Below are 72089 nucleotides of genomic sequence, written 5' to 3'. Positions count from 1 at the left end.
TTAACGAAATAATCTAGATCCTTAATTATTAGCTTAGACTAATAAGAACTCAGTGTCTGAGCAATCCGTGCATATTGTTTTCATTTTGTTTGTTTTGAATCAAGTAAATATGGGGCATTCCACATCTAAAATGTATTTTTACCACAGAGGAAATTTTTTTGGAGAGATTAAAAAATTAACGAAGCTCTTTATAGTGCCTATAAAAATGACTTTATATTAAAATAGTCCATTATTTTAATATCTCGTAAATCGAGATTTTAAAAAAACAAGGATGACAACATCCATAAAAGCGAAGCGCTGAAACGGTAGGACAAACGGACATTAACACTTGTATAGTGTAAGAACTGAATTCAGAATATAAATGTAAGAGTCGATGCAAAATTGTAAGTAAATTTGTTGAAAAACTGCTTGATACAGAATAATTTTTATGGACATACTTACATTTTTAGGACTTAATTATAGAGTTGCTTTGCTTATAATATTGTACTTTGTTGTCCCAGGAATCAATATACCAAAATTCAGATCAATCGGATAATTAGATCACATAAAAATTTGTTGTTAAAAAAGTAAAAAAATCAACATGTTTAAAATGGCCGTACGCACATTTTGGTAAAAATTATAGATTTGCTACGCTTTCTAAATCGTACCTAACTACTGCAGGAATCACCATGCAAAATTTAAAATCGATAGGACAATTCTAACATGCCTAAATTTACGAAAAAAGCTATCCGTTACGGACGGACGGGATGCTGTAAATATTGGTGCAAAAAATGGGGACGAATTTCAAATGATTTGACGGGGCTGGTCTTTTTACGTCACAAGTAAAGGGAAAACCCCATATCTTTTCTAGAGGGTTTCTTTTCCCCTTCCCTTTTCTTTCCCTTCACTTGTGACGTAAAAAAATCAGCCCCGTCAAATCAATTTGAAATTCGTCCCCATTTTTTGCACCAATACTTACAGCATCACGGACGGACGTACGGACGGACCGACCCTAATTATAGAAAAGCTTCGCTTTTAAAAATAACCCGTTAAACTAAAGAAGAAATGAAATGTTAGAAGGGAGAATTTTATTATCTTAATCATTTTATAAAAACAACAGAATGTCTGTCTGTGTATATCGAAGGTTCTCGCTAACCACTGAACCTATTTAGTTCTTCTTTACAATGTAGCTTCTCCTTAGGTCCAGGGAAGATTTATATAACTATTTTTGGGGAGGGTACGACCACCCTCCTAAGAGAAATAGCATCTTGAAAAAATTGCCCATTCACAAAAAAGGGCTTGTTGACACCCCTAACCCCACCCCCCCTCCCCTTTAAAAATATGTTTTTACTTTTTCCTTTTAAAACTAAAATAAAATTGGGAAGAAGGGTTCGAAGTTCCCTAATCATCTATCAATTTTAAGAGCCTCTAGAGGCGCAGCTGCTAATTAAGCCTACAGAAGACATGATACACCAGTAGATTTACAGTGTTTCTTGCATAATGAGTATATGGTCAAATGCACTTCAGACTACCTAACGTTTAACTAGGCCTGTTTAATTGTACATGAAAATGTTAGGTCACATGGCGGATTTACCACTAGCAAAAATGCATCATACTGTCATTTTGACTGTCATAAACACAGTTTTACTGTAAAATGTAAAATTCAAACCTGCAGTTTTAGGGGGTATGACAAAAATAAATTCATTGCACTGTCATATTCACAGTTTTGCTGTCAAATATACACCTACATATACACCTATTAAATTTAAAGGTGTATTTTTGACATTGTAAAAAAATGATGTTAAAAATACATTAAGAACTAAATTGACAAAAACACATCCGCTTTTTGTAAAAGCACAGTGGTCCTATTTTTGCTAGTGGTAAAAGTGGCAGGACCCCTAATGTTACCTTGACATTGTCCAGACAGCATACAGATCTACATACATGTCATCATCAGATTTTACTACAATCTCGGCCTAAAAAATATTTAGTAGTATATTATGTATATTTATGTATATGTATATAATGTTAACATAAAAGAATGACTAGATTACAAGACGCTGTAGGTACAATCCAGACACATTAATGGGAAGAATTCCAGTTATTTTTTCTTTCAGTTATGATTTTCGTTGCTCGTAATATTGGATTCAATAAATTTTTATTAAAAACAAACAAAAAGCTTCGTCTGCTAGAAATTCCCTTTTAATTTAGACGGATTATTACAATCCATTTTTTCAGTTAAGTATTTTTAATAACACTCTATATTGCTTCGCAATTTATGGAGATAATTTTCCTTGATATCTTAACCAATGAATGGAATGTTTTTATTTTCTAAAATTCAAGTGTATTTAATTAAACATATGTACTTTGTGGATTATGTTTTGAAGGATGAAAAGGACAAATGCAAGTACTTTAAGAACGTGGCTAGTAATACTATTTTCAGTACTAGCGGCTACGCCCTCTAGAAGCCTCTTGGGGGCTTAAATTGATAAGAGGAAAATGGACCCTCTCACCCATTTTAAATTTGAGTTTAATAACGAAATTTTAAAAATATTTTTTTGGGTGGGGGGGGGGGGGGGTATTTCATTATTGGGCAGCTTCACTGTAAAGGAGAACCATATCGGTTCATTGGTTAGCGATATCCTTAGCTACAGACAAAAAAGGTTACTACTTTATATAAATAGCCTAAAACCACCCAGGGACCTAGAAGAAGCTTTACTGTAAAGGAGAACCACATAGGTTCAGCAGTAAGTAAGATCCTTCGTTACAGACCAAAAAAAGCTTACTACTTTACATAATAGGAGGATGATTACTTTTAACTGATTAGAAACGGGTATGTGACATGTATTGTATCGTATTATAGAAAATTTTCTAGAATAATTAAACAACGTCATAAGATTATAAGATTAACTCGAGTTTTATTAGCCAAACTTACTGGTTTTAATTTACGATATTAGTCTGTAATACGATACGATATGTTTTTCCATATTCCTCAGAGCCTTTTCTAATACAACGACTATTAACGGTTTATAGTAATTCTGTTCAATAGATATAGAATACGTGGATATTGTGAGGGATTCTCGCTTACCCTGTCAAATTGTTTCTCCCGGCTGGCTAATATAATAATATCTCCAATCCCAACCCCCTTCTATTATATGGCTTTACCCAATGCCATCCACTGACCTTGGAAGAACGTATTGACCAATAACAAAGGACTATATTAGCAACATAACACAATATCAACGTTTTTTTTTATATCCATTACCTGCTCACAGAAGTTGGAGACCCAAAAGTTTCCAAAAATATTTTTGAAAGATAGATTGTGATATGCATCCACAAAACCACCCTATAATTAGATTTAAAATAAGAAATCAGTAATAATAAGTAGCTGCTGTAATATCAGATAATATCAGATATATGAGACAATGACATGAGTTTTATGGAATGCCTTGGCAAAAAAAAGGCGCAAATCATTACCATGCACAATCGGGACCTCCAGATAAAGGTTGCGCAACCAATCAACTTTAACAAATTTAAAGCTTGTTGGAGACCCCCAACAACAGTCACAAGCATCTAACATCCCAATTATTGCAAACTCTTGTATTGCACGATCATTGTCTGTAAGTACTAACGGTGCATATTAAAAAGTTGGGCCTGTTTTGGAACAAGACATTTCCAGGGATCTAAAGAGATAAGACAATAGACGATAAATTTATGTACATTCCTAATGATGTCACACAAAATTACCCCCTCTGTAGATCAAAATGTGTGGTTAAAACGTTTGAAAACTCAACTTAACAAACCAACCAATCTCAATTCAGTAGAAGTCCCCAAAGATATCAAGCCAACAAATTAGAAACCGTTATTGACATTGTAAAGAACACAGTAATAGTGTCTGACTGATTATGACGTAACAAAAAAAATTAGCCAATGAGAGGCCACTATAAATTTTACCATTGGTCAATAACGGCCTCTCATTGGCTAATTTTTTTTTGTTACGTCATAATCAGTCAGACACTATTACTGTGTTCCATTGTAAAACTTTGGGGACAGCCCATTGTCCCCTCTCTCTCTCTCTGAGGCATCCCCCCTTTTATTAATGTCTATACTATGTTATGCCACAATCGTATGCAATGGGGCCAAATTTACCCCGTCCCAATTAAGATAAGCTCTACAGTACTTGGTTGGTTGAGTATTAAGTAATATCAATTTTTTCTTGTATTCATTCGAAACAGATTAATAACCAGTGGATTAAAACCGGTTATCATCCATACGAAAAAATTATGCCTAAAACAAGTTTTTTAGCCAATACCTTCGGTATCTTGTGGCTAATAAACTGGTTTTAATATTATAATTGTACATTTATATTATATTAAAACTTTGGGGACTAGGGTAATAAACAGCCCATTGTCCCCTCTCTCTCTCTCTCTCTCTCTCTGAGGCATCCCCCCTTCTATTAATGTCTATACTGTGTTATGCCACAATCGTATGCAATGGGGCCAAATTTACCCCGTCCCAATTAAGATAAGCTCTACAGTACTTGGTTGGTTGAGTATTATGTAAGTAATAAAAATTTTTTCTCGTATTCATTCGAAACAGATTAATAACCAGTGGATTAAAACCGGTTATCATCCATACGAAAAAATTATGTCTAAAACCAGTTTTTTAGCCCATATCTTCGGTATCTTGTGGCTAAAAAACTGGTTTTAATATTATAATTGTACACTAGCGGCTACGCCCCTAGAGGCCTCTAGGGGCACTTGAGGAAGAGAGAGTCGAATTTAATAATTCAATTTCTTATTTTAGATTTTAAAAGAAAAAGTAAAAAAATTTACGTTTGATGTTTGTTTTTCGTTGAACTCTCTTTCTAAAATTGAGAAATTAAAAAAAAATTTAATTTCTCTAGGGAGGGTGGTGGTACCCTCCCCCAAAATAGTTATAAACCTTCCCAGGACCTATGAGAAGCTACCCTGTTAAGGAGAACCCGATCGGTTCAGCGGTTAGCGAGATCCTTCGGTACAGACAAACACACAAACACACAAACACGCAAACACACAAACATCCTGTTACTTTATTATAAGGATTTTATATTCTCGGATTGCTGTTTATAATACGATGCGAGAAATAACTATTACCTGTACTATATCTCCAAACATTTCAGATTCTTTTTCCAAGTTTTTCTGGGCTTTCATATCACTTGTTAGACCCAAGAGGAACACCAACCTTTAGCATTCAAAGGGAATAGCAGCTTACGCAAAAATCAGTAAAATTGTCAAATTGTCAACAACCTTCCAGTCAGATGCGCTTATTAGGTCAAAATGTTTTTAAATATGCGTTTAATTATACTATGCGTTTGGTCAACATTAAGAGCAGGTAGACTTAATAAGCACATTTAACTGGAAGCTTGCTTAATATTTTATAGATTATTGGGTAAGTTACTATTCCCTTTATTAATACACTCAAGGATACAGAGATTGGACAATGGGTTATAAAATAAACTTCCTTCCATTATTGATAAACAAAATAGTAAGTTGGTCCTCATTTCTTAAAACTTGATTTTTTTAAAAATTGGGTTCGATTTCTCTTGGGAACTCGTAGGTACCCTCTGCAAAATAGTTATAAACCTTACCTTGGACCTATAAAAAGCTTCACTGTAAAGGAGGACCATATTTTAGTCTAATAGTGTGCTTGATCATTCGCTATTTACACAGAGACTGATAGACATCCTGTTACTTTTATAGCAGGATAAATGTTTAAATTTTTTGGTGAGCCTTTTTTACACCCCATTGTTACTTAATCTTATTCAGTTATTCAAGGTTTCTAAATAAGCAGTATAATTACAGCTTGCAGTTAGAGCTAACCATTACAGGCGTACATATAGACGAACATAACTAAAATGTAAAATAGCTTTGCTTTGATAAAACGTTACAAACCTTGTATTTACTCCTGGGAGCTTAGGATTTCCCCAACTGTCTCTGAAAATAAAATAAAAATACACTTTACTAAATACTCTTTTGCTTAAAGTCATTTGCTTAAAAGTTAATAAAATATTTTTTTGCTTCTTGTAATTCATAATTAGAGAAAACTCTATAAAAACTGTCCTTGAAGTAAAATAAAACACTTTTTAGGTATTAAGCTTCTAAAGAACTCACTTTGTCATCTAACAAATTGGCATCTTATTTTTTTTTAAATCTAAGCTTTAAAAGAATATTAATTCATAAAATTTTCCAATGATAGCCTTTAATTATGTATTCCTATCTAGTTTCTCCGTTTTCCGAGGTATTCCTATCATAAATATGATTAGGTAAGGTTTTTGTAAGCCTTAACACGAGTTTATGCTAGGCTAAATATTGAATTGGATTATTTCGTTATAAGTTTTTGACTAAAACTGTATAGTTAATATTGAAAAAAGTTAAGTGATTGGTTGTATTTCAACAAACTTTATTAACTTCAATTTGTGTGTACTAGTTACATCGCTCCTAGCCTCTAGGGAACGGCGTTTGAGGTCAAGAAAATAGCCTAAGACCACCCCAAAACATGTATACACCTTCCCTGAAAAATTAAACACATTCTGACCTCAATTTTGGAGTTCTTAAGCTTTAGACAAAAAAGCTGATTACTGTATATTAAAGGATATACAAAAAGTGTTCTGATTAAAAGAAGGTTGAATCATACTTCTCTTTTGTTGCTATAAGCAGAATGACATAGCTTCGTTACTGATAAAAATATTGTTATCCTTGTTTTTTAAACAACCTTTTTTCTTATACAAGTTTATAAGCAGACTTTTTAATTTATTTGTGGATGCTGCGAGAATTGGTGCAAAAAATATGACGTAACAAAAAAAATTAGCCAATGAGAGGCTGTTATTGACCAATGGCGGCAATGGTAGTGGCCGCCATTGGTCAATAACGGCCTCTCATTGGCTAATTTTTTTTGTTACGTCATATTTTTTGCACCAATTCTCACAGCATCATAAATTTTTATTTTTTGGATTACTATTACGGGCGGACCCTAGTTATAGAAAAGCTTTGCTTTTAATAGGTGTATGTTAAACCTATAAATGAGTTTTATAAATTGTTTTTGAAAGGGACTAGGCATAGTATCAACTTAAAGAAATTGGCGTTAAGCACCTTCCAGCAGTGATGCAGGTTTTTAGTGTAAATACTCAGAGAGGGAGGGGACATTGGGCTGTTTATCAAACTAGTCCCCAAAGTTTTATAACAACGTTTTCTAATTCATTCGCGTGAAAACTCTGGGGACTTTTATTGACTTTTGATTGGTTGGTTTATTAAGTTAAGCGCCCTAAACGTTTCAACCAATAATTTTAATTTACAGAAGGGGTAATTTTGCGTATCATCATTGGGAATGTACATCAATTTATCGGCCGTTGTCTTATCCCTTTGATCCCTGAAATATACAAATGTTGTGACTATATTATGCTTGTACACAATAACATTACACAACTAAAAAAATATTTATAAATAGTTATTACATGTTATAAATGATAAAAACATTATATTTAATTTTATTAATTACCTTATGATTTTCCTGGCATATTGATTAGTTACAGCTGTGTGCACTATAGTAACTATACCTTAACATAACAAATTCTTTTGAAAAAAGTTGAATACTTCCAATTTATTTTTTTATTTTATTTTAAGGCTATATGTAACTGAACAAAGTGTATAAAAAACCGCCATATGTGACGTCATAGAAATGTGGGATTATCAATCTCTTTTTTAGGGGTTTTCTTTCTTACTTCTCCTCTCATCTCCCTCATTTTTATGACGTCACATATCTGATTTTTAAGACACTTTTAGGCATTTTTTAGTTTAATTACATTCAAGTTATCATTATCCTTATTTAAAAGTAAAAGGATGTCTAACTGTGTGTTTGTCTGTGTGTACCAGAGGATCTCGCTAACCGCTGATCCGATATGGTTCTCATTATAATGTATCTTCTCATAATTCCTGTGAAGGTTTATAAAAATATTAGGGAAGGATAACCCTCACAATAGAAATCAACCTTTACAATAATGAACTCCCAAAATTTATTTATAGTTAAAAAAGATAAAATTTTGAATGAATCCGCCCCCTCACCTTGAGTGCCCCTATAGGCCTCTAGTTGTTGAACTTCGCTTTTATGTATGTTGTCATCCTTGTTAAAATAAAACTGACCTATATCGGAAATATTACAAATATCTCTATTCAGCGGCACTGTGAAGTTTGTAATGTTGATTATTTGATGACCAACTGTCATAATTAATGGTCAATTATAAAGTAATTATGTATTCAGGAAAAAAACAAATTTCAATGCTTAGATAAATAATTAAACATTATAAAAGAAGGTGTCCTAATTTTTGTGATTAAAAAAAAATAGCTAGTTGGTGTTTTAAGCAAGTAGTTGATGTAAAATGATCCATAGAATTTTGATATGCAATCTTTTTTTGTTAACCTCTTATTTTTGAAATCATTTAAATTTTTTTAAAAAAAATTAAGCTGGTTTTAAGGTACGTACTTAAACGCAACAAAAAAAAGAAGAAAATTGCCATAATGAACAAAAATAGTAGGAACTTTAATTTGACACCTTACTTTTTGAATTCTGTAGAGTAATTATTAAAAAATCTATTTTGTTGAACCCCGTTTAATCAAAACTTTGAACTTTGAGAGCTCGTCACGTTTGGGTTGAAGAAATAACTAAAGATAAGACACGTTCTTTTATTTGATTAATTTATTTGTATATTGATAAATGAAAAGTTTGACTAACCCACGACCCTCTCTTTTACATAACATAAATTAGCTAACAAAGTCAGAAATTCGTACAAATAGTAAAAAGGGAAATTTTTCAGATTTCAGAATGATGATACCCTAGGACGACAAAAGATGATTGATTGGCCATTGGTTTTTGGTAATTTAGATTAACTCGTAATTGATTATGGAGTAGGTTGAGAAACTTTAGTATAGTCATGCACTAGTGTTTCACAATTGTCACAAATTAAGTTAAATGAAAATTGGAGTACCTTTTTAATTAAATTGTAGTTTTGCCTATTTATGATTATTTTCACTATCGGAACTTTAATTTAAAGAAAAAAGATAACTATTACAATTATTTAGTACCTTGCAATTTTTAACGAAATATAAAAAAATATGTTTCATGATTCTGAAAATTGTTCACTTTTTAAATATAATTTATTAAGCTTTGGTGTCCCCTCCATATTTATAATTTATTTTTATAAGGTAAAGAAAAGAAAATTTTGGGAGCGGGTCCTTTTATTCTTGAGAGGTTATATCCTGGGGGTGGTAGTGCCCATCGCATATGAGAACCTACATTGAAAAGTAGAACCATAAGGTTCAGAGGTTAGCACGGTTCAAACAGACAGATACAAAATCATCCTGTTACTTTTGTAAAACAATAATTGCCATTTCCCTGGATGGAGATTTTTATGATATGGCTCTGCTGGAGCTTGTTGTATTGCCATCCTGTTCTGGTTATCACCCGCCAGTTCACCTGGAGGATCCCCGCCTCCAACATAGTTTATTGTTATGTGACCTAAATTTTTTACTTCAGGTAAAATAATTTCACATAGCCAATAAGAACCCCTTCCCTTATCTATCAAAAAAATTAAAGAAAGGGGGGGGAGTGTGTATTTTTTAATTCCTAATCTATGCGTGGATCCCTAACCCTGCGGGGCCTATACATGCGTTGCTCTAACCTAGTACCCAATATAACCTAACCTAATATGACATAAAGTAATAAAAATAAAATAAAAAGCTTATTGGATATATACAGTAAGAGATATAAGTTTTCCGGAATTTTAATGTAGGGAGTAGATTTGAAATCTGCATCAAATTTTAAGGATTTTTTTTTATAAAATTCGTTTTTTGTATAATTCTTTATCTAAAAGCGGAAATACATTTTAAGTTAATTAATTTTGACCAATAGGATAGTTGGATTTTAAACTACCTGCGCTCTAATTGGTTGAATGATGTACGACTACCAATCAGAGCGCAGATTTTTTAAATCCACCAATCACGGATGCCAAAATTAATTAACTTAATTTGTATTTCCGCTTTTAGATAAAGAATTATACAAAAAATGAATTTTATAAAAAATCCTTAAAATTTGATACAGATTTCAAATCTACTCCCTACATTAAAATTCCGGAAAACTTATATCTCTTAATATACAGACATACATGCATTCATCCTACTCATTTTATTAAAATATACAACTAATTTGTAACCTGCTGATTGAAATATAGAATTAAAGATGAAAACAATGCACAGGAATGTGATGGATATTCGTAAGAAGTAAGATAATGTTATTCGTGTCTTTATTAGTTCATCCACTACACTACACTGGATATTATTAACATTCTCTTTAGTCATTTTATTCTGAAATTTGTAGTCTTTTTAACATAAAAAATTACAGTCTACAAGAGAACGACTAAATAATGAAAGATTTCTATAAAAAAAAATGACGGAATGAACAATAAACATATCTAGCTGTCTCTTCTGCCATTTTGTTTAAAATATTTAGCAAAGATATGAGTAGAATAGATCACAATAAGTTTAAAAGTTAAAGGGGTAGTTGCACGAAGTGCATTTAAATTTAATTTAGTGAACTGCATATATTTTTCTGTTCAATAATTTAAACTACATCTATAGGACATATATTTGAAAGAATTTAAATTTTCTACCAGGTAGTTTTAAAAATATCAAGCTTTGAAAATCATGTTTTTTGGATAAATGCAACTTATATGACTGCCCTGTTTTCACAAACAAAAGATATTTACTATTTTGGTGGTGCCTAATTGATTGATTGCACATTATGCTTGCAATCATCCTTATTAAATGCACTTCATGCAACTTTTCCTTTGAAAAACTATCACAAAAGCAAAGCAGGGAGGGAGATAAAATTAAAGATTCAGTTAAAGTAAGGGATTTTAAGAGTAAGGACAAGGTACAAAAATGTATGTAATTTCTAATGATGATTATCAAATTTACCCCAACTGTTGATTAAAATCTTTAGCTAAAAAGTTTGAAAATTACTAGTTTGGAAGTGATCAACTGAATATTGATTACCCATTTGTTCCCTAATTTCAACTTATCATTCAACACCAAAAAACAATATTTGGATTTTGAAATACGAGGGTTTTGTAGATTATTTATTACATCTATTCATCTATTAAATGAGATGTTTTTCAAAAAAACCTCAGTTGAACTAAGAAATTCTGTTTAATACAAATTTTGTTGTCATAATTGTTTGAATTGTTTACTTTCGTTGAATTTGTCTGCTACCAGCATTAATTCCGCTAGTCCCCAAAGTCTTTTAAAATTTTCCAAAATAATAAAAGTTGCATTAGTTTCAGTACCCAAAGTTCAAGACAGCCAAGAAAAATAATTTTAGATTTATTGTCCCATTCCTATATCCCTGGTAATTTATAGTCCAATGTCATCTCCCTCCCGGGGTAAAGTCGCACTCTCTCCACCCCCTCCCACGAATTCCTAAAAGGCAAGTCTTTCATTTCAATAAGTAATAAGTTGGAGATCTGAAAAATCATAATAAAATAAATTTGTTAATTTTGGGCTCAGATCTAAATTCATCCACTATGATTATGTATATTTTCTGTTTCTCCTGCGATATTTTAATCAAAATAATTATAAATAAATGGAAACTTGAAGAAAGTGGGAAACTAGGATTAACCAGGGAATAGGGAATGTGATTCAGACAAGCAATTCTAAGTAAAAATTTTCCCCCAAACCCTTATTTCTCCCCATTCTTACCCAATTCCCTTCAGCTACATCAAAAAACAAGTTTTATGCCAACAAAGTATTTGTTTTTCTACAATTTCTACAATTTTAATGGAATTAATTGGCTGAATAGCAGCCTATGGGATTAAGAAATTATTAAAATACTCAAATTGCACCGCTTATATTGTGAACAAACACACTTAAAAAGTTATTTTGTCAGTTTAAAGACTGGTCTAGGACCAATAACTAGTAACATTTTTAGCAGTGATATATTCAGTATTTTGTTGTTTTATGAACATAGGGATCATGGAAAGAAAACAAAGTCATTCCTTAATTAGGACAGAAGTCACCTTCCTAGGAAGGACATAAGTAGCTTCCCTTATGTGAGAATTTGTTAGATGAAGGGCATAACTTGTCTCCCTTAACAAAGATTTTGCCAGATGAAGGACATAAGTAGCCTCCCTTCACCACACAAAACCTAGCTTTTTGGTCCTTCACATAGCAAAATCTTGCATAAAATAGTTTATCTGTCCTTCACATAGCAAATTCTTGCAAAACATAGCATTTATGTCCTTCACATAGCAAATTCTTGCAAAACATAGCAAATTCTTGCAAAACATAGCATTTATGTCCTTCACATAGCAAATTCTTGCAAAATATAGCAAATTCTTGCAAAACATAGCATTTATGTCCTTCACATAGCAAATTCTTGCAGAACATAGCAAATTCTTGCAAAACATAGCATTTATGTCCTTCACATAGCAAATTCTTGCAAAACATAGCATTTATGTCCTTCACATAGCAAATTCTTGCAAAACATAGCAAATTCTTGCAAAACATAGCATTTCTGTCCTTCACATAGCAAATTCTTGCTAAACATAGCAAATTCTTGGAAAACTTAGCATTTCTGTCCTTAACATAGCATTTTGGTCCTTCACATAGCAAAATCTCACAAAACATAGGTTTTTCTGACCTTTTTCTACCAGGAGATCAGAACTAAATCAGAACACACATAACAAGAGTTTTTACATAATACATTAAGATTATCAATTATGCATTTAACTCTGCATAAATTATGATAATTCATTATTATTAACCCTCCCCCCCCCCCTATTTAAAATTTACCCCTGCATAAATTATGATAATTTATGCTGAGTTAAATGTACTGTTTGAACTTCTATCTAACAGGATATGAGAAATTAATCAGAACACACATAACAAAAGAGGCCAGCTATGGTGCCATGTAGGAAAAGTGGCATTGTATTCTAGGGCCTAAAAGGCGTCATAGCTGGCCCCTTTTCAGTCCATCATATGACATGGGAAGGAGGTTGAGGAGCATTTTATGCAGTCTAAATTCCCAAGAATGCAATGCCACTTTTCCTACATGGCACCACCTCCCATGTCATATGATGGACACAAAAGAGGCCAGCTATGACGCCTTTTAGGAAAAGTGGCATAGCATAGTGGAATTTAGGCTGCATAAAATGCTCCTCAACCTCTTTCCCAAGTCATATAATGTACTGTGTAAACACTCTTGTTATGTGTGTTCTGATTAAGTTCTCATATCCTGTTAGATAGAAGTTCAAACAGTACATTTAACTCAGCATAAATTATCATAATTTATGCAGGGGTAAATTTTAAATAGGGGGGGGGGAGGGGTAATAATAATGATATATCATAATTTATGCAGAGTTAAATGCATAATTGATAATCTTAATGTTTTATGTAAAAACTCTTGTTATGTGTGTTCTGATTTAGTTCTGATCTCCTGGTAGAAAAAGGTCAGAAAAATCTATGTTTTGTGAGATTTTGCTATGTGAAGGACCAAAATGCTATGTTAAGGACAGAAATGCTAAGTTTTCCAAGAATTTGCTATGTTTTGCAAGAATTTGCTATGTGAAGGACATAAATGCTATGTTTTGCAAGAATTTGCTATGTGAAGGACATAAATGCTATGTTTTGCAAGAATTTGCTATGTGAAGGACATAAATGCTATGTTTTGCAAGAATTTGCTATGTTTTGCAAGAATTTGCTATGTTTTGCAACTTGAAGGACATAAGCAGCCTTCCTAATGTAAGAATTTGTCAGACAAAGGACATAAGTCACCTCCCTTAAGTTAGATTTTGTTAGATGAAGGACATAAGTAGCCTTCCTTAGACCAATTTCCAGTGACTTCTGTCCTAATTAGGAATGACTTTGTTTTCTTTCCATGATCCGAACATAGCTTCTCATTTCATAAAATGCTTAAAAGTTTCATTTTGATTTGATATTACAATTGTCTCTACTGACAAATGGAAAACCACTTTGGTAACTATTTGTGATATGTAAGGTGCAAATTTTTATGGAAAACAATGTTATTTACAAATACAGTATTGGGCCTAAATGCTTAACATTTGTGAGTAATTTAAACCAGGGAGGAAGGGAGAGGACAATGGGCAATTAATTCAATTCAAGCGTTTTCGCTGAAAGGCCATGAAAACCAGATTTATCCAGAAAATTTGAAGAAAACCATAAAGTATTAATGGTTATCTAAATTAAAAAACTCAAAATGAGATGGAGTTCTAAGAAAAAAACACCTACTTATAAATTAGCTTATGAGTACATCATAATGAAGTAAACATTCTGTTATTAATCACTAGAAAAATCACTCTGAATTTCTTCATCACTTCTCCTATATTATTAACTTCCACCAAAATTCAAGATAACATGAAGAGTTCTTAAATTGTTTTTTACAAACATATCACAGTAGAGTTCCTAGATATGAAATGACATTTTCTTGAAAAAAAATATTTGTTAGAACCAGCCAAAATAATTTTATACAATATAATTTTTCTTTGTCTTCTAGAAATTTTGTTAATTCTGTTTTTATTTTTGTCTGCTAGATTTATAACAAAGTTCCGCGGCAATCATGCGCCAGTAACCAAAGTCCCCAAATTTAGCCTAAATCCTTCAAGAACACTTTAACCTGGTACCCAAGGTTTTAGATCCTAAAATATTGAAAACTCGATCCATAGTCCCCTCCCTTCCTCCCTAAATTTAAACCCTGTGATAAACATAATGAATTTATAATAACTAATAACACATTTGATGATAATGTATATGGGAACAGTGCTAGTTTATGTTGGTGCTAAGATAAAGATATAGGCAACATGCAAAATAAATCTTAAATAATATTTGTTGCCACAGCAGATAAAATGGTTGTCATTACTAGGAAGCATTGTCCCCCAAAATAAATGATTTATGATTATTTCAAAAAAAATAATTCTTTTGTTGGTTATAGCTTTGATTGTTCAATCCTGTGTAAGTCCAATTTTGTGTTCACCACTCAGAGAATCTTAACCCAGCATTATATCTAGCCCATTTATCCAGTTTTTTCTCTGGGTAACTTCTAAGCACATCAGGAGTTTTTCTCAGCAGATCATACATCATTTTAAATAAGATCTTTTCGCCTTCACTTCTTTCTTTGTATCTGTACACTCCATTCATCACCTGATGAAAAATTTTATTATGTGGCTTAAAATTTCCCCAGTTGTCAAGCTGAAAAAGTGTAAATTAACTGGTCAATGTCCATACTGGTTAATCTTTACATTGCTGAAAATAATCCAAATATGCATTATGCATGGTCAAACATGCTCTTTTAGTCCTTATCAACTCACTAAGATGTTTCTTAGCTCAATTTAAGGCAGAATCTATTTAAGAAATTTGATATATTTGCTGAAAGAAACTAAATTTAAACAGAATAAAAATAACACATTTTTAAATTTTATCAAATTATTAAAACTTGTTTTCTCACAAATGTGTAATTATAACAGTATACGTTTAATTTTAAAAGCTTATCAAAGGAATTTTACACCATGTTAAAACTAATTGTTACCTGATTTTCATAGTTTTCTTTAGCAATTGCATCTAAGTAATATGCAACCTGAAATTTTTAATTTGCATTCTAAGTTATCTATTCTACACAAGCTTATTATTAATCGAATTTAGATAAATCAAAATTTTCCCACTAAGATTTAAATACAAATAATTTAATAAAATGTAAAATAGATTCTTACCCAAAACAATCTTTTTGTTTGTGTGTAAAGGATATCCTAAAAATATATATCATTATTTTATTATTTCTTTTTATATTCTTAAATTAAGCAAATAAAAGTTCATTGTGCTAAAAAATAAACATGTATACACTTAATTGTATAAAAGTTAATTATTCTATAACTCTAGAAAGCCAAAATATTTACCTTATGATAATAATATTTGCTTTGCATTCTCTTAACAAGCAAATTTCTCCTTGGGGCAAATTTTTCAAAACCTATGACAGGCTTGGCCACTATTCCAACTGACCGAGCTAAAAGAACATCAATTTCAAAAAAAAAGGTTGTGAAAAATATACATATTAGACTATGCTCCATCCAATAAATACACCCCTGTTATCTATAGGGTGTGCAAAAAAAGAAATGGTTTTATTTCATCAATTATCATACCATCCAAAGCCATACTAGAATAGTTATTTCTTGCATCGTATTATAAACGGCTTTCCGCGGATATGGAATGTACAATTAAAAGATTAAAACTAGTTTTTTTAGCCCCGAGGTGCCGGAGGCAACAGCTAAAAAAACTGGTTTTAATCTTATGATTGTACATTTTTATATTCGCAGAAAGCTGGATATAATACGATGCTAGACATAGTTTTTTCATATGGATGAGAACCGGTTCCTATCCACCGGATTTGAATGAATACGAGAAAAAATATTACACACTTAATCAAATTGAATTATTTTCCTAATTGCTAGAAAGTAGAGAAATTGTTCTATGATATAATTCCATTGTGGGTCCAAATCTAATTTATTTCCGCTGTATTGAAACATGTTAATGATTAAAATATCAAAAATGAATATGACAGATCTAATATTTAATATAATATTCCAATATTACCTATGAAACCAGTTATGTAAACATCATCTAACCAGAGAAAAGGTTCTGTTATTGCCCCCTTCCAAATCCTAAATTTTGAAAAAAATTACACTGCTACACAAGAAAAACTTATATTCCCAACTATTTGCAAAATTGTTTGGAATCAAAATATTATTTGAAAGTGGGGTGGGGAGAAAGTGCTAAAGCCAGACGGACATATTAGCCTTTAATTGCAAATCCCTTGTCTGTATGTTTGAAAAAGCATATGCCCAGTTCACAAACAACTTTTAGAGGTCGACCGATTTATTCTGTAGGTCAACCGAAACAAGTACAACTAACAAAGCAGCTGTATAATCTATTTTTAAGATATCCATAGCTATGTCGCGGTTCAAACCATTTACACGTTTGACCGGCAGAAGCCGTTTGAATTTGCTTTTCAGCTGTTCTTACCGGCAGCACAAATGTGAACTTACCTGTCAGCTGTTCCAGATGTGAGCATCCAGAACCAGCCCAGATAAAATCTTACCAGTCAGCTATGCCATGTATTAGTATCCAGAACCAGCTCAGACAAAATCTTACCTGTCAGCTGTTCCAGGTATTAAAATGCAGAAACAGCCCAGAATAAATCTTACCTGTAAGCTGTTCCATGTGTTAGAATCCAAAACCAGCCCAGACAAAATATTACCTGTCAGCTGTTCCAGATGTGAGCATCCAAAACCAGCCCAGATAAATTATTACCTGTCAGCTGTTACAGGTGTTACAATCCAGAACCAACCCAAACAAAATCTTACCTGTAAGCTGTGCCAGGTGTTACCATCCAGAACCAGCCCAGACAAATTCTTACCTGTCAGCTGTTCCAGGTGTTAGCATCCAAAACCAGCCCAGACAAAATGGAGGATACCTTTCTCCTAAACAATTATAATCTTTCAGATAGAAAATCTTTCAGAAATTTTTAAATATTTTAGAATTTTTTTGGACACTGAACATCTGCTCAATAAATCACTCTATAAACATGTACTTCATTGCTTATGGATGTTGTCATATGGTTCAATGATTTTTAAAAAGTACAGTATTAGTAAAATGAGGGAGTTTCGAGAATGGCTCGAATCCAATTCACATCCACTGGATTAGAACCGATTCTCAGCCATACTGAAAATTCATGTATAACATCGTATTACAGACAATTTTCTAAGAATACTAAAAAAATCATACAATTAGTACCAGTTTTGTTAGCCCAGGCTTTCGGCTCATCGATCGCAACTTATATGGTTTTAATTGATAATTTTAATATCCGTGGACAGCTGTCTATAATCTGATGCAATGAATTACTATACCTGGAACTCTCGCTGGTGGCAGGTCTCTTTGAGATACATACCACTGAAAAAATATCCAATTTTTCACTCGATTATTAGTAATTTTATCAGACAATCTTTAACATGACCGGGTGTTGGGTACAGAAATGAATATTTAATACAAGATTCTTATAGAACTAAAATTTCTTGCTATCCCATGAACCCCTGCTAAATATATGCTGAACCAATGAAGAAAATAAGATATTGAACACTGATTTCTGTCAATGGTTAGTGGGTTATATAAACCATAACTTTTGTTAACCATTAAAAAATTTATATAATTTATATAGTTTCTTTGTTATTTTGCTTAAAAACCATAAAACCTAAATTGTTTCAATTAACTGATGATGGAAATAAAATATACATAGTTAGTTTATGAATTACCTTATTTTTTGTATCTCTTTGAACTTTGATGTCTGTCCAGTGAACTGGGCATCTTATAAATGTATTGTTCTTGTAATCTTCCTGTAACTTCCATTTTCTAAAATGGAAATAACCCAAAAGTTCTAATTATAATGAATATGTTGTCTATGTTTAATATTTATTGAACATCCCTATTGCTCATTCTATCTTTAAGCTATTACTCACAAACCTTTTATTAGTAAAGTAGCAAACAAAAGATTAGACCTTTCAAAATAGCCACATGAATTGATAATGCTAAATCTAAGGGTAAAAAATCTCAGCTACGTTTACAAAAATCTTTATAGTTTTGTGTGTAAAATGTTTTATTTTTTAATTTGAAATAATAAATGTTTAAAATTAAAATTATTAAAGGTCATTTAATTTTAATCACTCACATTAAATTTTATATGTTATGTAGATAGCGGCATATGTGCGCTCATACGCCAATCCTTAAAAATCCGCTAAAATAATTAAAGTTGAATCAACTTGGACCCCAAAAAGCCAATACAAGAGAAACAAATTCTTATTCTTTGTCTAATCTCAATGATATTGAAGTTTATCCAGAGATCTTAAGAGATAAAACAATGGCAGATAAATTTATATACATCGCCAATGATGATTATCAAACCTTTTACTTCTGTAGAATAAAATCATTGGTAGTAAAGTTGGGACACTGCAATCAAAATTCAATAAAAGTTTGAGCTAACGAATAAGAAAACGTTGGGTACCATGTAATAAATTCCCTCCAAGCAATTATCTGCTTTGTTGAACATTTATGGATACTGTCATCTTTGTTTATGTATATGTGGTAGTCCGACAGACTGTCGTTTCCTAGAGGAGCTTCGCTCCTAGCCAACTATTGATAAGATATCAGGTGTTTAATCTCCTCCCAACAAATTCCTCAGCAACCCTTCTATTGCTTGACCTGCAGATTAGCACGGTCAAAACTGCCAACAGATAGCAGGGGGAAGGGGTTGCCCCTCCCCCTCCTTTTCCAGCCCACCTATCCTTTTCCAGGGGACACCAGCCTTACCCCCATAGGGACCTACCCTTCTTCTTCTCACCTGGACAACACTTCCCCGTCATCTCCATTCCCTTATCTATATCCCCATTATCTATAATTTGTGTATACAAGCTACGATTTTATAATGTAATATCAGTTCTAAATAAATCTTCAATCTGTAACCACTTGGAGTATTTGTTGATAGAATCATTAAGGCTAGAGGCTCTTTTGCCGGACTTCGCCAAATAGGGCTTAAATCGCTTCACCCCTATTACATATAAACTTACTGTGTATTAGCATAAACAGCATACAGATCAACGTACATATCATCATCAGATTTTACCACAATATCAGCCTACAAAACATGATTCAAAATAAAATTTATTTGTTGTTATTTATCGCATCGTATTATAGACAGCTTTCCGTGCATGTTAAAATGAAAAATAATGAGTATGGTTTAGTATGGCTGAGAACCGTTTCTAAACCACCGGATATTATTCGGTTGTGAAGCAATATTGGAAAATCAATTAACTTTTGCAATATTATTGTGATTTTAATTGAAAAGAAAAATCTTGTAATATTTAAATTTGATAATGTGATCGACTAAATCAAAAAATGCAACTAGTTTCTTATCTAGTTCAAATATTTGCCGCTTTTTAAAAAACTAAATGCACTTCCCTTACTAAATCAGACTGGATCAAAATAGCATATGCTATTCTGAATAATCAAATTCAAAAACACCGTGCAGGAGGGGGTGTATCAACCTGTCTGGCAAAATTAGGGAAGTGTGATACATCCCCCTGGATGTGTACCCCCTAACACACCACTTGACAACCCCATAAAACAGCTATGGGTGATGTCAATGACAAAATATCACACCCACCTTAAATTTAGTGTGAGTGTAAAAAAGAATTTTCACGCTTTTTAGCCTTTGAGTATATTGATTATGTAAGGGTTGGAAACTTGGGGAGGGGGGGGGGGGGAGGTTTATTAACAACCCTGATAGTATATTACTATCCTTCTCTTGTTATCAGTATATCAGCTCCATCGACTTTGATTCGCGCATCTCCCTACGCATTAGACTTTATAAGATAGAAAGAATTTTAATGTTAGAGGTAGATTTGAAATCTGCACCAAATTTTAAGGATCTTGTATAAATTTCGTTTTTTGTAAAATTCTTTATTTAAAAGCGCAAATACAATTTAAGTTGATCAATTTTGACATCTGTGATTGGTGGATTGAAAACTACCTGTGCTCTGATTGATTGAATGATGTATGACATTTAAGCTCTCCAATCACAGATGTCAGAGGTAATTGCCTAAAACTGCATTTGCGCTATTAAATAAAGAATTATACAAAAAACGAATTTTATACAAAATCCTTAAAATTTGATGCAGATTTCAAATCTACCTCTAACATTAAAATTCTTTCCATCTTATAAAGTCTAATGCATGCCACTGATTAACACATACCTGCGGACAGAAAGTGGCCACCCAAAAATTTGCAAATATGTTCTTATATGCTAAGTTATGATATTCGTCATTAAAACCTCCCTAAACAAAAAAGTGTCAAATAGTTTAGATCAATATAAATAACTAATACTTTTGAATCTTTTAATAAAGACATTGATTAAGTATCTGTTTGTTAGAAATAATCTCGCTAACGGCTGTAACCTTTTGGTTCTCCTTGTTGAAATATCTTATTTATAGTGGACAGTTTGTAACTTTATATTTTGGGTTAGGATAGGTCAACGCTTCTTATAGACGTCTGAAAAAATTTCGTGTTAAGTCCCTTTCGTGGCAACGCACTTTAAGGGGCGATTTTTCGTATTTTTCACAGTAGCTATTCTCCTATTTCTAGCACCTGCGGGGGGCTCTAACCTTGCGGGGCCAATAGCCTAACCCTGTGGGGCAATCACCTAACCTAATATAACCTAACCTAACCTAGAAATACGATGAATCGCCCCTTTAGGGGCATTTCCACGAAAGGGACCATTCCCAAAATTTCTTCAACTTGTTAATTTTTTTAGAATTTCAAACAGTCAACAAATGTCAAAAATGTATATTTTTTAAATTGACATCCAAGCTTTTAGACGACGCTTTTTAGGTATAATAAATGAGCAGCAGGACTAACCATGATTATATCTTTGAAATGATTAGCTTCATTAACAACTTCTTGTTGTTGCTTTTTATTCTTTGCTCTTCCAACAACAAATACTACCCTAAAACAAAAACACTGTAACTCTAGCAATATTATAGTATAGAATTTTTAGGTTTTCATTAGTGACTAATCTACACTGATTTTTGCACATACATAGTTACATAGAATATTCTAATTATGTTTTCAACTTATTAAAAATTGTAGAAAATCACTGCCCCATTTTCAAATTTGGATTTCGAAAAAAAACGAATTTTTTTATCGTATCGTATTATAAAGACTTTTTCCCGAATAATTATTAGATTAATCACTGGCCCAGGCCTTCGACCCACCTTTTCATCTTTTATTTTTCTATTTTCCTATCAGGGAAAACTGTCAATAATACGATGCGACAACTAACTATCATTTACCTTGTGTTTATACCAGGAATTTTTGGTTTACCCCAAGTATTTCTGAAAAAAAAATATAAAAAAATATATCTAAAAATAGCACAACAACAACAAAATAAAAATATATAAAAAAGGATATTTTACTATGTTTGAATAATTTTTCGTTGTCCTCTTCCTCCTAGGAAGTTGTGATGTTACAAAAAATGGGTAAAAAGTTGAAATATGTGTACATTTAAATAAAAAGTTCAAAATATCAAATTTTTTCTGTCCTCACAAAGGTGGAAATATTGAAGAAATATCTTAAAGAAATAAAAGCGGTGTTCTTTAACATGTATACTCTAAAATCTTTGACTCTACGGGTACTCTAATAACAAATATCTCTCATACGTTTTACAACTTTTCTGTTGGAAGCATTGAGTTAGTCAACATTGAGAGAGAAATCAATGGGCTGTTATTACAATAGTCCCCAAGGTTTTATAATAACACTTTCTTAATCGTAGACTTAACAACTTTGGGGACTTTTACTGAATTTTGATTGGTTGGTGTAGCAAGTTAAGTGTCCAAACGTTTTAACCACTAATTGTAATCTGCAGAAGGGATAATTTTGTGTATCATCATTGGGTATGTACATCAGTTTTCTACCTTATGATATTTCTTGCTGGTTTGTTATACGTGGCTGTATGAACTATTGTTACTATATCTAAAAATATCAAAAAATAATAGCTATTTCTCGGGTCGTATTATAAACAAGTTTCCACGGATATAGAATGTACAATTATGATATTAAAACCAGTTTCTTAGCCCCGAAGGCACTGGCTAAAAAACTGGTTTAGTCTTATAATTGTACTTTTTATATTCGCAGAAAACTGGATATGATACGAGGCTAGAAATTTTTTTCTCGTATGGATGAGAACAGGTTCTAATCCACCGGATATTAATATAATTAAAGGAGGGCATATTTCCTTGAATTTTGAGTTAAATGGTGTGTAGTCATTTTAATTTGAACCCCGATAAAAACCTGTGCTAGACATGCACTAAATATGTTTGATCAAAGAAGCGCAAAGTAGATGGTCGTCAAGTACTTTGCTTAAGTCAAAAGTACACAAATTAACAAATAACCATTTAAATAATGAAACCAATGTATAATATAAAAAAAACGGTATTTAGAATTTATAAACGTAATTTTCTCAGCCACTATTGAAGACAGACGACTGATTTTTTTATCTTTCTCGAATACAATCACTTAAAATCCGAAGCGTGCCTATAAAAAATGACGTCATACAATACAAATGACAAATGATAGGCCACTACACAGAATAAATTACCAATGCAATGGAAGGTTAGTATACATTTTGATTGACCAATGGTAGGTCAGTATGACTTCATTTCTTATAGCCAAATAAAAAGATCATTATGATCAGCCAGATTGTCATAGGGAATGTTTAATGTGTATTTTACTCAGCTGCTGTAAGAGATAGAAAGATGAGATGAGGGACGCCAAAAAAATCGCAGAAAAAAAATTTATTTACCTATTCTTTCTTGGTCACATATATCCCTGTTGATGAGAATTTCAAAGTTTTTTAGGTTTATAATTGTGACATTGGCTATAAATAATAAAAAAAAATGCTATAAATTCTAAAAAAAAATGCTATAAATTATAAAAAAAATGCTATAAATTGTAAAAAAAATTGCTATCAAAAAATCTAATTTGAAACGGCCTGGGAGAAAGTCGCCCATAAAAAATTCTGACGTCATAAAAATAAGGAATGAGGAGAGAAGGAGTGGAAAAGAAAGCTCCTAAAAAAGGGATGGATAATCTCTCATATTTATGACGTCACATGCTGATTTTTGAGCGACTTTCTCCCAGGCCATTTGAAACCATAAACTGCTCCAAAAGCAAGTATTTTGTTATCCTATAATAAGTAGTTTTTGTCTAAAGCTAGATATCTTGGAGAATACTGGTCCAAATTGATTGTACTTTACTATGGATGGAATTAGCATGGATACATTTATTTACAATTTGTAATATTTTTAATGTTTCATTTTTAAGCATTTTTTTTCCCTGGATGAAGATCTTTGTCTGAAATATTGGATTGTTCAGGTGAAACATTATTTATTTCTGTTGGTCCATCATCTAGAAATAAAATTAAAAGTACTTCAATTCAAAGCCTCTATATGTTTTTAGCGTAGAATATCTTCTTTGTTATCTACCTATCAACTATTGTCTCCCTGTAAATGATTTCTTAGAAGCGAAACTATCCATAACATAAAGTAGTAAGGTTTTTTCTCTCTCTCTCTGTGTCTATATAAATATATATATCTCTCTCTCCCTCTCTCTCTCTCTCTCTCTCTCTCTCTCTCTCTCTCTCTCTCTCTCTCTCTCTCTCTCTCTCTCTTTTTTTTTCTCTCTCTCTTTCTCTAATTCTCTCGTTATGTATGCTTTTAAAGTATCATAAAAAGTATTTGGCCATAACTTTGTCAAAAATGCTTTCAAAGCAGACCTTATTCGACCCAAGTTACTGACACAGTTTCTTTGTAAGCCCAAGTAAACAGTTTTGAAATATCTATCTATTTCATTGAAATCTAATGAAAATTCTGAAAAATATGCAAATTTGGTTGTAAGGTTTTTATATGTACGGGAACCATAAAATCAATAGAAAAATCTCTTTTTAAAACTTTTCTCTCATTTTTTACGATTGATTTTAAAGGAATTTATGCATTGATTATTATATAAAAATAATTTTAGGTTCATACTAATGGTATTTCAAAGAAAGCAAATAAGATTTTCGACCCTTATCACTTTAGAGGACAGCTGCCAACCTCCAGTTTTTAACTACATTCAGAAAACTGGAGGTTTAGTAGTACTAAAAAACTTAAAGACTTCATGTTTAGTTTAACATATTTTTCTCTCTTTTATTGGAAATTATTGTCCTTGTTTTATAATGTAAAAGTTTAATCAATTGAACTTATGATTTCAATATGTTTTTAATTATTTCAAGTACACCAGGTGTTTAATACTTCAGTGTTAATGATTATTGAGACGTGGAAACAAGAACAAAAACGTTCATATATATGTATAAATATAAATATACATTAAAAACGTCCTAATCCTTATACTAAAGTAACAGGATGTTTGTTTATCTGTGTATCTGTGTGTCTGTACCGAAGGATCTCGCTAACCGCTGAACCGATCGGGTTCTCCTTAACAGGGTACCTTCTCATAGGTCCCGGGAAGGTTTTTAACTATTTTCTTGGAGGGTGGGACACCCCCAACCCCCCCAAAAAATGAAAAATCCCCCCCCCCCCGAAATTTTTTTTAACTAAAATTAAAAATGAGAGGGGGGCACCCCCCACCAAAAAAACAAATTCGCCCCCCCCCCCCCATTTTTTTAACTTTTTCTTTTAAAATCTAAAATAAGAAATTGGGTTATTAAATTCGACTCTCTCCTCCTCAAGCGCCCCTAGAGGCCTCTAGGGGCGTAGCCGCTAGTATATATATGTAGTAGCAAGGGTTTTCTTGTCTGTAGCTTAAGATTTCAACAACTACAGAACGGATTGTTTTCTATCTTTTACGGAATCTTCACATTGGTCCCGGGATGGTTTTTTAACTATTTCGTCTTAGGATTCGAGTTTTGTTTTAGGCTATTTGTCTGCCTTTCCACATCACTTCGAAACATAGCCCTTAGATTCTAAGGTCACAGCCGCAATTATATAAAGAGAGAGATAGAAGAGAGGTTAATTATTGATTCAATTTTCATTTAAATCTCTGACTCTTGGAAATTGTGAAAATTAGTTAAAAATTTAAAAGTGTTTTATTTTTAAAAGCGAAGCTTTTCTATAATTAGGGTCTGTCCATACGTCCGTCCCTAACGCATAGCTTTTTTCGTTAATAATGCATGTTAGAATTGTCCTATCGATTTCAATCCCTTGCATGATGATTCCTTTAATAGTTAGGTGCGATTTAGAAATCGTAGCAACTCTAAAATCGTTACCAGAATGTCCGTACGTCCATTTTAAACATGGATAATATTTTTTTTTTACAATGAGGTACATCCTTATATCAAAACTTATATAGTTATATTTTGTATATTTAGATCTGACAATCTACAAGCGTTAATGTTAGTCTGGCATACCGTTTCAGTTTCGATTTTAAGGGTGTTATCTTCCTTGTTATAAAGAAAACAGTAAATCTATTTGTCTATCTTATACGTCTTTCGCTCTAATACAGTGTGAAACTTTTCTGTTGGAAGGAGGGAGTCAGTAAGTTAGCCAGTGAGGGATTCCTATATTTATAAAAATGCTACCCCCGAATTGCACTTAAATGTAAAAAATTATAAAAAAAACTACCTAACATGCGATTATTTTCCATTATCATATTTTCATCTTCTATAGTTTTAATATTAAGGATTTAGCTATACAATGTAGGCATAAAGATATTGAACCTCATAAAAATCAAATAATTCCAAAGAAAGTCTTAACAGACAGCTCAACTGACAGATCAAGCGAATTAAAGAGAAGATGATCAGCTATCATTTAAACATATTTACAAAAAAATGGATGGACAGACAAACATTTTGAGCTGTAGATTAGCATTGCTACTAAAAAAAGTAAATGAAATAAAATATCAATTACATTGACTGTTTGATAAATTGACAGGAAAACATCATGAAAGAAAGACATTACAACAGAGGGACAAATTGACAGACAGACATATTAACAGAAAAATAGAGAGACAAATTGACAGAAAAGACTATTGACAGAAAGACAAATTGACTGAAAGACAAATTGACAGAAAGCCAAACTGACAGAAAGACAAACTGACAGAAAGACAAATTGACAGAAAGACAAATTGACAGAAAGACAAATTTACTGAAAGACAATTGACAGAAAGACAAACTGACAAAAAGACAAATTGACAGAAAGACAAATTGACAGAAAGCCAAACTGACAAAAGACAAACTGACAGAAAGACAAATTGACAGAAAGACAAATTGACAGAAAGACAAACTGACAGAAAGACAAATTGACTGAAAGACAATTGACAGAAAGACAAATTGACAGAAAGACAAATTGACAGAAAGCCAAATTGACAGAAAGACAAACTGACAGAAAGACAAATTGACAGAAAGACAAATTGACTTACAGATAAAATTACAGAAAGACAAGTTAACAAAGAAAACATTTGACAAATAGTTTTATAGAAAAATTGACAGATGGCAAATCAATAAAGGTGACAAACTGTTTGGCAGACAGACTTTGTAAGTGTAGAGTTGCGTCGCTAGGATATTAGAATTATTATGTTTTTCATCCTTTATCCCTTGCGTTTGAATATCCAAATGTTGTGTAAATGTTTCATCATTTGTTTCAGCAAGTTGTCTCAAATAATATCTTTCTTCTTCAGATTGTTGTACAATGGCGTCAGCTTCCAGTACTTTAAAACACAATCAGTGAGCTTAACGTTATAAAAATTGTAGCTTTTGATCTCGCTAACCGCGAGATAGATATAGTTCTCATTTACAATGAGACTTCTTATAGGTCCAGGGAAGGTTTATAACTACTTTGTTTCCTAAGAGAAGTGACGTGGTTTGGTCTGCAAATTGATTTTTAAATGATGATTCTTTTGAAGACATGGCACAAAGTTGCAAGTCTTAAATTGTTCAAATAATTTAAGATCGATTTAATAAAATTTATTTTTTAAAGCAGAATTCATGAAAGTCAGGGAAAAGGGAATGTGATTCTGACAAACAATTCTAAAGGAAAATTTCCCCACAACCCCCTTCCCCTTTTCCTCCCCTCTTTAACCTAACTTTAAAAGGTTTCGTGATTTTTTGTAGATATTATTAGAATAGCTACCCCTGATCAAAGTAATATCACTATTTAAGTGCTGACAAGCTTTAAGTGTAAATGTCTGACTGATTACTTTATGGATGTTGTCATGCTTTTTTATTAAAAGAATAGCATTATACCTGGGTCACCAAGATTTCCTGCAAATTTTAGGGTTTTATTGTTTAATTAAAAAAAAATTAATTTAATTTCTCGTATTCATTCGAATCCGGTGGATAGGAACCGGTTCTCATCCATACGAAAAAACTATGTCTAGCATCGTATTATAAACGGCTTTCTACGAATATAGAAATGTACAATCATAAGATTAAAACCAGTTTTTTTAGCCGTTGCCTTCGGCACCACGGGGCTAAAAAAACTAGTTTTAATCTCATAATTGTACATTCTATATCCGCGGAAAGCCGTTTATAATACGATGACAGAAATGACTATTATTTGATTTTTATTTACCATTTATATAGATGAGAATTAATACACAAAGAATTCACTAGTATAAAATAACTTACAAACAAAATATTTAACTGTTTTCACAATCAAGGACAAGGACATTCAAGCTTCTTTACGGGGGGGGGGGGGGGGGCAAGTCATTAAAATCATAATAGAGATAATAATTATTGGAATGGAAAAATGACCTATTTATAATTTATATTCCTCTTTAATAAAGTATTAATTTCTATGGGGAAGGGGATGGTGACTAAATATATATTAAAACAAAGATGACAACATCCACAAAATCGAAGCACTGAAACGGTAGGACAAACGGAAATTAACACTTGTATAGTGCCAGAACTGAATAATAAGAATATAAATGTATTAGTGTCGAAGCAAAATTGTAAGTAAATTTATTGAAAAACTGCTTGATACAGAATAATGTTTATGGACATACTTACATTTTTAGGACTTGATTATAAAGTTGCATCGCTTATAATATTGTACTTTGATGTCTCAGGAATCAGTATACCAAAAACCAGATCAATCGGATAATTAGATCACAAAAAATTTGTTGTTAAAAAAGTAAAAAAAATCAACATGTTTAAAATGGACGTACGGACATTCTGGTAATGATTATAGAGTTGTTACGCTTTCTAAATCGTACCTAACTACTACAGGAATCACCATGCAAAGTTTGAAATCGATAGGACAATTCTAGCATGCCTAAATTAACGAAAAAAGCTATCCGTTACAGACGGACCGACTCTAATTATAGAAAAGCTTCGCTTTTAAAAAATATGGGATGGTTTTACACTATATTAGTTACGAAACCTTAAAAATATAATTATATGTCTTTTATTGCATAACCGACTGGCCGACAGACTAATAAATTTGTATACTGGATGCGGAAAAGGGTATCAATACAATAAAACACCAATTTATCTTAAATAGCAGGCGAGTAACTCACTTTCCTCCTTAGTTTTACGGAGTAACCGTCTAACAAACTAAATTATAGGGTAGCTTCACTACTACAAAGGCTGATAATTCAAAATTAGACGATTCTAAACATCTGTTAACATATTTATAACTCTATCATAGGTAGAAGTTCAATTTCATATTACATCTGTCTTTCCGCGCAGCAGGGAGGGAGGGAATATTAAACTGTAAATTACACTGGTACTAAAACTCAGGGGGGAAGGGAATATTAAAATATTTATAACTCGATCATAGGTAGCAGTTCAATTTCATATCACATCTGTATCACAAATATTTTAACAAATTTTTATTCAAAAGCACTTTGAGTAACACCTTGATCAACCCCTTAAGGCAGGTTAAGGCAAAAGTTTCAAAATGATTCAATAATTAAAAAAATATCTCACTTTATGAATCTAATTGCGGCTACGCCCCTAGAGGCCTCTAAGGGCAATTTAACTGTTTTTTTTATATTGAAAATATGGCTATTTTGCGTTTGACGTTTATGTTTCGTTGAACTCTCTTTCTAAAATCAAGAAATTTAAAAAAAAATTATTTCTCTAGGGAGGGTGGTGGAAAATAGTTATAAACCTTCCCAGGACATATGAGAATCTACCCTGTTAAGGAGAACCTGATCGGTTCAGCAGTTAGCGAGATCCTTTGTTACAAACACACAAACATCCTGTTACTTTAGTTTAAGGATAAAAAATAAAATTGGACTAATTCAACCCTAACAATTTAGATCTTTACAGAAAAATTGAAAATAATTAGAAAATAATCAAACTTATGCCTAAACCTTAGAATTAAATTCATTGTTCATTACTTTTTAAACAAGGATGACAACATCTATGAGAGCAAAGCTCTAAAACGGTAGGACAAATGGACATTAACACTTGTAGAATGTCAGAACTAAATAATCAGAATATAAGCAAAAATTGTAAGTAAAAAATGCTTGATATAGGATAATGTTTATGGACATACTCACATTTCTAGGACATGATTATAGAGTTGCTTCGCTTATAAAATTGGACTTTGTTGTCCCAGGAATCAGTATACAAAAAATAAATTACATCAAAATTTGTCAATGTTTAAAATGGACATACGGACATTCTGGTAACGATTATGGAGTTGCTACGCTTTCTAAATCGTGCGTAACTACTACAGGAATCACATGCAAAGTTTCAAATTCTAACATGCCAATGGACAGACTGATTCTAATTATAGAAAAGCTTCTGTTTAAAAAAAGGTAACCCTAAAACATAAAATACTAAATTCTATTTGAAGATCAACTTAATCTAAAATAAGCATAAAAAACCATATATTGGGGCTTTACCACAAAGTTGCCTATCAAGCACTGTTCCCCTCCTTTTTAATTTTTTTTTTGTTTCCTTTGCTATATCAAAGGACTACTGCCCCTTTGATCGTTTTCAATTTGTTTTACATGAATAGTAAGGAAATGGGGGGGGGGGGGGCTCTGTGCTTTACAAGGCTTTTTGGGGGAAATTACCCATATTTTTAATGATAAAAAAAGTTTGTAAGTTGTAATATTCAGAGAAGATTAGTAGTTTTTAGGTTTAATTGCAGTACTTAATAAATCATGATTTCAGGGAAGCTTCTTTATTACACTTCCCTAATTCGCCACTTCCCTCCAACATGTTTAGCCACTAGAGGTAAAAAGTTGTCAAGAAAGGCAAAATTAAATTATAACAAATAAAATGTATGAGTTGTAAAAAACATAGCTATGTAGTTCAGAATTTTATAGCAAGGTGCGTAAAAACGTTTTTTTATTTTGAATTTGAAGGGGTATTACAGATATTCACTCTTCAGGATTTTTACTAAATTTTATTCACTATTTAACCCTTACAGATCGGGCCCCTATTCCCACCTTAATAGATCGGGGGGGGGGGGGGGGGGGGGTCATATTGACCCCCCCCTCTATCTCGGCTCCTGTTACAGTTAGAGACATAAAATTTTTTTCTGGTGGTTCATGTGTATTTTTAGAGAAAATTACTTTTTCTAGTCATAGCGGTCAAACGGTCATAACACCACTTTTCTCAGAAGGTCATTGATATCTAAGTATTCACCAAAAAAATTTTAGGTTTCTACCTTATAAACAAAAGTCATAATGTAGAAATTAAGATTTATTTAGAATTTTTTATAAATTTGGTTCCACCTAACCGACTTTGACCGGACGCCACGACCGACACAGACCAGATACCCTTATAAGATCAACTCTTGCCGACGTATAATTACTAAACTTAAAAAGTCATGAAGTCACAACTCTCTATCTTACCTAAAAAAAAAATGACATTGAAAAAACAGAGAGGGGGGTCAATATGACCCCCCCCCCGATCTGTAAGGGTTAACATGAAATTTACGAGTTGTTTATGATTTCGATAAAATACCTAAAAGTTGTAAAAAAAGCTTTATTTCTGCTCATACATCTTTAAACTAAACGTGCAAACAAATTCTGACATTCCCTTTAGCATGGCTTTTAGTAAAGTGTTAAAATGTTGCTTGAGTTTCTTATCAAATTCTGCCAAAAGATGCATAGTCTCATCATCAAGTTTAAACCGGAAATCTATGAAATTGGCTCTAAAGCATTGTTTGCCAGAATAGCATTCCCTTGTCCCTGATTATTATGAGATGAAACTTTTTGATATTTTTTAGCTTAAACCCTCCATTAAAAATTTAATACCCAAAGTTTTTATACCAACGTAAGAGATTGCATGATTATAAAACTTTGGAAACACGTATAATTTACAATCTAATATTCCTCCCTTCCAAATAACATGTCAATATAAAAAAAAAATCAAGTAAATTTTGTTTTGATGAAATGCATTATTCGTGGATAAATTTTAATTTTTCGCCTTCGAAGGCCATAACCCTCAGGAGCCTGTACCTGCGGTGCCCTAACACTGTGGGACTACCCAGTACCTATTACAACCTAACCTAACCTAAAGTAATAAACAATTGAAAAAACTCTCTCCACCCTTATTTATGATTTATTTCAAATTAATGTGGGGACAGGGGATATTACTGTTCAATAGGTTATTTTTTCTGTGAAAGCGCCTTAAATTATTATTAAATAATTGTAAAACCTTTTCCTGTAATAGAAATGATGACCATGGTAGAGCCCGCAACAAGAATAAACAGTCTCCAAACAAACTGATGCGGTGAAATCACTGACAATTGCCGTAACATATTCATTTTAATGTCATCAATCTAGAAAGCTATTTATACAAAATATTAACAGCTAGCGGCCACGCATCCAGTGACTTTTTGAAAATAGGAGAGGGATGGCGCCTCTAATATAATAACACATATTTTATAACTGTTGTATTTTATAAAAAAAAAGCGAAGCTCTGAAACGGTAAGACAAACGAACATTAACACTTGTAGAATGTCAGAACTGAATAATCAGAATTATAAATTATAATTTCGAAACTAATTTTTCAGTATATTTGTTGAAAAACACTTAAATACAAGATAATTTTTATGGGCATTCTTACATTTTTAGGACTTGATTATAGAAATGCTTCGCTGATAACATTGTACTTTGTTGAATTAGTATTGCAAAAATCAGACCATTTGGATAATTTTATCACATAAAAATTTGTTGTAAAAAAGTTAAAAGCAACATATCTAAATTTCTGTTGACGATTATAGAGTTGCTTCGCTTTCTAACTCGTACCTAACTCCTGCATCATCAATTTGAAATCGATAGGACAATTCTAATTCAACGTACCGACCCTAATAATAGAAAAACTTAGCTTTTAAAAATATTTGACAGCTAGCGGCTACGTTTATTATGAAAAATTTCTACAATCTAACTGCTAGAACTAACAAAGTAAAATGATGTCTCTAGCCCAAAGATAGCCTTTGAGGACGGGATACACTACGGAAACCTTATGACAATATGGTTACACGCCCTTTAAACATCCAACCCTTTGATTTCACGACCTGGAAGTCCTAACTGTGCATGGTAATGCGTTGTGCCTACTTTTGGGCCAAGGTATTCCCCCTACTCTAACAAGTTATGTCGTGCACCTGACATTGCAGCAGTAAAAACCACTTTCAGTTGCTTTGGTTATGACACGGTTTTGGTCAGAAATTCGGACCTATCACCTACCCGACAACGCTCTGATGCGTTTCTCTTACCTACTATATTATCACTTTTGTAACTTTTCACTAAAAAATAATCAATTTTTAATCAATATCAATTTATTATTAATACATATGTATAGAGCAAATATGTTAAATGAAATAATTTTCAAAGACATAATAATTTTCAAACGCAAGTGTAACATAACTGGTCAATAAATTGATAGAAGTTGTGTAGAGTGTAGACTTGCGAACAACTAGGGTACTTATGTCCATAAGTAGGATAAATCATTAAAAGGTAGTAGGCTAGCTTATGAGTAAGGGTTACTTTACATTAAGAGATATAAGTTTTCTGGAATTTTAATGTAGGGAGGAGATTTGAAATCTGCATCAAATTTTAAGGATTTTTTTTATAAAATTCGTTTTTTGTATAATTCTTTATCTAAAAGCGGAAATACATTTTAAGTTAATTAATTTTGACCAATAGGATAGGTGGATTTTAAACTACCTGCGCTCTAATTGGTTGAATGATGTACGACATCCAATCAGAGCGCAGATTTTTTAAATCCACCAATCACAGATGCCAAAATTAATTAACTTAATTTGTATTTCCGCTTTTAGATAAAGAATTATACAAAAAATGAATTTTATAAAAAATCCTTAAAATTTGATGCAGATTTCAAATCTCCTCCCTACATTAAAATTCCGGAAAACTTATATCTCTTAATTTACATAGATATTTAGGAATATGTAAGACCATGATCTAAAGGGATAAGACAATGACCGATTAAATAAAATGAAATAAAAATCCCCAATCATAACGCACAAATTTACACCTTCTGTAAAATAGAATTAGTGATTGAAACGTTTGAATACTCAACTTAATAACCAACCAATTAAATTCCCCAAATTTGTAAAGCTAACGAATAAGAAAACGTTATTATAAAACTTTGGGGACTATTGTAATATACAGCTCATAGTCCCCCCCTCTCTCTCTGATATAAAACTCTAGCTCTTGGGATAACCTAAGAAATTTTACACATTTTCAGCTAATGATATTCTTCACCAAGAAAAGTAAACTTTAATATAATAAATCGCACAATAAAGTTGCTAGATGTGGATTTTCTTGGACCAGTGTGTCGGACAAACCATTGTTAAAGAGTATCTGTGCTACTAAAAATTATAGAATGACCACTTGTCAATATATAGTTCCGTTTCTACTCTATAATACGTAGGTAAAGGTTAGCTTTTATCGTTAATTTAGGCATGTTAGAATTATTTTTCCAGTAAGACTTCGAAACCTTTTAATATGCGCAGTCGCTGGATTGAACCGGTTCTCAGCCATACTGAAAAATCATGTTTAGCATCGTATTATAGCAACTTTTCCCCCATAATTAAAAGAAGAAATTATTAACAGTTTTGTTAGACCGGGCCTTCAGCCCCACGAGGGTAGCAAAACTGTTCTTAATCTTATGAATTTTTATTTTGATATCCACGGAAAGCTATCTATATACTAGCAATAAATAACTATTATCAATTTCAAACTTGGCATTGTGAGTGGTGATTCCTGTAACAGTAAGGTTTAATCTAGAAAGCGTAGCAACACTAAAATCGTTACACAAGAAAATGATATTATCACATTGATGCAGCTCTACTTATGGACATAATAGTCCTTGTAAGAACTGACGTTTCTCCAGTTATTTTCCATAAGGAATTCATTATAAAATACGATTTTTCTATACAGGTTTAGTTTCCCTCACTAAGTCTGTCTATATGTATTGTTTTTTTTTTTGTCTGTATGTATGTTTTCAATATTGGTTTTTTGAAAAAAGTAAACCTTTTGTCATTAAGCTTTACTTTTGAGGAGAACCATACCGGTTTAGCAGTTAACTAAATCCTTCGCTAAACACAAAAAAAGACATTTTTTTACTTAAGTGAGGATTAACAAATAACTAATATTTTTTGCGAATAAAAAATAAGATTTCTTGCGGTAATGTAGACTCACCGACATAATGTATTCGTTGCAATAGTTTTTTGGTCAATTTATTATTTTTACAGCAGTTTTAACTTGATTTTGACTTAAAACAACTAAATATTATCTTTGACAAGTGTTACTTAATCAAGAATCACAAAAAAATGGAATTTTTCATGTCTAGAAAAACAATAAAGAATTGGAATAAAAAAAATAAACAACATCCATTACCGCAAAGATCAAGTAGAAATTAGAATTTTGAATGCTTTCGGCAAGAAAATAAAATGTAGCAGACGGACTGAGCTTATACCAATAACGAAATTAACCAATATACCAATAACGAAATTAATTCGGGACAAAATCATGAAACCTAAACGTGTTTTTCAGCTGTCGGGGGGGGGGGGGGGGCAACACATAGAAAAATTGACGACCTCTACATTTGCCCCCCAAATATTGTTTTAGATTTATTTGTCTTGTTGGTTATACCTTATTCCCGAGACGGACATCCAATTACTTGAAATTACATTTGACAAAATGAAAAAAAAACTGTAAATTAAAATTAAATGATTTACTTCATAACAAAAAAAGGGTACAAAATACAATACTTGATATTTTCATACAATGAAATATATAATTTATATAACATCAGGACATACATAGATTCAAACAATCCTTTCTTTATTTGGTAAGGGTAAGGTATTCGCATCGAAAAGAACATGTCCTAACTTTTTTTAATCCATTCGTAAAGAGCTCCCAAAGTTCAAATAGATTTTTCAATAATTACTCAACAGAATTCAAAAGGTAAGGTGTCAAATTTAAGATTGTACTATTTTTGTTCAAAATGTCAATTTTCTTCTTTTTTGTTGCGTTTTAGTACCTTAAAACCAACATAATTTAAAAAGAACTTAAATAAAAAATAAGAGATCTACAAAAAAAAAACGATTGCATATCTAAATTCTTTAGATCATTTTATTCTACTACCTACTAAAAACACAGAATAGCTAGGTATCTTTTTAAAAATCACAAAAGTTAGGACACCTTCTTTAAAGTTAATTTCAATCCATTTTTTTTTACATAAATTCGTTCTTTTATTGTCCCAGCGATCAAAGCATTAGCGCTTTAATTATAGAATATTTACAATAAACTTTCGTTTAGGAGAAGTGAGAGGTTGTCAACTCTTTAATTTTGACTAAATACCTTACCATAACATCAATAAACTTAAACAATTTTCGAGTATAGTCCCTTTCGTGGCAACGCCTCTTAGGGGGGGTTTCATCGTATTTTCACATTAGTTTTTATAGGTTAATTTAGGTAAGGTAAAGTTGGGTTAGGTGATTGCCCCGAAGGGTTACAGCCCCCCGAAGGGACTTGGAATAGGAGAAAATTTACAGTGAACATACGACGAAACGCCCCTTAAGAGGCGTCGCCACGAAAAGGACTATACCCCAATTTTCTTCTGTTATGATACAAGGAATTTTCGTATTCTTACAATTCATGCTTTCCTAATTTCTTGAGATCCAATATAATGACACATTATAAAAATATAACAAAATATTTAACATTTCAGTGGTTTTTTGTTCAATGTTCTAAACTTTTTGTAATATATTACTGAGGTAAATTTACATATTTTTTTTGTATCTTATTGATATTATATTACTAAATATTCAAGCTAAATGTTCAATGTACCACTGTTTCTCAAAAAGATTTAAGGAGGGGGAATTTTGGCTCCCTCACTGCTATTGATAAATTATCTAATATGGACTATGTTCATTTTCATTATGGTTGACAGTTGTCATATATCTTGAGATGTCGAAATCCATTTCACATTGCAGCACAGCTGAGAGCACAAACTCTGAAGTATAGATGTGCTGCTTCGACCTAAAATTAAAATTAATATAAGTAAAAAGAAGAGGGCTCTAGGGGCGTAGCCGCAAGTCTTTATATGAAATAAACAGAATGCCTGTGAGTTTGTCTGTCTGTCTGTTTGTACAGAAAGATCTTGCTAACCTCTCAAGGTTCTCCTTTACAATGTAGCTTATTAATGTAGGTCCTGGGAAGGATTATAACTAATTTAGGGGAGGGTAAACCACCCTCCCAAAAGAAATTGCCACTCACTTTTAGCCTATTTCTTTGAAAAATTAAACTTGGAAAAGGGGAACAACAGACAGACATTCTGTTATTTGTTATCAATGGACAATTATTGCTGCTCTCATTAATTGGTTTCTGTGATTTATTTACCTGAGAATTTCTGTAACTAAATGAAGATCTTCTGCACAAGTTATGATAATATAATTCACTACACCTCCCTGAAAATAAATATTTAATGATCAATAATAATTTAACGGCTGCGCCTGTCCTATCTAGGACTAGGTGCTATATGTATATATATAAGGTGGAAGGGAAAAGCCTGAAACCATTCTGGATCCATGTTAAGCTTCCTGGAAAAGGAGAACTCAATTGCTTTCGTAGTTAGCGAGATCTTAAAGGACATAATAGCGTACCCTTAATTACTTATTGAAAAAATGAATGCGGGGGGACTCGACACTCCTTTTAAACTAAAGCCCTAAGACTCTAAAATGGATATTTGTCTGCTGAAATTGTTCATTTGTAAAACCTGGGTTTTAAGTTTATTTTAAGTCCCCCTCCCCCCCTAAAAGAGGAGCATATAGAAAAATCCAATTATATTTGCAACCTACCTTATTTAATTCTCTAATTTGGTTGGTAGTTTTCAGCCTTCTGTTCTCTACCCTACCCCCAGCGGATTCCACCAAACTCTTGATAACCTTCAAACTGGGCTCTACGCTTGGAGTTATGTAGAATACCTAGATATGGATAATTATATAAAAGTAACAGGATGTCTGTATGTTTGTTTGTAATGAAGGATCTCGCTAACTGCTGAATCGATGTGGTTCTCGTTTACAGGGTGGCTTCTCATAGGTCCTGGGTAGGTTTATAACTATTTTTGGGTAGGGTACCACTACCCTCCCCAGAGAAAAAGCCAAAAATAAAAAAACAGCCGCTCTGCGGATATTTTTCCAATTAGCAAAAAACATAACTAACACCATCTTGCGGTGAATATTTTGGGAAAATAGCTGATTTCAACATAGATTGAAAAGAAACAATTTTACGTGCCTCTAGGGGCGTACCCGCTAGTGTCAATAGTAAAAATGCTCTGCTCTTTTAGTCAATATTCAATAATTTAGTCACAGTCAGTTGCTATAAAATATAGATCCTTAGTAATGTTTCCTCTCAACTATAAGCATTATCTGTGAGAGTTGTGTGCTTCGCCACTTGTGTAAATTGTTATCATTGGTGTATTTTTTTAATTCTCACCTTCCCATGAAATATTTTGTTTCTTTCAGGGTTCCTCAACAATTTTGCAATATTACAACCAAAAGCTTCTTCAAACTAAAAACAAATACGGGTTAGTATTAAGCTTTGCTGCTGTTATGTGCAGTGCGTGACATGAAAAAATGTTCGGGCCCAAAACAGGCGCAACTCATAACCATGCATTTCCATATAAAGGTCTTGGTGTTAAAAGATTGCTTGACTGTAAAAGTTGAATTGGACAGTTATAAAAGAGTGTTTTAAAAGTGAAACTGATCGTTGTTATCAACCAACCACTGCGGATAGCTTGAAATAAGTGTAAGGAGGGTTTATAACCATTTTGTGGGTAAAAATTACACCCCTCCTCCATTTTGCAACAAAATAAAGAAACCTTTTCATCCTTGACTATGAAGTCTTGTTCAGGTAGCCATTTCCCGGCTGCTTTACTTTTTCTTATCCAATCTGGAGTCAAAATATACCTAAATAGATTATAAAATCATTCCATGGTTTTAAAAATTACAATCCTTTTTCGAATTTAGATTTTTTTCTAAAGCTTAAGATTTCATAAACCACTGAACAGCTTGAGTTCTCCTTCATAGAAAAGCTTCAATAACGTCCCATCCTATTCTAATTTTATATTAAGCCTTTAAGTGGTTTTAGGCTGCTATTTAATAATTTATCTGCCCCTTTCTTACCCATTAAAATACAGTTTTTTTTATATTTTTTTATAATATCTGATCTTGGGTTTTTTTCTACCTCATAACTTCCTCTTTGATTACGGAGTAAGTGGCTGGGGGCGCAGACGTTATATTATGCTAGTAGTTCAGAAAATTAGTCGAAATTTAGAAGAACCGCTACTATTCAGTATTCATAGAGGCAACATTTGTGTAGCTTCATATCAGAATATTGTTTTGCCCAAAAGATAAAACCAATTACGTTTAACAATAGCCAGGGACAGTGATTCTGACTAATAATTCTAAGTGAAAATTTCACTTTCCCAATTACCTTTGTTTTACGCCAAGTGGCGTACCACAAAATATCCAAATTTCCAGCAATTTCAAATGAAATTAATTTGCTGAATTACAGCCCCTGAACAAGGGGAAAAAACTTACTTTACAGTTGGCAAAGCTTGGAGGAAATTATTTGTTCTGCCCAGGGAAGACATTATGAGGTGGGTTACTTCACTGGGGTTTGTTGTATACTCTGTACACATATCCTAGTAATATAAAAAAAACTGTCAATTTTCTAAATTGTTCTCGTATAATAATAAAAGAATGAGCTAGAACTATAAAGCCAAAAATCTATTTTAAATTCAGTTTGAAAGGGTAGGTATCAGTTTGTTAAAAGAAATATATGATTAAAGATGATCAAAATTAGTTTTCAAAATTAAATAGAAGCTGAAGTAAGCCATCAAAATAAAATAAAATTACCGTAAGTAAATCATTTAATTCCATTTTGATATTGCTAGGTGTATTGGTGAACATTATCTTAATTGTTTCTACTCCTGTAACCTAAAATTATAATATAGTTAATATTTTGATATTGGTAGGTGTATTGGTGAACATTATCTTAATTGTTTCTACTCCTGTAACCTAAAATTTTAATTTCTTTAATTATATTAAAATAATACATATGAAAACCAGAGCTCGGCAGCCCCGCGTCAACCGCCTCAAGGAAATCAACCTTTTACAATTAAAAAAATAAGCCGACCCAAATATGGCAAATCCAAACGGTTTTAAAATTAAGGCTTAGTCGCAAATTACTCGCGGCAGCCGAGCCCTTACAAATAGCAGAAAGGTTTAAGTAAAAATACAATTGTACGCAGCTTTGTTTAGTTATGGACAAGGGACACTTCTTTTATTTCTCTTCTTCTTTACTACTTCCCTTTAGTTACATCTTAAAACAAGTTTTATCTCAAAAATCACTCCCTAAAAATTTATGAATTTTCGGCAATTTCAAATGGTTTTAATTTGCTGAATCACAGGTGAGTTTAGAATTCTCTTTTTTTCTGAAAGTTAAATAAGATAAATTGTGCTATACTACATATAAATTATTATGATTACTATAATAAATGATTGTAAAAATCAAATAAGGTCACCTTGAACGGATTGTTCTCTTTCTCTTCCTCCGCCTCCTTTTTAATTGCATCCCCCTTTTCTTTGTTCTGAATAGGTGGAGGAGGTGGTGGCTGTGGACGAGGGACAGGTAGTCCCGTGGCAGGGTCCAGGTCTGTCTCACCTTCCAGCTGAGTGAAACAACCAGGTTCCAGTGGAGGTAAACCCTAAATAGAAGATAAGTTTAGATTTCGTCAAAAATAGTAAATCAATTTTCATAAATTGGGTTCGAATCTACGCTCAAACAGCGTTGTAACTAAAAACGTTAAAAGTTGTATCTACGGCTGCTCTATGTCAGATGCGTGACATTAATAATAAGACTATAGTATGGGGACCGAATGTCTTGGCTCAACAGGCTGAACTCATTAACAGGCAAAGTTAGGACTTCCAGAAAAGGTTATTTAATAAAGTGTTTGTTGACTGCAATAGTTATGATGTTATTGCTTTTGAAATTAGCAAAGGCATTCTACATTACAAAGGTTATTAAGTTGTTACAAAACAAGGTTGTAAACTTCCATTGGTAGCAAAAAGAGATAAACAGATAAAGTGAGTTACAAAGATGTTCAGTTATCATAAAAAAAAGAGATGATATATGCAATAAACTAATGAAATTAAAAAAAGGCATTTATGTCTTTTGAAGCATTAACGTTAGACCGACGGACAAAGTTAACTATATATTGAATGCTTATTGGAACAGAAAATCTTCAAAATCAGCTATATATCTTGAATAGCGGTCTAGGAAACTACAATTCTACCTTTAGCGTTACGGACGGACCGATGGACAAAGTGAACTATAGAGTAGTTTCGCTAATAAAATGGTCTTCCCAACGATGGCGAAGCCATGAAAAAGGGGTTCTAAATAACCTGTGCAGCTCGTTCTTCGTTTAATCTTCTTCTTTTCTCCTTAGTTTCATTTTCCAATCTTTGTTTGTCTGCCTTGCGCTTAATTCTGGCTGGAGGATTTGCCTTGAATTTCTGATAGGTTTCCTAAATTAAAACAGTAAATGAAAATAAATTTATTTCTAGTATGGCTTTAAAACTGATTAATATCACTTTGATTAGAACTGGTTCTAAGCCATACTAAAAAACTCTCACAAGTTTTTTTTGGAGGAGTAGATAACCCCAATTTTTACTGTTAAATTGTTACGGATCAGAAAATGGACGATAAATTAATATATATCCCAAATGATCATAAATTAAAGAAAAACTATCCCTTCAATCCCATTTTTGTGAGCTAACAAATATGATAACATGGTTATTCTAGTACTAGTAAAATTTATAGTCCAATGTCCACTTCCTTCCTGCAAATTGTCCCCATTTTATTTTGTTTTTTATTGTTATATTGTTGTAGTACTCTGTAGAGTCCAGGTAGGACCATTGTCAGAGGTTTACAGAATCATCTGTTTAAATAAATATCTAGTCTTTTCTTAAAAATGTTCAAATTCACTGCAGTTTTCACATTATTTAAAAGTGAATTCCATGACTTTGCTGCTCTGGTACTGAAAAAGTTTTTGGTAATTTCTGTACGTTTGAAATCAATCTGTAATGAATTTTCACTATTAGTGTTTTTTTGTAGCTGGCCTTCCCTGCTCAACTCTTGTAAACCAAGTGTCAGCATTATCTGAATCTAATCCATTTAGTATTTTTAATGTTTGGATCAGGTCTGCTCTTGTCCTTCTAGTTTCTAGTGACATCAGATTAATTTCTTTCAACTTAGCTTCGTAGGTTTCTCCTTTTAGGCCAGATATTATAGAAACAGCCTTCCTTTGCACTTTTTCAAGAACTTCAATATCTCCACTTTGCCAAGGATTCCAAGCTGGTGAAGCAAATTCAAGGGGTACTCTAACATATCTTTTGTACAGGTTTAGAAAGGTAAATCTGTCTCTATAGTGAAACGCACGAGTAATATCCAATCTTTCCAGAAAAAAGCTGAACTTACCGGAGTAACCCTAATACCAGGTAGTTTCCATGCAGAGATAAGATGTGGAACCAGACTGTAGTCTATCCGCAGAGGGTCATCGTTTTTAAATCCCTTAATATAAAACATTATAAGATGTGGAACCAGGCTGTAGTCTATCCGCAGAGGGTCATCGTTTTTTAATCCCTTAATATAAAACATTATAAGATGTGGAACCAGGCTGTAGTCTATCCGCAGAGGGTCATCGTTTTTAAATCCCTTAATATAAAACATTATAAGATGTGGAACCAGGCTGTAGTCTATCCGCAGCGGGTCATTTGTACAACATGTACTTCTAAATCTTGATATAAATCAGGTATATTCAGGGAAACGACAACAAGGGATAACTTGCAATACACCGAAATTATATGATAACAGATTTACTCCATTCTCAAATATATGGTTGAATAATTCTAAACACTGCTATAGTCGCTAGTATGTACAAACCAATCAAGATAGTATAATAGTCCCTACAGCTTAAAGCAAACGAATATGATTGATTATGTTTTCATCAAACCATTTCGGCCAGTATAATTTACAGTCCAATGTTCTCTTCTTCCCTGATTGCAATACAATCGGTTGGAAAATTACATTATAATAATTCAAACAAAAAGTTACTAAAAAAAAACAGATATTTTTCCTTAAAAAAGGCAAATATGAATTGAGTAGGTAGGTAATTTTGAGAAAAATCTTTTCCATCAAAACAATTTAAAGCAGCATAAATTTAAAGTTTGCTTTTCTGCAGAAAACAAAAGTGAACAAAATGATAGACGCGTATGCATGTACCTGATACTTAGCATTAGACATGCACTGCGCCGCATTAACCGACCCAAACATGACGTCATTTAACCACTGGACGGAAACCACAGGAACCTTCCACTCGCGTGCCTTATCGTACTTCTCCCCCACAGGTCTACAATGAGAGATAATTGTATGAATTATTTGCAGGACGTTATTCTCTTTGTGATGACATATGGTGTAAAATAGAAAAGAAGAAAAAATCTGGTTAGAAATTATAAAGAAAAGAAGTAGTATACTTAACAGAATACCTACTACTAACATACTTTTTGAAGATAATTGTTTTGGAGGTCTTAAGAGACATACTAATGTAGAGAAAGCATTAACAAATGTTTTGAATTGTAGAAAAAGTAAAACCTACATGCCTTTCTTTTATAAAAAAAAATAATTTAAAAAACTTACGCTTTGCAGATGATAGCATGGTTGTGCTTTGAGAAATATCTTGTACACTTGGCTCCAACTATACGAATCATTTCCTAAAATAAATCAAAATATGTATTTCTTAGCTTAATATAAGAAAAATTCAATTAATGTTAAGGTAAGCAAATGTTTCTCATGAGTTAATTGAAGAAAGGACAGGGGTGTATATTTTACATGGGATCCCCTGCTCAGGGGGGGGGGGGGGGAAATAAAAAATAAGTGGTTGGAGGGAAAAAAAATGTAAAAATTAAGAAAACTGAAAACATTTTTTCCAGTTCCCGAGGGGGGAATCAGGCTGGTGGTGAAAAAAAAATTTAAAAATGTGTGGTAGGAGGAATAAAATAAATAAAATATAGAGTTCTTTAAATATTTTTCCATTTTCCCCCTACTTGGTGAGAAAAAACTAGGGGGGAAGAAAAATATAAAAATTTTGTAGCAGGGGAAAAAAAATAAATCTTGTGCAGAATATACACCCCTGAGAAAGGACTTAATTTTTTATTAAAAATCATAAAAACACCCAGGTTGATAGGTTAAGTAACCTCCAACAATCAGCTTTTTGATTTCATAAACTTTGTCTGGAAGTTCTAACTTCCCCTGACATAGCAGTAATGGAAACATTTTTAACGTCTTTATTTATAACGGAATATTGTGCCGAGATTCAAACCCATGCCATTCCTAAAGTTGACTAACCTTGACCAGATCCCTGTCCCTGTCCTGGAAACCTGTGAGACAGAGGATCATGTTGGTGCACGGAGGTTCAAACTGGGCCGGCAGCGGGAAGTGTATCGCTTTCCAGGGAGGCATCACCTTCTTCTTGCGGATCGTGTCATTCAGCCAGAAACAGGTGACCAACCGTTTACCCTCGACTCTAGCCTGCTGGGCCAGGGCAGACTTTTGTGAGGAGCAAAGAAGATGGGTGACACGGGGGGACAGTGACGTTTCTATTTCACCGCCGTACTGTGTAATTGTCTTTTTCCAGCTGGCCACAAATTTAGCATACTCCTCGCTGTCCTGGTAATCAGTTACGACAAATATACAGCCAAGCAAGCATAAGTCAGGCGGGAGGCGTGTTTCAATATGATGGCCGATAAACTGTGGCAGTCTTGCTTGCGGAATACCGCCCGGCACCTGCGGAGTCGGACGCATGCCAACCATGGTTGTCGGACCAACTGTCCGCGGACCGAAGCGTGGACCCACGGCGGCGCCGGCCATTCCAGCCATGCCGGCTGGTTTACCGCCCATCATAGCTGCATGTTGGGGAGCGGCGGCGGTTACGTTTGTTACGTTGCGCAGAGCGTTGTTGCGCTGTTGCAAAGCCAACATCTGCTGCTGCTGTTGGGCCATCATGTGTTGTTGTTGGGATTGGGGTGGCATTCCTACAATAAATTATTTTTTAGGAGATAGTTTTAGTAATAAACGTATTGGGAACACAACATTTTTTAAAAATCTATGCTTCTCAAGTTTGTTGATGTAGTACTAAACGGAACTTGCTAAGCACTGGTAACCTTATTTCCCTCCAATATTTTTGAGGATGACAACATCCATAAAAGCGAAGCACACGGTAGGACAAACGGACATTAACACTTGTATAGTGTCTGAGGTTGTCGAATTGGGCACTTTTTTTGATATTGGGCGGCCCAATTGCCCAAAAGGGTTTTGGGCGGGTTTTAGGCGCCCAAAAGTGGTTTTGGGCACCCTTTTTGGGCAAATGTCGTAAAAAACATATAAAAAGGATATAAAATAGCCTAAAACCATACCGAGACTTATTATTAGAAATAAAATAGCCTGAAACCATCTCAGGACCTATAAAAGCTCCACTGGAAAGGAGAACCATATCGGTTCAGCAGTTAGCGAAATCCTTCTCTAGATACAAAAAAGCTTACTAATTTATATAGTTAACTAGCGGCTACGGCCCTAGAGGCCTCTTTGGGCACTTGAGTAGGGGAGAGTTAAATTTGATAATCCAATTATTATATTAGATTTGAAAAGAAAAAGTAAAAAAAAATTTGGGGGGGGAATAATTTTTTTTTTTTTGGGGGGGGGGGTTAGTTTAAAAATTTTTTAAAAAACTTTTTGGGGGAGTGTAATTTTTTTCTAGGGGTGATTTCTCTTAGGAGGGTGGTAGTACCCTCCCCCAAAATAGTTATAAACCTTCCCAGAACCTATGAGAAGCTACCCTGTTAAGGAGAATCCGATCGGTTCAGCGGTTAGCGAGATCCTTCGGTACAAACACACAGACACACAAATAAACAGACACACATCCTGTTACTTTAGTATAAGGATATCACCCAAAAAATAGGCCCGTCCCCACTCTTTTTTAACCCCCTCCCCTTTTTCTCTTCCCCCAAAAGGGGGGTGCCCAAAATGACCTTATATTGGGCGGCCCAAAACTGCCCGCCTAAAAATGCCCGCCCAAAAGCGCCCGCCCAAAATGACAACCCTGGTCTGAACTGAATAATCAGAATATGAAAGTATAATAGTCGAAGCAAAATTGTAAGTAAATTTGTTGAAAAACTGCTTGATACAGGATAATGTTTATGGACATTCTTACATTCTTAGGACTTGATTATAGAGTTGCTTTGCTTATAATATTGTTCTTTGTTGTCCCAGGAATCAGTATACCAAAAATCAGAACAATCGGATAATTAAATCAACCTGTTTAATCATATCAAACGGATATTTAAATCACATAAAAATTTGTTGTTAAAAATGTAGAAAAATCAACATGTTTAAAATGGACGTACGGACATTCTGGTAATGATTATAGAGTTGCTACTCTTTCTAAATCGTACCAAACTACTAGATGAATCATCATGCAAAGTTTGAAATCGATAGGACAATTCTAACATGCCTAAATTAACGAATAAAAGCTATCTATCTCGGACGAACGTACGGACGGACGGACCGACCCTAATTATAGAAAAGCTTTGCTTTTAAAAACATAAGAATTAGTGGGAGGTGTAATTTTTAGTTTGCTTGTTTTTCACTTTAGTAGGTACATGTTATGTTAGATTATATCGGGTTCTCTGTATTACAGCAAAGCTATGTCCCCGCACAGGGGTTAAGCATAGGAAAACAAGGATAATAACATCCATAAGTAGCGAAGCTCAAAAATTAAGTATGGAAATCGGGAAAAAAATACTATAGAGCAGTGTCATACAATATACATTATACTTGTTAAAATAGAGAAATCACAAAACCTTCAAAATCGCGAAAACTTAAAAATATAGGAATCTATCCAGCACCCCAATAAATAACAAATCTTAATAAAACTTTGCGAAAACATGTAGAATATAAATTAATTAACAACTGAAAATTTCCGCCCTCTATCTTGAAAAGGAGTTGAGAAAATCGCAAAAACTTGAAAATCTAGGAATCTATCAAACTCCAAATAACAGACAGATGGACAAAACAATGGATAGTCATATGTCATAGGAATCTTCACTAAAAATTTCAGCTGTCTATCTTGAATAGTAGCTGAGAAAATCACGTTTCCCACACTTTGTCTCTGACTGACGGATGGACAGTGAATTATAGAGTAGCTTCGATACTAAAAACTATCCACCCCCTTTATTTTCAATTTATTTCAACAAGCACTTTGTGTGCAAGCACTATCAGGTTCTTACTCTTCCATTAATATTGATTTTCAAATTTTTATCATTGTTTGTTTATAAAAAAAAAATGTTTACCTGGTGGAACACCCTGTGTCATTATCTGCATCCTGGCACCAGGAGGGACACCCTGTGCCTGCACAACCATTGTATCACCGGATACACCAACCCCGCCAGGGATGCTGGACACAACTGGCGGGGGGCCCGGAGCTCCTGGAGGCAGCGGCTGCCCGCCTGGACCCAGTCGGTTGGATAACATGTTCTGTAGGGCTTGCTTTGTCTGATTTTGGCCGTTGGGCCCTAGCATTACATGTTGTGGCATACCTGATAAAAGAAAAATTATTACCCAAATATTTATGAATATAGCTTTTTATTTATTTCTTATTTTTAAAACAACTTCTCAATCAATAAGATCCTTCTGTCCGTACATTCGATCCACTAACTTTAACTTACTTAACGTATTGACGTTTTTTTTTTCAGAATAACCATACATTATTTATTTTTAGATAGAGTCACCCGAAAGAAATGTCCTATTCCGCGATTTATTGACAATACTTGCCAAAAACAATAATGTGTAAGAAATAGTTTTGTTGTTTACCTGCGACTGTTTGTGGGACGGATGAAATCATTTCCATGCCTCCTCCACTACTTACTACAACTGCTTTGCCCATCTACAATAAAACATTACATTAAAAGTGTCCCTTTTCTTTAAATTTTTCACAAGTCAAAAAATTCATGCAAAAAAAATTAACGTAATTTTTGTTAGGTAGTTAAACTATGATTTGTGTTAACAAAGTAGGTAGGTAGGTACCTAACTAGTTAAAATCCAAAAGAAACTGTTATTTATACCTATCTTTTTGAGTTGGTTGTAAATAGTTTTTCATTGTAAAATTTTAAAAAAATCTTATTGATTCAGGGAAATAGCTAGTGCAATAGTTAATTTATATGGGAACTTTCTTGATTGTTAGGGAAAGCGCAAAGAATGCCGCTATCTCTTACCTGAGCCATACTTTGTTGTGAAGACATACTCTGTTGTGGACCTACCATGCTTCCACTACAATCTGCTATGCTCTAAACAAAATGACAGAAAATTAATTTTAATTTAAGCAAAATTCTAAAATATTTCACGATAACTATTTCATTTACTATTTATTCGACGATACGGACATAATTATCCTTGTAATTGTACCTGGGGTTGACCGCTTGGATCCTGAACACCACCAATCTGTTGTCTTTGCATTTGAAGACGCTGCAGGTGCTGGATCTGCTGTGGAGTTCGTGGAACCTACACAAATATTTGTTTTAGTGAAATGTTCAATATTAAAAAAGGAAAGGGGAGGTAAAAGTAGATCTCGTAACTAGCACAATAAGAAACATTTGTATAAAATTTATATTATAATATAGCTGCCTAGAACAAGATATGACGAAGCCAAAATAAAAATAATACAGGGGTGTATATTCTGCACAAGATTTATTTTTTTCCCCTGCTACAATTTTTTTTATTTTTTTCCCCCCCTAGATTTTTCTTAAAAAGTAGGGGGGAAAATAGAAAAATATTTAAAGAACTCTATATTTTATTTATTTTATCCCTCCTACCACACATTTTTTTAGTTTTTTTAACCAAGGAGGGGGGCGAAATGGAAAAAATGTTTTCAGTTTTCTTAATTTTTACATTTTTTTCCCCTCCAACCACTTATTTTTTATTTCCCCCCCCCTGAGCCGGGGATTCCATGCAGAATATACACCCCTGAATTAATATTAAAAAAAAAAAGTTTTTTGTTAACTTGAAAACGATAGGAAAGTCGTCTTAAGTTTTAAAAAAGACTCGACTACCAAGAAAATAGTAGGAAAAAGGTATTGATCAGGTTTTATTTTCTATTGGGATAATTGACTGGGTTACGGGTGGGAACTAGTTAAGAATAATAAACGTAGAAACTATTTTGTCTCTAAAAAAGAAATAAAGCTGCATTACCTGTGCCAGGGCAGGATGAGTTTCTCCACTCCATTGTGGAGGTCGTATCTGTGTAGTAGGTCCTCCAGCCACACTGCCCACAGGAGGCCCCACTGGGCTAGCCATCCGCTGACCAGTAGGCCCTGTTGCTGGGGAGATGCTTCCTAAATTTAGGTATTAATCAATATAAAAAAGTAATAATCTTCAAGCTACTATCTTACAATTATCTGTAGATTAAGTTTTTAATAGCTACTGAACCAATTGAGTTCTCCATTTTATGGAAGCTTTACATAGATCCCTGGATGATATTGGACTTTTTGTTTTTTAAATCTACCTGGCGACATATTTGGATGTTGTTGCATGGGGGACACAGGCTGATGCTGAGGACTGCTGGGTACTGGGCTACCTTGCTGCCACTGGCTGGTCACTGGACTGCCCACGCTGACGGCCTGCTGCTGCCCTTGCTGCTGGACCATTCCCTGGCCCTGCGGACCTGGCATCATACCCTGCGGGCTCATCATGTTCTAAATTTTTTTATATTATAACATACAAAAATGATGCCAAATAAAGTTAAAAATCTGCATGTTTTAAATGGAAGTATGGACTTTCTGGTAACAATTATAAAGTTGCTACGCTTTCTAATTCGTACCTAACTGTTATAGAAAACATCTTACAAAGTTTCAAATCGATAGGACAATTCTAACATGCCTAGGTTAACGAAAAGAGCTAACTGTTACGGACCGACGGACCGGCCCTGATTATGGAAAATCTTCGCTTTTGAAGGGAAGGGGGTGGAGAAGTTCCTGTACTTGACTGGGTTTAGTTGGTATCTTAACTGTTGTTGTGAGGCCATAATATTTTGTTTGGTTGGTATCTTACCTGTTGTTGTGAGGCCATAATATTTTGCTGCTGTTGTTGCTGAGCCATCATATTTTGTTGCTGAATCTGCATTTGTGCCCTCAACTGTACCTCCCGCTCCTTGGAAATTAAAAACATTTACAGAGTGACCACTCAAAATTTACAAATATAAAGTACATTTATAGTACATAAAATTTTTCATATAGTACCATATAGTACACAAAATTTAAACTAATATAGTACCATATAGTACCAAAATTTTAACTAATTGTGTAGTAATACCATATAGTACCAAATATTAAAAAATAGTACCTATATATCTTATTAAATAAAGTAGTAAGGGTTTTATGTCTGAAGCTTAAGATCTCATTAACTACTGAACAATTGGGTTAGCAATTTTAGGTAAGCTTCACTAAGGTCGTATGTAGGTTTTGGGCTATTTAATTTTCAGAATTATGTCCTGGGATGTCCTAGAATCTAGGTACTTAGCTGCTAGTCTATAATACAAAGAAGCTTGATGTCTGTCCGTCTGAAGAATTTGGTAACTGCTGAACTGATTGGGCACTACTCTCCAGGGAATATACATACTGGTCATATAGTGGTTTTAAGCAATTTTTGTGGGGTTGGTAAATCCTAACCCCCTCAAAAAAAAAGAAAATGATATCCCCCACTAAATTTTTTCTTGTAAGTGAAAAGTAATTGCTGAACCAATTGGGCTCTACTCTTCAGAGAATATTTGTACTGTTCATGTGGTGGTTTTAAGCACAGTGTGGGGCGAAAAAAAGAAAAAAAAAACAAATAAAGGGGATAGGAAATCCCCCTTAACAACCCCCCCCCCAAAAAAAAAATTCACCCAAAAAATGGTATATTCGTAGTAATTTTAAACAAAAATAGTTTTCCTTAAAACTGAGGACTTTTTAAAATGAAATAATAAGGTTTTTGTGAAATGATGAGGGAGCATTAAACAATTTTTTTAAAGAACTGAACACTAGAAGACTTTTTTTCAAATAAGTCCAAAAAATAGACATTTATTGCGTAATTAAAGGGACTGTGAACGAGAAATTTTCTCATCAGATTATCAAATTATGTCCAAGATTGGGGAAAAATTTCCGGACTATATGAAAGTGCGGTTACTTGTCTTTTTTTAAAAGCGAAGCTTTTCTACAATTAGGGTCGGTCCGTACATCCATCCGTCCGTCCGTCTGAGATAGATAGCTTTTATTCGTTAATTTAGGCATGTTAGAATTGTCCTATCGATTTCAAACTTTGCATGATGATTCCTGTAGTAGTTAGATACGATTTAGAAAGCGTAGCAACTCTATAATCATTACCAGAATGTCCGTATGTCCATTTTAAACATGTTGATTTTTCTACTTTTTTAACAACAAATTTTTATGTGATCTAATTATCCGTTTGATCTGATTTTTGGTATATTTATTCCTGGGACAACACAGAACAATAGTATAAGCAAAGCAACTCTATAATCAAGTCCTAAAAATGTAAGTATGTCCAAAACATTATCCTGTATCAAGCAGTTTTTCAACATATTTACTTACAATTTTTATTCGACTCTTTTGATACTTTTATATTCTGATTATTCAGTTCAGACACTAGACAAGTGTTAATGTCTGTTTGTCCTACCGTTTCAGTGCTTCGCTTTTATGGATGTTGTCATCCTTGTTCCTTCTATAGCTAACACTAAACTTTTGACATAGTTCTCTATTTTTCACAACAGTTAAGCTGACTTTAAACACCTTCCTTGCTTTAAACCAATGCAATGTATAGTTACTTAGAAATTGATAAAATAAGCAATATTTTTTAATGAATACCAAATACAATAACAAAGCTAGAAACAGGTTTTTTTATTAGTAGCTAGGTAACTTTAGATGGCCCACCTTTAATTAAAAAGGGGGGAGGCGGATGTGCCACTTTTTGAAACCAAAACCAAAAGTCAACAAAGGAACTCATCTAAAAAAAGAGTTACAGGTCTGAGATTTTGCATGGCAGTTGCTTTATAGGGGTACAAAATGGAACTGTGAAGAAACGGCGGCGCAACCGGCGTTTACCGCCGAATTTTTTTTGCCTTTTCTCGGCGGTTGCGCCGCCATTTCTTCACAGTTCCATATTGTACCCCTATTAAGCAACTGCCATGCAAAATCTCAGACCTGTAACTCTTTTTGTAGTTGAGTTCCTTTGACTTTTAGTTTTGGTTTCAAAAAGTGGCACATCCGCCTCCCCCCTTTGTAAATAATAAAGGTGCAATATTTATTTATAAACAGTCTGATAAAAGTGTAAACTAATTCTCCAAAGTGGGTTATTTATTGTCCACACAATAAAAAGGATATTATTACTTTAAATAACCTCTGAGATTCAACCATTTGTAGACAGTGAGTATTAATAGGACGTTTTTGGTTGACCAGTGTAGTGAAATGTGCTTAGAAAATGTTAAGATTTGATAATCAGATGAGAAATTTTTATGTCCACACTCCCTTTAAAGATGTCGCACATAAAGGTATTAATTAAAATTTACAGTGAGGATCTAAACCTATACATTTCACCGACTCAGAATTACCAATTTTTTTTATAATTCAATGGTCGTGCTGTTCCAACCAGTTCCTTTCATGATATAATGACTATTGATACTCAAAAAAGTGTTCTGGTTGCTTTTGTTCAGCAATATGTCAGTTTTGATTTTCATAAAAAAGGGAAGGGTTCCCTCTGGAGGAGAAATTTTTTCTTCTTTCAAAGCATGGCTTTATTTACCTTCCTGAAGAGTAGATTAAGAATCAAAAAATGGTTTATAAAAATATTGACCCTTGAAAGGTTATCCTTAAATAACTCAAAATCTGCTGATTTTGCTAAAACATCCAAAATTGTCAGTCTTTTGAGGATAGCCCTTTCTATGATCAAAATCTTTAAAAATCGTTTTTTAAAATTCTTTAATATACTTTTGGATCTACTGCAGTTCACGGTAAAATATTGCTGAGCTGGATCTTTAAAAGCGTAGCCGTTGCCGTAGTCGTGGTCAGAGTTACAGCCACCAACCTAATAGCGATCTTTAAATCATATTAACCACGCGTTGCCGTGGCCACAAAAAAAATGCGATCTTTAAATCATATTGGCAACGCGTAGTCGTAGTTGTAGTCGTGGTTGGCCACGCTAAAAGAAGCTACAGTCCGTTAGTGTGGCTAAAGCGTTGCTAAAGCCACAAAGACAGCTACTTTTGATAATTTTAACGTAAAACCATTGAAAACGTAAATTATAATTGTTAAATGAATGTATAAATAATTGTACGGGCATGGAATATTCTATTTTAAAACTATCATAAAAATATTTTAATTGTGGTTTTTATAAATAATAAAATAAAAGTAAATTATAAAAGTTAGGATGTAGTTTATTTATATGATGTATAAAATAACATACGGGCATGGAATGATAAGTTAATATTGAACCGTCACGTATGGGTATTGGGTAATACTAATAAAGTATGTTGCCTGTGTTACATAAAGAGACAGTTTTTAGGAAATTAATATGATAAAACTATAAATATACTTAAATTAAATTAAATTCTTTTGGGGATTTATTACTGCAATATTATTGATAAGGTTGGAATATGATTACATTTTTTAAATTTTAGTAATCGAATGTATTTCTTTATTTATATTGAATTTACTGGACTCTCCCTTTGTCTTGTGTATAGTGGCTGTTTGTCCAGCTGTGCTGGGCAATTGGCCGGGCGTGCAATGTCATGCTGTGCTGTGCCCTGGCACGATATAGGCCATACCAGCCGTAGTACCAACTACATTGGATCTTGCCCTTAATAATATGTAAATATTACAAACATTTAAAATGTGTTATTAAAATAGTAATTTTGTATAAAATATAATTTCATTTCTTTGATGAAAATAATTTATTTTTAGGTGGGCCATAAAAGATTTTAGATATCCATAATTCTAGGATAGCCGGCATTGCACTTCTGTAAAATCATTTAAAAATCCATGTTTTATTAGCAGCACTATGGCGATGACTACAGCTACAGCTACAGCTACGAATACAACTACGACTACAACTACAACTACGGCAACGGCTACAGCCACGGTTACGGTTACGGCAACGCCAACGGCTACACATTTAAAGATCCAGCTCTGGTAAGCAATATTTCCAAAAATCTATAAATTTTAAAGGCTGCAAGCTGCCAAACGGCTGAAAGTACAGATCATGCCCGCACACTGTTTTAAGCGGCATAAGAAGGCCTACAAATAATCTGGAATAGCCATAAATCAATAATGCATAATCATCTCGCAGTGCTGAGAAATGCGCAAAAAAGACCTATTTTACGCGTTTTTTCTTCAGTGAAGCTTTCCCTGTGCATAATTGGATCTTGGCTATTCCAGATTATTTGTAGGCCTTAGTAGGCCGCTTAAAATGGTGTGCGGATATGATCTGAACATTCAGCCGTTTGGCAGCTAACAGCTTTTAAAATTCATAGATTTTTGGAAATATTGCTTACCAGAGCTTGATCTTTAAATCATTTTAGTGGTGATTTAAAGATCAAGCTCTGCAATATTTTACCGTGAACTGCAGTAGATCCTACTCTTCAAAGCAAATTCAGGAAGGTGTATAAAGCCATAACAAAAATTCTTTTTTTTTATGAAAATCAAATTGACATATTGCTGAAAAAAGCTACCAGAACACTTGTTTTGGTGTCAATTGTCATTATATCATAAAAGAAATGGGTTAAAATAGTGCGCCAATTTTTTTTTGCATTTTGAGTCGGTCTACTATACATACACCTCCAAGGTCCTACACTAACCCAGCAGGGCATTCTTTACTTAACCTAACTTGGTCATCTAGCAATATACAGGAAAAGCACTAATTAAAAATTTAGCCTATGTACACACCCTGCCTTAACAAAATAAAGGATAAACAAAAATTACCATGAAAACGGACAATGCAGCGTTCAAATAGGACCTAGAGACAAGTAGAATCCATTGAGAATGAAATCCTAGCTGATCCTTCTTGCCAGATATTTCAATTTTAAGATTTAAGGTGAAAATCGCAAAATTCGCCAAATATAAAAGGCAAATCTACTTTAAATACAGCAAGATGAGATACTTTTTTAAATCATGCTTGTGAGGACTCTTTTTAAATCAAATAAAATCTTAGTCATTTAAAATCAATGAAGCAGTTGTGATTTGACTTGAATCTGGTTAACTTGTCTTTGTGTTTTTCTTGTTTTCTTAACCATCTCAAACATTAGGGCATAGAATTCTAAACACAATGTGTATACACCCTCTGTAAATCAGCCAATAGGATGACACTGGAAGAATAATCTGACTTTGTTATTGGTAGAGAAATGTATAGATTTTAGCTCCAAAGGGCAAATTGTTTTCATTTTGTTCTCATAATGAGTCACCTATAAATAAGTGCATTCCTTAGTATAAATCTTTGCTTGGGTAAATCATATCCTGTAAAAATGTATTCCCGCATATAATGTGAAATATATACAAACAATATCCTTATACTAAAGTAACAGGATGTTTGTCTGTGTGTTTGTAACGAAGGATCTCGCTAACTGCTGAACCGATCGGGTAGCTTCTCATAAGTCCCGGGAAGGTTTATATTTATTTAGGGAGAGGGTACCACCACCCTTCCATGAGAAATCATGAAAAATCTAAATTTTTTGAAAATATCTGAGAGACTTGAATGAAACATTGGTAGGTATCATAAAGACTTAAAGAGAGACTTGAATGCAACATTGGTAGGTATCATAGAGACTGGAACAAAAAAAAAATTTAAAGTGCCACTAGAGGCTTCTAGGGGCGTAGCCGCTAGTATAATAATAATCCAACTATGAATATTGTATTATTGTTGTATTTCTTAGGAAAGAGTTAGCATTCTGTAAATCAGATTATGGGTTCAGTTTGACAATCTAGATATACTACACTGTTTGTTACAAACCCCTTGTCCAAGTCCTTGCATATAGGGTAGCCTAAGATTTGGCACTATGTTTAGCAAGCTTGAGATCTTCAGTGAACTTGATGTAACAGACCAAAAAATCTTGACTTATATTCATAAACCAGAAGGAGTTAGTCTTCTAAATCTCTGATTGGTGCCAAACAGTTAGAACAGGGAAATGAATTTTTTGATGTCTTAAGAACTATAGTAAGAAGAATCCCTCTCCTCCATCTATAGTTATGTTCATATTCCCACTTAGCACAGACTTTAGGTTCCACCAAGGCAGCAAGTTTTTATTAAGTACAAAGCTATACAACAACTTAAAGCAGAAGAGACCATGAAAGAAGAAACAATAACATGAAGGAAACCTTACAGAAACAGAGTAATAGACATTCTTTAATTCATAGGGAGCAAAGGTATATTTGTTACAATCATAATCAGTCTTCTGTTATGTTAAACAAATTTAATTTATAAAAGCTTCTAAAGGAAACAGATTGATTTTAAATTATTACTTAGCAGATTTATATTATAGAAATACTTTAAAACACAATATTAAATACATAAAGCCTGGATAATCATACAGTCAAGGAACCAAATAACCTGTATAATAATATCTTAGACCAATAGATATAGTATATCTAGATGGTCAAACTGGACCCAAAATCAGTCAAACTTTAAAAAATTCTAGCATACAAACACCTTTGTTTCTTTTATTTGTTATATACAATCCATTGAAATAATGCAGATTGAACATAAGCAGGTTTTTTTCTAGGGAAGGATTGTAAGCCCCACCCAAACCCCTGGACTGGGGGAAGTTTCAGCCCTTAATTAGTTCTAAATATTTCCACAAAATGATTTATGGAAAGCTAACTTTAACCTAATAAATTCAACTATTCATAGGTGACTTACTATATGTTTTATCATATGTTTCATATTATATGAGAGAATAGATTTTTACAAGATATGATTTACTCAAGCAAAGCTTTAACCCAAGAAATGCATCTATTTATAGGTGACTCATTATGCAAACAAAATGAAAAATTTTGCACTTTTGAGCCAAAATCTGTACTTATCTCTAGCAATAACATAGCCAGATTGTTCTTCCAGTGTCATCCTATTGGCTGATTTACAGATAGTGTCCCTACTAGACATCTCTATTCTAAGTGTATACACATTGTGTAAAGAGTTCTAGTCCCTGATGTTTGTTTGATTAAGATTTGATTAAGAAAACAAGTAAAAAAACAAAGACAAGTTAACCAGATTCAAGTAAAATCACAACTGCTTCATTGATTTTACTTAACTAAGACTATATTTGATTTAAAAAGTGTATCAGAAGCATGATTAACAAATAAAATGGATCTAATCTTTCTGTATTAAAAGTAGATTTGCCTTGTATATTTGGCGAATTTTGTGATTTTCACCTTAAATCTTAAAATTGAAATATCTGGCAAGAAGGAACAGCTAAGATTTCATTCTCAATGGATTCTACTTGTCTCTAGGTCCTATTTGAACGCTGCATTGTCCGTTTTCATGGTAATTTTTGTTTATCCTTTATTTGGTTAAGGCAGGGTGTGTGTATTTAGCCGCTTCAGCAATCATAAAAATATGAAGAACAAAAAAGAGTTTTATATCTTATAAGAAACTAGCGGCTTCGCCCCTAGCCTCTAGGGGCTTTGACCCAAGAGGTGATAAAATTTTTTTTTGCGAAATTCGTAAAAGGACCAAGGAAATCTTTAGCAAAAAAATGAGGGGGGGGATTTTTTGTTTTTATGGGGGTTGGGGGTGTCCCACCCCCCAAGAAAATAGCCTAAAACCACCACAGGACCAGTAGGTATATTCCCTGAAGAGTAGAATCCAATCGGTTCAGTGGTTACCGAGATCTTATGGGATGGACAGACAGACAGACAGACGGACGGACAGACATCATTCTACTTTGTATTATAGATAATAAATGATTGAAGCAAAAAAATATATGATCATGGTGATTTTAAAAGTCATTGCATATTTCAAAGCTTATAATTTTACTTTACATACCCAAATCACTACTCTCTATATTAGTATGTATTAGAGCTGAAAGTACATTGTAATATTACAAACAATATTATAATACTTTGGTTGGTAATAAGTTTTAAAATAATATTAAAAAAATTTCATATAGTACCAAAATTTTATCTCATATAGTACATATAGTACCTAGTTTGTCATATAGTACCATATAGTACAAAATTTTGACTATATAGTACATAAAGTACATATAGTACACAGTGGTCACCCTGCATTTATTCCATTATATAGGGTAGTGCGGGGTAATTCCGGTCAATTTTTTGCTTCAACTTAAAAAAAAACATACTTCCCAAAAACTTTTTCCGGTTTTTAAGAGTGCAAATGAACGATATGGCAATAACGAAGAAGCCTGTCTTGGTCCCATTAAGATCTCGCAACTAGAAGTCGGTTAAAAATCGGTTTAAAGGGCGGCGGTTGGCCTATACCGGAATAACCCCACCGGTGGGGCTATTTCGGTCAGTTGACTTTGGGGGGGTGGAACACCCCCTTAAAAAATTTTTTTTTAACATTTTAATTTATGAGTAGAAAGCTGAGGTCATTAGCTTTCTAACAGTACTAGTCGCATGCAGATCAGACAATTTTTTGACCACATTTTCCCCATTATAAAAAAGTCGGTAAAATCGCAAAAAAAACAACAATTTTTTTCATGCAAACTTTAAAAAAAAATCATACTTTTTTTATATGATTAGGTTTTTTTAAGCTTTATACATAAATTAGAGGCAATTTCTGATTCGCAGGTCTTGGAATTTCTTGAAAAAAGTGATTTTTTCCCAAAAAATTTTTAATTTTAAAAATCCTGCCAGTTTTGACAGCAGTTTTTGATACATTTTTTCTTGTCTCAAATTGGCTAGGATTGACCTACAAGGGTGGTGAAGGTGTCTAAAGATGCAAAATTACATGCCTGACAATTAACTCGAAATGATATGGGGTCTAACTCTAATATTTCAACACATTTTATGCAACAGTAATTTTGAAAATGCAAAATCTTGAATATGTACTCTAAATCTTGGAGATAGAACCCATATCCTGGGGAGTTTTTGTTAGGACATGCAAAGAGCTTTCTATAGACACCTTAAACACCTTTCTAGCTTAATCCTAGCCGATTTGACATAAAAAATCCAAACCGCGCAAAAATCTCGAACACCCTCTTATACGAAAAAGATGCAAGGGTTTCATATGGAATTTTAAATCTTCTAGCAGTCTTTCTAATAGACATACCCCTTCTTACATGAGCCAATGCAGCTGATACATCTTCAGGAAAATATTTAAGGCGTTCCTTTGGGTGATATACTCTTCCCATTACTATAAAAATATGTCTTGAAAATTTTTAATGTCTTTACAAATTGAAAAGCTTAGGCAACAAAACATGACATAATACAAGCAGTAAAATGACTAGTAATGTACATCACACAACAGGCAAGGCAATGATTAAAGCTTAGGTCATGCATTTAGGTTGTTTATGCTTCCAGATCACCTAAATAAAACATTAGGGTATTATACAGTTATAAAACAGTAATAAAAAAAAGTAAAAAAAGTGACCGGAATAGACCATTTTTTTTAGACGAAAGTAAGAAATGAAAGTATAGGCGGCAATAAACTACAACTTTGCTTTTCTGAAGATCTCTCGCAAACGTTTAGAACACCGTTAAAAAACGGTTTTAAAAAAGTTGGTCGTTTGACCGGAATTGACCCGATGACCGCATTAACCCCGCACTACCCTAAAGTAGTAAGCTATTTTTGTCTGTATCGAAGGATCTCGCTAACTGCTCAACCGATATGGTTCTTCTTTACAGTGAAGCTGAGATGGTTTTAAGCTATATCATTTTTATAAATAAGTATTCTTGGTATGGTTTTTGGCTATTTTTCTGCCATTCCACATCCCTTAGAAAATAGAGCCCTTAGATGCTAAGGGCGATCCACTAGTCTTTAAAAAAATAAAAGGAAAAGATGTCTGTCTGTAATTGTGTGTCTGTACAGAGAGAAGTATATCGTTCACCGATGAACCGATTATAGTTCTCCTTTACAGTGAAGCTTGTCATAGGTCCTGGAAAGGTCTTAACTGTTTTTCTGAGTGTAGAAATCACACCCAGAAAAAAAGATCTCGCTTTCTACTAAACCGATAGAGTTTATATTAACAAATATAACAGAAGTAGAAATTCAGAAATTTTTATTAATACTGACCTTTGACAGCTTTTGAATAAAAAGACTTCTGTCTTGTGGGTTCATATTTTGCAGCATCTGTTTTTGTTGTTCAGTCAGCTGGATGGTATGTCTCTGAAGCTGGACAGTCTGGCCCCATTGACCAGTTGGGTTAGGTATTATCAGTCCCCTATAGAAAAATAGTATTCATCTTAACAATCCTTTTAATATAATTGACACTATTGGTATTTTTATGTACAAACCCTCTAGAATACTGGCTAAGGCAATGACCGATCCATTGATGTACCATCCAGCGATTATCCACAAAATTATCTCTTCTGTAGATATAATAGTGGGGAAAACGTTTGGACATTTAACTTGAACTAGCCATTCATTAAAATTACCTAAAGTGATTGAGCCAACGAATAAGGAAACATTATTATAAAACTCTGGGAACTAATTTAATAAACCGCCTATTTTATCGGGAAGGTATCAGGTTCGAGTCTTGACTACACCGCGCCATACTATAGTACCTAAATCTATGATGTTCTGCGTTTGACATTTATGGGCAAATAAAGGCATAATGCCTTAGCCCTTAAACAGGTGCAACTCAACTCAATACTAAACCCCGTTATGACCTCCAAACATATGTCGTGCAATAAAAAAGTTGGTTGTCTCGTGGGCGTTACTTAACCTTAAACCTGGGTGTTACGACAGAAAAAGAGGCATTGCTCCACATAGTTATTGGATGCTTGACCTGACGTTAGGACAGCTGCCTCGCCTATACGAGGTTACTGACAAGATAAACTCATCCCATTTCACATGATAATGATATCAACCCAATAACAAATAAGAAAACTTACTTCTGTGCCAGATACTGCTGTTTCTGCCTGGGGTCCATGTTATTGAACTGTTGTCTCTGCTCTGGTGTCAGCTGTTGTATGTGCTGCTGTATCACTTGTTGTTGTCTTTGCATGTGGGGTGTCATGGGCCTCCCTACCACCCCGCCGGGAGGACCGATCATACGTCGTGCCATGCCCTGCAACAAAAATGTAATGAGATGAAATTTTTAGCTCATTTGTGTACTAATATTGACATAAAAAGGCAGGAAGGAGGTACAGCCAACAAGCGAATTAAATTAAAAACAATATACAGGGGCGGCTAAATAGGTCGTCTACACAAAAACAGCTGAAAGAAATTACAAAATAATGTTTTTTTTCTAATTAATTCAGTTGTTGGTTTGATACAACTGCATAAAATGATAAAAGGGGATGGATAATAAAACTTTTATGATGTCTTTTAGCAATATTTTCTTATATTTTTTGAGGAGGTTGACCTATTACAAAAATCTACAAAATAACCTAACTAAACCTGACTACTTAGGATTAACTAAAAACTCACCTGAAAATTGAAAAGTTATGGTTAACATATTATCAGTTTTCTAAATCAGTGATTTTATTTCTTTGGGAAGTGGGGTTAACTACTTTACTCTTCTAAAAATAACCTAGAACCAATGTAATGATAATTTTAATATCTTATTCTCAAAGCTTACCCCTTTAAGAAATCTAATATATCACACAAATACACTAACTTTTTTTTCTTTAAGGATGAGTGTTGCTAACCTGTGGCATCATCTGCTGTTGATTCTGTGGATTCCATTGTTGTTGTTGCATAATTCCTGGCTGACCAGGCTGTTGTTGCATGATGCCAGGCTGACCCGGCTGTTGCTGGCCGCTCCATTGTTGTTGCGGTTGGCCCTGTTGTTGCATCATACCTGGCTGTCCCTGAACCTAAAACAAGGAATAAAAGGTATAGTAGATTAGTTATTTCTCGCATCATATTATAAACAGCTTTCCGCGAATATAAAAATGTACAATTATTATAAGATTAAAACCAGTTTTTTAGCCTTAAGATGCCGAAGGCACGGGCTAATAAAACTGGCTTTAATCTTATAATTGTACATTTTAGTAGTCGTGGAAAACTGAATATACTACGATGCTAGAAATAATGTTTTAGTATGAATGAGAGCCGGTTCTAATCCACCGGATATTAATCGGTTTTAAAAAATACGAGAAAACATAAAATAACTTATTTTAATAACCTGTTATCAAAGTAAATCAAATAGCATTTATTTGATTTTAAGTAGTATAGTAACTTTTGAGTCAATTTAATTTGAATTAATTCCCTTCCACACATTATCTTCTTTACTTAGGTACTATTAACTGACTATTCTAAAAAATGATTTTTCATAAAAATCTTCTATTATCAATTACTTCCTCAGTGCCCATCCTAGTTTGATTTTATCAACATAAACCACTAGTTTTAGAGTAGTAAGAAAAAAATCATTAGATACTATTTATTAGGTATATAAGTTAATTGTTAAAATATTGTAACCTGCATCATCATGCCACCAGGCTGTTGTTGACCCGGCGGTCCAATCATCTGTTTCTGCATCATCTGTCCTCCTCCAGGTTGTTGTTGTCCTTGCTGTTGCTGTTGTTGTTGTTGCATTCTGATCTGTTCATGCTGTTGCAGTATAGCTGGGTGACCTTATAAACAATACAAAATAGATTAATAATCATAGGTATAACGTTAACAGATGGTCTGTCTGTGTGTCTGATTAAGATCTCGGTAGCTGATTGACTTATATGGTTATCCTTTACAATAACGGACTCATTTAAAAATATTATTTATTTTTTAGATCATACGGCTATATTAAAAAATAAGCTCAACAAAAAAATTGGGAACTTATGTAGTAATTTATTGGCGTCCCAATCATTTTAAATACAGTAAATGGCTGCAAATGACACAACCCTTCCCCAGGTCTGTCTATTTATTCAAATTTACCTTGTGGGGCTCGAATGCCCATTTGTTGTTGAGGACCTTGCATTCGCATTTGTTGTCCGGGCATGCCAGATTGACCAGGTTGTTGTCCAGGCATACCAGGTTGTTGTCCTGATATTCCAGATTGTTGGCCGGGCATTCCAGGCTGACCAGGTTGTTGCCCAGGCTGACCAGGTTGTTGCCCAGGCTGACTGGGTTGTTGCCCAGGTATGCCAAGTTGTTGCCCGGGCATTCCCGTTTGACCAGGCATGCTAGGCTGACCAGGTTGTTGCCCGGGCATACCAGGTTGACCGGGTTGTTGCCCCGGCATGCCAGATTGTTGTCCAGGCATGCCAGGTTGTTGCCCGGGCATTCTCGGCTGACCAGGTTGACCTGGTTGTTGGAAGGTCACCTGTTGCCCGTTCTGGATTCGGACCATTTGACCGCCAGGACCGGATATTATTTGAGCACCTTCAAGAGAAATATTCTATATATTAAATGCATCAAAATAAATAAACTGACAGAATTGTTTTATATGTGTAGAATTTATTTATTGTATAATAATAGGTACATATCCTGTTTTTTAGAAATTAAATAAACATATCACGGCTGGTTTTTTATTAAATGAATAAGTTAGGGTACAATGTTTGGCACTTTCGATATAAGTAAATGATAATAAAAAACCCATAGAATGCGATAATAACTTCAGAAAAATCGAAGAAAATAGTTTTCATACTTAATTAACGTTTTTAAGTTTTTCTTCAAAAAGTTTAGATAAGATGCCTTTAAAAGTCGTCTATGATTTTGTCAGGGATAAAAATGTAACTTTAAAATAAGAATTACAACATATTTTGTCAATTAGTACAAAGTAAAATTTTGAACATTTTATTGATCAGTATATTTTTTAAAATGTGAAGTAGAAACCTGAATATTTTATCATGAAAATTGTGTTATGATTTGATTGTCTGCTAGATTACAAGAAAAAAGATACTGACAGTACTTGTTGGTTCTTTAAAAAAAATTAGGTAGATTACTTTCAGAACCCCTCTTTTTGCAACGTTATTTTAATAGAACAGAGACGTAATCTTAGTGTACTCAATATCTAGACAGCCAACCATTGTTTTAGAATTGTTCAATTTTTTTAACTTCTGATAAAAACAGAATTAATGGTATTTTTGTAAATATTATACCTCCAAGAAATGGCTATACTTCCCAATCATATGTTGTGTGATATTTAAGAGGAATTATTTTGATATAATGTCATTAAAATATTCGTTGAAAAAAGTGCTATTCTAGCTTATACTTTACATTTTAATGTGTATGATAATTCAAATAAAAGATAATGAAGATTTATATTATATTTAATTGTTATAATTATAAAGAAAAACCTGGAAACAGTAAAAAACTGACTTTATTTTATTGACGTAGGGAAAATTTTGTCAAATATTTGAATAAAAAAGCAATATAAAACAAAATAAATTATTTTTAATATAGTCACAAAAAGGCTTAATGAGTTTAGGAAATATTTCATTCACTAATCATGTCATTTAAACTCTATTACATAGAATACAGTGTAAAAAGATGTTCTCGTTTTAATTTTAAGTAATTTCAAATGCATTTTAATACCTTTTAATGATTTATTTTTTGAAACATCTTTTTATAAAATGTTAATGATTTTTGAAGTTATATGTTAAAATGTTTTTAAATTATGTTAACATTTTGTTTTAAATGTAGAAAATTGGTAATTCTAAACATTCTAAAAATGATTTTATTAAATTTTCATCACTTAAATTGCATGTTTGATGAAATTTTCAACTGATAATTCAAGAAAAATCGTTTAAGTTTTATTATATTTTACTTTGAAATGTTAAAAAAATATATTATTGTCAAAAATGTGGAAGTTATACTTTCCTCAAAAAAAGACCTAAAACATGCAAATTAACACGTGTAATGAGATTTTTTTTCTTTCAGGTTTAATTTTAAGTAATTATTGATATTTTTTGTAAAAAGGATTTTATATAAAAAGTTTTAAAACTCGAGTTATGTAGTGGTTCTAAAAAAGGTTGCGAATTTATGCAATTTTCTTGCAAAAAAAATTTTCTAGGATTTTAAAAATAGCAAAGGATGTTATTAGACGTACTTACAGATACAATTGCTAAGTCATTTTGGCCAAACACTAAAATAAAGTTTTGACATCTGAGGGCCCATACGTGATATTGTAATATAAGGTCTGATAATTATACGTAATCCTTCGTAAAGTTGATGTTAAGAAATGTCAGTCCCTAAAACCTTATTATTTAAGTAATCCTAAAAGCATGACAATTGAGGAATTTTAAAGTGTTTGTTTTAGGTATAGTTTAAGTTTGAGGGAAATTACCAAAATATTGTATTTTATACCTGGAGGTAATCCTTGAGGCCGTACCATCATGCCCTGCTGTTGCATCATATTACTACTTTGCTGTTGTGAAGGATTCATTGGATTATTTGCAGTAGTTGTCTGCATAGATCCAACTCCCGTGGTTGGCGTGGGTCCACTTGTCGACATTGTCATTGATCCTGTCATAGTTTGTTGTCCAGGAGGACCTCCTGCTGTGGAAACAGACATTCCAGACGTGCTTACTGGTTGCTGCTGGCTTCCTGGAGGCATGCTGCTACCTGGTATACCTGCACCTGTTGACGGTCCGCTGGTTGTAGTTGTAGGTGGTGTGCCACGTCCTCCAGCCATGGCCGCTTGGTTGGGGAACCTTTGGATAGTTTGCTGTTGCATAGTATTGAATGGCTGCTGCGCTAGTGTAACTGTTTGTCCTGTAACTTGCTGTAATTGACCATGAGGAGGTTTATTTTGTTGCTGAGGCAGCATACTACTTGGTTGACTTGTTTGCACAGATTGACCAGGTTGTCTATGGCTTTGATTAGGGCCACCAAGAGTCATTTTTCCTGTTGCAGGTCCTGAAGGGTCAGTTGGATTTGTCTGGACGTTTAAGGGCTGTGGAGGAACACCTGCCTGACTTGTTTGAACAGATGAGAGCTGAGATATATTGGAATTTGTTGTTGTAACAGTTGTGTTATTGGATGGAGTTGTGATAATTGGTTTATTTGGCATTGATGCTGTATTAACAGTTGTCATTGCTTGCACTTTAGGCTGAGGCTGGGAGTTTGTTGTTGTATTGGTCACTAGCTGTGGTGTTGTTGCAGCAAGAATTGTTGGAGGTTTCGAACTTGCAGCCCCTGAGGCTGGGGTTATGATCGTAGAGGCTTGAGAAACTGTGGTTGCACCAACAGTTGTCGTTGAAGTAGTAGTTAATGGTGCTAATTTATCTGCATTTGAGTTGACCTGGGCCACATTTGAGACTGGATTGATATTCAGTCCTGCCATAGGCATTGTTGACTGGATTATGGTGGCAATCGCTTTAGGAGCTGTGGTTTGTGTTGTTGTAGTAGTTGCTGTGGTTGTGGTGGTTAAAGGACGTTGTGGTACAGCTGAGGTTGTTGTTGTTGTATTTGCAACTGCTGCAGGTGTAGGTACATTAGGCATGGCTGTAATTGATGGTGTTGATACATTTGATAAATTGTTTGATGTTGAAGGCACTGAAGCTGGTGTTGGCGTTCTTACAGAAGATTGAGAAGCTAATGCGGCTAATCTTGGTGTTGCAACTGCCGCGCCCAGCGGCCTGGGTGTTGTCGTCAACGGCGGTGGCCCCGGTAACCGTGGTTGGCCAATTTGCGGCGGTCCAGGCAGTCGGGCCGGACTCACGCCAAGCTTTCCAGTTTGCGCCGTTACTTTGTCGACCTCAGTCTTCAGTGATGGTGCAGTTGGAAGGGTGGAGTGGAATATGGGTTTGGGAAGATTTTCAGGGATGTTTAGGAGTCTGGGGTGGTAGGTTACTTCGTCAGGACGGATACCCTCTCTAGCCCAGTCACTTAGCCAGTCGGGGGTTACTATCTTACACTCTAAAATATAAAAGCTTTGTAAAAACAGGAGTATATAAGGGGGTTTTTTTTAATGCAACCATCTCGTAATCAATGATTAAATGGCACTTAGAATTCGAATTTCGATCTCAAATTTTTCATGAGTAGGCAATCCCTGGTAGGTCTATTTTCCCTAAATCGAACAAAAAGTTGGAAAAGTAACTGCTGGCGGCTCAGCCGTTTAGCCGTTATTTGCCTATTTTCAGGGAAAAGGGGGGGGGGGGGTAAAATGTGGTGACTCGGGCCACGACATACCAGCAATTTTATTTTGGATGCTACACCCTTAGTTTTAGAGATAATTGGGTAAAATCTTTTGGGCTGGGTCACTAATAACCCCAAGTTTTGGTTATCTTTCAAAAAAAAAAACGCCGCCACCAAAAATTTTTTTTTTATTGCATTTCTCGCCGAATTAGGCAATTTGGAATCATTTGAGACCATGTTATTTTTTTCAAAAATTTTTCCCCTTACAAGCAACCCTACTTCTGTGCTTTTGAAGATATTGGAACAAAATCTTTTTTGATGGGTCAGTAATAAATATTTGAATACAAAATGGCGGCGGAAAACGGCGGTGGACGGCGGGAGCGGCGGTACCGCCGCCATTTTGTATTCAAATATTTATTACTGACCCATCAAAAAAGATTTTGTTCCAATATCTTCAAAAGCACAGGAGAAGTACTGAATTTAAGTTATACCTTGATAACAAGAATCTGAAAAAATGAGTAAGTCCCCCCGCAGGGGTGCTTGTAAGGGGAAAAATTTTTGAAAAAAATAACATGGTCTCAAATGATTCCAAATTGCCTAATTCGGCCAGAAATGCAAAAAAAAATTTTGGCGGTGGAAAACGGCGGTACCGCCGCCATTTTGTATTCAAATATTTATTACTGACCCATAAAAAAAGATTTTGTTCCAATATCTTCAAAAGCACAGGAGAAGTACTGAATTTAAGTTATACCTTGATAACAAGAATCTGAAAAAATGAGCAAGTCGGGGGGACTTGTAAAAGGAAAAATTTTTGAAAAAAATAACATGGTCTCAAATGATTCCAAATTGCCTAATTCGGCCAGAAATGCAAAAAAAAATTTTGGCGGCGGAAACGGCGGTGGACGGCGAAAGCGGCGGTACCGCCGCCATTTTTTATTCAAATATTTATTACTGACCCATCAAAAAAGATTTTGTTCCAATATCTTCAAAAGCACAGGAGAAGTACTGAATTTAAGATATACCTTGATACACAAGAATTTGAAAAAAATGACCAAGTCCCCTTGTGCTTGTAAGGTGCTTGTAAAGGGAAAATTTTTTGAAAAAAATAACATGGTCTCAAATGATTCCAAATTGCCTAATTCGGCGAGAAATGCAATAACCTTTATTTTTCCAACTTTTTGTTCGATTTAGGGAAAATATACCTACCAAGGATTATTCATGCAAAATTTCAGATGGAAATTCGAATTCTAAGTGCCATTTAATCACTGATTACGAGATGGTTGCATTAAAAACCTTCCACTTTATCTAAATTAAAATTTTTCAGTCAATAAAAGTTTGAAATTACAATGAATATACCTTTAGAAGCTAACATCCTAGTGTAAAGTTGACTACCAGGTCTGGTTGCTAGCAGATGGGTCACCTCAGAACTCCATACCTTAACAATTAAAGTTGATTTACGGCATTTAAATTAAAAGGGACAATTATGTCCTATGGCTAATAATATCTTGAATGAAAAAAAAAGATAAAAGGCAGGTTCTCAAATTAATATTTGAAAAATTTTACTAAAAAACAATTTTTTTATTTTTTTTGAACTGTAAAAAATATGTAGGTATTATAAAACTATAGAAGGGTTAGGTAATAATGTAGGATAATGATGCTTTTGAGTTTATTATTATGATATCAAAATATTTTAAAATAAAATTTTGAATAAATGCAAACTGCTGTTTGTAAAATCTTCAATTTGGCAGGCAATTTTGATGATTGAGAAACAATTTTTATACAAAGGGAGAAGTAGTTTGTGCTTGTAATGCGTAAAATCCGTGAGTTAGCTTCAGTCGAAAGCGATTTTCAAGTCCAAATTTTATTAAATATGCATTTAATTACACTATGCGTTTTGTCAATATGAAGAACACTTAGACTTAATAATCGCTTACGACTGAAGCTACCTCACGGATTTTACGCAATACAAGCACAAACTACTTCTCCCTTTTTAATTGTCTATTTTATGGACAATTTCATTACATTACCCACCCTTTTTAGCACGTTGAAAACTAGTTTTGATCCAGAGGAATTAATCTAACGTTGTTGGTATGGGCTAGTTATATCTACCTTAGTTAATTTAGCTCCATGAAAGTTGGTGATGGCCCAGAGTATATCAACATCAGGTGATAAAATACTGGTATCCACACAAACTAACACTCCGCGCATTATCTTCTTAGCTGTGGGACTGAAAGCCTGAATCAAAAAGGCAAAGATCACGACATTCATAAGTGTTGTAAAATATATACTGAAAGCTAATTGCTAAAGGAAGTCTTCGCCTAAATTTGAATTTGATTGGCAGCTCAGTGAGAAATTCAAACCCTTCCCTTTTCTGTTTAATACAGACAGAGAGACTGAAGGATATTTTGAAATATACACTTTCCTATTTAATTCTAAATACAAGGTGATTTTTCTAAACAAAAACAAAAAAAATATATATCTTCCCTGAACCTAAAAGAAGCTTTACTGCAAAGGAGAACATAATCAGTTAAATGGATCTTAGGTTACAGACACACAGAGGGAAAGAAATTCTGTTATTTTTATAAATAAAATGAGATAGGCAGGTTAAGATGAAATTAAAAATTTTAGAATTTAATTATATAAATTCTTAAGTTCTGAATAACTCACCTTTAATGGAAGTAGCTGTTTACAGAACAAGGACGCCAACACCCAGTTTTGATTTACTGCTGGTACATCTAGCATTTCTGTCGCCTAAGAAAATAATGAGGATTAAAATAAAGACACTTCTGCAAGACTAACCTAAAGACGTGTTTACAACTGTCTCTGACGGACGTTCGTAGTGTCCAAGATCGGCTAGGTTTGTTTAAAAGATTTCGAAAACTGAAAGAACAGTTCTTCTAGCTCTACTTCAGTATTTATAATAAACCCTTTTGTTAGCTTTCTTGGACGAACAGACGTACTAACAGACAGATATGCAAACGGACGAACCGACCCTAGTTATAGAATAACTTGAACTATTAAAAAAAAAACGTAATTTTTCACGAGAACCATGTACCACCCTAATATATAACTGACACGCACAAAAACACAGAAAACTTTTTTGAGACCACTATTTAAGATGTTCCAATGGCCACACAATTAAGAGAAGGCATTAAAAAAAATGGGGAAAGAATGTAAGTGAAAGCTATATACCTACTCATGATACCTACATCTTTTTCTAAAAAAATTAAGATTGCTTTTAGTTAAATTTTCCTACCTCAATGATATCGCTCTGCTCTGGATTATTGCCGACAATGCAATGGGTGCTGTTGCCAGTCAGATAGTTCATCTTCTTGGCTCCCCCGAGGCTCAGGGCCTCGCTCACCTTCTCCTCCAGCTCACCAGTGGCAGAAAATACAACATCCTACAACAACAACAAAAATCGCATCAATTATAGCCAGTGGTGTTCAATAACTTCCACAGATAAATAACATTATCAAATCAAGAGAACAGTGTATTTTAATTACAACCAAAGATTATATTTTCCTTTACATACCCCTAACAATCCTCTCATGAAAATAGGGAGGGAAAGAAAAAAAAAGAAAAGGACATATTCACAAATTTCTGTAATATAATTGGAGGAAGGAATAGATAGGAACAGAAATTCAGCTTAAACTTGACCTTCTTTATTTCAATCATTCTGTCATTTATAAAATATGAATCCTATTCATTTTTCACAATTTTGAAGGCGACTAAAGTCTAAACGGCTGGCCGCTCAGCTGTTTACAACAGACTATTAGAAACTGCTAAATGAGGCCTAAAAAGTATCTTTCAAGAGACATGAAAGCTAAAATGCAGATAAATAAACTCTTTTTATAAATCTTGATTAAAAGCAACTAGATACTCAGAAAATCAATTAAATAGAATTCGCCTATCTAGTCTCTTAATTAATACTGGGTAAAGTTGCTAACTTGGCAACTTATTAAGAAATTGAAAATATTTACGGTAGTTTCCTCCAAAGTGCTTAGTCGAGCATTCCCCCTCCCCCCAACCTAAATAAATCTAAATCAAGGGGAGTTGGGTAGTTTTTGTGTTAGATTTATACTAAAGAGCAGATTATATAACCCACTAATTTTCAATTTTCATCAAAATAAGTGGTGGGGGGTTCTTTTATGACTTTGAGGGAAAGCACCCATTTTACCTTAAAGAAGCCAGCCACATGGCTAGCTTTCAAGTCTGCGTCAAACATCTTTTTATCTTGTCGAGCAACCTTTTCAGTTTCTAGGTCAGTCTTTCTATCAATGTTATCATTTCAAAATATATATAAAAAATCTGAAATATATTATTAGTAACATATTATCTTAATTTTACATATCAAGTTTCCAATAGAATAAAATTTGTATATCCACAAATATAACAAGGATATTACCATGGCAAAGAGACGAGTTTTCTAAGAAAATCCAAACAACAGGACTGACAAAAACCTATGCACTAGAATTTAGAAAATATAATGAATTGACAAAGTTAAAAAAGTTCAGGAAAGCGTTATTAATTACATTCAAGTGACCAAGCATAGGACACCTAAAGGTGGAAAGGAACATGTAAATATAAATCTTTATCTTTCCTGTTAAATATATTTTTTTTAGAATA

General features: G+C 33.5%; 3 protein-coding genes across 11 annotated transcripts in view; all 3 read right to left on the bottom strand.

Annotated features, from left to right (window-relative positions):
* Positions 1-10369, bottom strand: part of LOC145320337 (beta-1,3-galactosyltransferase 5-like) — a 20368-nt gene extending 9999 nt beyond the window's left edge. For both annotated transcript variants that reach the window (XM_080162744.1, XM_080162745.1), the window contains exons 1-8: positions 10223-10369; positions 9409-9528; positions 8157-8234; positions 7516-7573; positions 5913-5954; positions 5115-5202; positions 3245-3325; positions 1888-1955 (exon numbers count right to left, since the gene is read on the bottom strand). In XM_080162744.1, coding sequence (XP_080018870.1) covers positions 1888-1955; positions 3245-3325; positions 5115-5202; positions 5913-5954; positions 7516-7573; positions 8157-8234; positions 9409-9528; positions 10223-10367 — 680 coding nt within the window. In that variant the 5' untranslated portion in view covers positions 10368-10369. The remainder of the gene's footprint in view (positions 1-1887; positions 1956-3244; positions 3326-5114; positions 5203-5912; positions 5955-7515; positions 7574-8156; positions 8235-9408; positions 9529-10222) is intronic.
* A 3579-nt stretch (positions 10370-13948) lies between these two features.
* LOC145320336 (beta-1,3-galactosyltransferase 1-like) lies at positions 13949-23546 on the bottom strand. The gene is made up of 14 exons (XM_080162743.1): positions 23476-23546; positions 22589-22646; positions 21968-22009; positions 21534-21621; positions 20873-20953; positions 19688-19755; positions 18380-18476; positions 17978-18020; positions 17488-17551; positions 16665-16732; positions 15971-16077; positions 15788-15823; positions 15607-15654; positions 13949-15221 (listed from the first exon to the last, which is right to left on the bottom strand). The coding sequence occupies exons 4-14, from the start codon at positions 21534-21536 to the stop codon at positions 15051-15053; spliced, it is 786 nt and encodes a 261-aa protein (XP_080018869.1). The 5' UTR covers positions 21537-21621; positions 21968-22009; positions 22589-22646; positions 23476-23546; the 3' UTR covers positions 13949-15050.
* Positions 23547-35823: 12277 nt separating this feature from the next.
* LOC145320008 (uncharacterized) lies at positions 35824-71768 on the bottom strand. Of its 8 annotated transcripts, none has more exons than XM_080162447.1 (33): positions 71641-71768; positions 70717-70863; positions 70128-70211; positions 69570-69695; positions 68817-68895; positions 65688-67241; positions 63315-63761; positions 62862-63016; positions 62090-62257; positions 61331-61506; positions 60510-60657; positions 50328-50426; positions 49783-49972; positions 49470-49612; positions 48687-48782; positions 48497-48568; positions 48096-48168; positions 47576-47821; positions 44577-45262; positions 43869-43942; positions 43455-43581; positions 42651-42743; positions 41576-41698; positions 40696-40878; positions 40028-40108; positions 39710-39813; positions 38989-39076; positions 38604-38678; positions 37967-38092; positions 37509-37576; positions 36715-37148; positions 36473-36529; positions 35824-35946 (listed from the first exon to the last, which is right to left on the bottom strand). In XM_080162447.1, the coding sequence occupies exons 1-31, from the start codon at positions 71686-71688 to the stop codon at positions 37022-37024; spliced, it is 6006 nt and encodes a 2001-aa protein (XP_080018573.1). In that variant the 5' UTR covers positions 71689-71768; the 3' UTR covers positions 35824-35946; positions 36473-36529; positions 36715-37021. The 8 variants fall into 8 exon arrangements, with proteins under 8 accessions (XP_080018573.1, XP_080018572.1, XP_080018569.1 ...); XM_080162446.1 differs by having other exon boundaries at positions 36473-36512; XM_080162443.1 differs by having other exon boundaries at positions 35824-36512.
* Between the last annotated feature and the right edge of the window lie 321 nt (positions 71769-72089).

Source organism: Acartia tonsa, chromosome 5 (assembly GCF_053477335.1).
Source record: "Acartia tonsa isolate MP-2025a chromosome 5, ASM5347733v1, whole genome shotgun sequence".
Lineage (NCBI taxonomy): Eukaryota > Metazoa > Arthropoda > Copepoda > Calanoida > Acartiidae > Acartia > Acartia tonsa.
This window is presented reverse-complemented; position numbering and strand designations above follow the sequence as displayed.

Coding starts and splice junctions, on each gene's coding strand:
- LOC145320336 (XM_080162743.1), bottom strand. Junction 18,021..18,379: donor AAAGAGATACAAAAAATAAG/GTAATTCATAAA, acceptor ATATTTTTTCAG/TGGTATGTATCTCAAAGAGA. Junction 15,222..15,606: donor AAGAAAACTATGAAAATCAG/GTAACAATTAGT, acceptor ATTTTTCATCAG/GTGATGAATGGAGTGTACAG.
- LOC145320008 (XM_080162447.1), bottom strand. CDS start 71,688: ATGTTTGACGCAGACTTGAAAGCTAGCCATGTGGCTGGCTTCTTTAAG. Junction 70,864..71,640: donor ATGTGGCTGGCTTCTTTAAG/GTAAAATGGGTG, acceptor TTGTTGTTGTAG/GATGTTGTATTTTCTGCCAC. Junction 40,109..40,695: donor AAGAGAACAATCCGTTCAAG/GTGACCTTATTT, acceptor TTATAATTTTAG/GTTACAGGAGTAGAAACAAT.